General features: G+C 44.5%; 1 protein-coding gene across 2 annotated transcripts; it reads left to right on the top strand.

Moving 5' to 3' along the window:
• Positions 1 to 7,004: 7,004 nt before the first annotated feature.
• YIPF5 (Yip1 domain family member 5) lies at positions 7,005 to 25,931 on the top strand. Of its 2 annotated transcripts, none has more exons than XM_040344597.1 (6): positions 7,005 to 7,111; positions 8,926 to 9,042; positions 12,719 to 12,885; positions 16,287 to 16,432; positions 17,771 to 17,952; positions 24,812 to 25,931. In XM_040344597.1, the coding sequence occupies exons 2-6, from the start codon at positions 8,936 to 8,938 to the stop codon at positions 24,972 to 24,974; spliced, it is 765 nt and encodes a 254-aa protein (XP_040200531.1). In that variant the 5' UTR covers positions 7,005 to 7,111; positions 8,926 to 8,935; the 3' UTR covers positions 24,975 to 25,931. The 2 variants fall into 2 exon arrangements, with proteins under 2 accessions (XP_040200531.1, XP_040200529.1); XM_040344595.1 differs by having other exon boundaries at positions 7,013 to 7,119.
• The last annotated feature ends 46,158 nt before the right edge of the window (positions 25,932 to 72,089 follow it).

Genomic DNA, 72,089 nt, shown 5'->3' on the forward strand with positions numbered 1-72,089 from the left:
AGATGCGTGAAGTCCTGTTTGATTACAAAGAAACTTCATGCACAAACACAGCCTCAATATTTCCTTGATGAAAGTTTTTCCAAAAGAGAGAAATACAGAGATATCCTGCCAGTAGACAAAGTTTCAATTCTATAAAGAAAGAGACAGAAAAAAAGGGGGTATTTTAAATCAATTTGATTTATCCAAAAATATAGTGGAAAATCATTTGGGAGAGAAATTGTCTCCTATGGTAAAAGAGGTCCATGCAATACACCTTTGAGCAGATCCTGGAATGGGAAATATCATTCATAGCAGCTGACTGCTGCTGTCTCTGGTTCAGATGGTTGTGCCTGACAGAGCGGCTTGCAAAGCCGTGCTTATATAGCACACCATGGCGGACGTCAGCAACGCCGTTCGCCGTGGTGGGACACGTGACTCCCCTCGTCGTTCCAGCGCTCCTCCCACTGTCGAACTGTCAGCCAATAGAATCGCCGGCAACAGGCGCATGCGCCCGAGGCGATGGACCGCCTGTTGATTCACGCCCCGCGCGTCACTCGACGCACGCCGCCATGTTGGAAGTGGGGAAATATCCCACACTAGCAGCAAGTGCAAAAAAAGGGCCTGCTAAACGGTGGTATTTTAGCAACTGCACTAGGGAGGGGACAGAAGAGCCAGGACTTGGCAAGGAATAGAGGAGGGGAGTATATTCAATAAGGACCACTCGTATGGAAACGACCCGGCCGTTTCACATCAAAAACGTGTGGTGCTTGGTGTCCCTATGGTACTTCAGATAATAGACAGAGCAGAAAAGACTAGGCACATCGATTAGGGAAACAAGGCTCTTACATGTAGGTGTTCAAATAAAAAAATGATGATTGGTTTCTAAAAAAAGGACAATAGTGTTGTATTAATAAATTCAATACTAAATATATAGCACATAAAGCAATTCTAATACGACATGAAGAAAGAGGAAATTGCGCCATCTACTGCCATACAAGGAAATTGTTAGCTCCATACACTAGTGATATATTGGTTAGTATAGGGTGCACAATGTTTGTATTGAAGGGAAAAACATATTTGTTGTAAAGTAAATACACAACACCAGAATTAATTTAAAATTGGAAACATTCATAAAGATAAAGGGAGAAGGAAAACAACATTAATGTTGACAAAAGAGTGATAAATGATTCAATCATAAAAAAGGTTTAAAACTAAAAGTTTCGTTTAAACCTGGATATTGCAAAGCGGATAGACTAGAGAATGAATCCATTTTGCCTCACGCTGTAGTAGTGTTTTATCGAAATCACCACCTGTATCCCCAGGAGGGACATGTTCTAAAGCAAAGAATTTCATTTTGTGACTGTCAAAATTGTGATGATGCCTATATGAAGACTGATAGGACTTTCCATCTTTTTTTTTGGAAAGTAGGCTTACATTGTCCCTTATTCTGTGGAAAAAGGGACGTTTGGTTTTACCTGTGTAAAATGATCCACAATCACACTGCATAATGTAGACGATTCCTACAGACTGGCAAGTCACTGAAAATGATGGTTTGTGGACATGTCCACTCGGAAGCCTAATTGAGGTGGCCGAGTAAATGTATCCACAAAAGGGACAATTGTGGCACAGTCGAGTGCCACCTGGTCCCTTTTTGGAGAGGTTCATAGAGCAATGATGACTGTGTACAAGTTTAACACAAAGTAATTGTGATCTTTTAAATGTAATTTCCGGGAAGGTTTTTAGATGTTTGGAAACTGCTTCATCACTTAGAAGGAGGTACCAATATTTTTGCAAAATCCCTCTTAGTTGTTGGTGATGCCCTGAGAAACGGATGATCTTTTTTTACTTTGGCGTCATAGAGGAGCGATTTACGATCCTGTTGCTTGGCCCGTGAATATGTCTTTTTTAGACAGTTGTTTTCATATCCACGTTCACGGAACCTTGACTTCAAAGCTTTGGCCTCAATTTCAAAATTGAGGTCATCGCTGCAGTTACGGCGTAGCCGAAGATACTGGCCGTATGGTATACTGGATATTAATGGCTTAGGATGTGAACTGTTGGCATGTAGCAACGAATTGCCTGCAAGAGGCTTCCGGAATAGGGAAGTGCCAAGATTGCCATTTTTGTCAACACTGATATTAATGTCAAGGAAATTAAGACTAGTTTGACTGGTTTCAAAAGTAAAAGTGATATTGTAGTTGTTAATTTTTAAGCTGTCCATGAATTTTAACAAATCATGGTGAGATCCAGTCCATATGAAAAAGATATCATCTATGAATCTTCTCCATAGAGGTATGTGATCCATATAAGTCTGCACATTTTCTTGATGGAATAAGGTCTTCTCCCACCCCCCCATCTACAGGTTAGCGTATGTGGGGGCACATTTGGTCCCCATTGCTACACCCTGTACCTGGAGGTAGTGGGAGCCGCCGAAAAGGAAAATATTGTTCGATAGAATAAAGTCAAGCAGACCCAAAATAAATTGATTGTAGGGAGAAGGAACATCCGTACCTTCCAAAATGATTTTCCACTATATTTTTGGATAAATCAAATTGATTTAAAATACCCCCTTTTTTTTCTGTCTCTTTCTTTATAGAATTGAAACTCTGGCAGGATATCTCTATATTTCTCTCTTTTGGAAAAACTTTCATCAAGGAAATATTGAGGCTGTGTTTGTGCATGAAGTTCATTTGTAATCAAACAGGACTTCGCGCATCTGTTCAATTACCTGGCTATTTCTGACTAACCCCAAAAGGTACAAAAATGATCCAATCAAAGTTTTTTGAGTGTCATTTATTCATTTTGAATAATTTCTCTAAACTTTACATTTTTAAATACACCATTATTGGCTTTTATAGATTATGGTTCGGGGACAGAGTGTCACATCATTCGGGAAATAATTTATATGGCTCTAGATTGGCGTTTCCTTATTTGGAAGTCTTACATCTTTGACGAGATTGATTTTTAACTATGCGTGTTGTGGTGAGTGTATTGCGCTAGTTCTTCTGCCAAAGCAAATTGAAATTCTGAAATTGTTACTGTGTTAAATTTATCCTTTACTAACCATGATATATTCATAAGTATTCAATATATCTTGTTATATCTATACAAAAAAATTTGTTATATGCATGTATTGTTTATTTTTGACCATCTGTCTTACATCTATTTCTTTTGATACTTTGTAGTTAGTTCTAAACTCTTGAGGAAGCTCAAATGCGAGCGAAACATGTCAAGTGAACTACAACTGCAACGAGTTGTTTCACTTTGTTGAAATTTGCTTATCCTAAGACTTCAGTTGGTTCTTTATTTATTTAATTATATTTGTATGTATCAATGAATTAAAAACGTTTTATATTTTTCTATAATTGGTGTTTTGCTACACTTTATTAGCACCGTTGCATAGTCCCAGGGTTTCAAGGTACCCATTTCCCTTCTTCTTTTTCTTAAAAAAAATATTAGCCAAAAACCTTAATAAAAATCCATCTAAAAGAAGTTAAATTTTTGCATGAAAAAAAAAACATTGCACATTTTTTGTGTAGGTTAAAAAAATGTGCATTTATTGTTTTTGGAGTCTGTAAAGCATTGCACCAGCGATCACCAAAATGCTGGTGCCATGCAGGTCTCCAGCAGATCATCTTTCCCATACAGGTAAGCAGAAACAATCGGACAGGAAGAATAAATGAACTACCACGGCACTCCACAGCACCGTGGTGGTTCATTGAAAACAACAAGCCTACAGCCGCAAGGGCTGCCCGTGTACTGTCAAATTAGCCAACTAGAAACTCCAACTACTTAACTTCCGGTTTCTTTAACCACTTAACCCCCGGGCCATATTGCTGGTCAAAGACCAGAGCACTTTTTGCGATTCGGCACTGCGTTGCTTTAACTGACAATTGCACGGTCGTGCGACGTGGCTCCCAAACAAAATTGGCGTCCTTTTTTTCCCACAAATAGAGCTTTCTTTTGGTGGTATTTGATCACCTCTGCGGTTTTTAGTTTTTGCGCTATAAACAAAAATAGAGCGACAATTTTGAACAAAATTAATATTTTTTACTTTTTGCTATAATAAATATCCCCCAAAAATATATATAAAAAAAATGTTTTCCTCAGTTTAGGCCGATACGTATTCTTCTACATATTTTTCGTTTAAAAAAATCGCAATAAACGTTTATTGATTGGTTTGCGCAAAAGTTATAGCGTTTACAAAATAGGGGGTAGTTTTATGGCATTTTTATTAATATTTTTTTTTTTACTAGTAATGGCAGTGATCAGCGATTTGTTTTCGGTATTGCGACATTATGGCGGACACTTGACACATTTTTGGGACCATTGGCATTTTTATAGCGATCAGTGCTATAAAGATGAATTGGATTACTATAAAAATGCCACTGGCAGGGAAGGGGTTAACACTAGGGGGCGGGAAAGGGGTTAAGTATGTTCCCTGGGTTTGTTCTAACTGTAGGGGGGGTGGACTCACTAGGGGAAAAGACTGATCGCTGTTCATACATTGCTCCCGGTCCTCGCTCTGTATCGAGCAATTGCGGGTAACCGGCGCACGCGCCCCTAGAGGTCGCTTCGAGAGCCGACGTATAGCTACGGGCTCTCGCGCAGGGGAGCCGACCTGCCGCCGTATAACTGCGGCGGCTGGTCGGCAAGTACTTAAACCATTAGTAATTGGAGATTTTGACAAATTGCTGTTTGGTCACACAGGCAGCTGAATAGAGTCCGAGGCACGATAATATGAGCGGAGATTGTTACGCCACTCCAATACTAGCCAACAAAATGGCCACCTCCGAGGCGGCGACAACTTTGTCCTCATTAGCCCGTGCTGTCAAAACAGTTAAATCTTCCTGTACCAGACTGTATTCAGTTTCCGGTGTGTCAAATGCGTCAAAAAGTTAAGTAGTTGGAGTCTCTGACAACACCTGACCATGTATTTTTCCATGCCCAGAGCCCTGTCAATCAGTGACACGGCCAGGCAGGGCCCCGCTTAGCCACATTTTTATTTTTTTTATTGTGACAGCCATCGGGGGGAGAAGAACCTAGCTGTCACAGTGGTAATCGGGGAGGTGCGGAGGCAAGTTCGTTCGTAACCTGTTATACCATGAATATGGGTGCAACGTTACGAAAGGTGGACTCAGAGGCATTGCTAGGGGGGTGCGGTCCGCACCCGGGTGACACCCGCTAGAGGGGTGACACCATCCCGACGATGAGGAACTTTTTTTTTTTCCTCCAGTGCCGCCGCCGCGTGTGTGTCCGTGTCCGACATCCTACGCTCCCCTCCTGAGCTAGCGAGTGTGACTCCACTGTGTGATGATGTGACGTCAGTCACGGCACTACACAGTACTTTTTCGTTTCTCCGCCTCAGCGGCTGCACTCCTGTCTCCTCTCCAGACTTCAGCGCCTCGGCAGGCATATTCGAAACAGTGCCGGGGGGCGTCCACCGCCGGGCGGAGCCCACAAAGTGAGGTATGGGGGTATTAATAAATTGGACTGCTAGTGGGAGTGGGACTGTGCAACTAGGTATGATTAGGCAGGGGGGGGGGTGTGTGTGCAAGGTGACAGCTATTTATAGATAATATACCCACCTGCACTCTCCTGAACCCTGCCCTCTGTACCCACCTACACCCTGAACTCACCTGAACCCTGCCCTCTGTACCCACCTGCATTCTTCACCCTGTACCCATTTGCACCCTGCCCTCTGTACCCCCTGACCTCTGTACCAACCTGCACCTGGCACTCTGTACCCACCTGCACTCTGTATGTAGCACCCTCATGGCATTTAATGACCCTTTAGGACCCCCCCACACCCAGTTGCTGTGGCACACTCAACCCCCCCACCCCGGGGGAAGGTGTGGTGCAAGGTTGAGTTCCTGCACCTTTTCCCTGAGAAGAATGCCCTGGGTGACACTATCAATTAGCACTGCGGCAGGCTGGGGGGGGGGGGGGACGTGAGAGGCGCGTAATGCCCCACTGCCTGTCCTGCTGGGGGGGGGGGGTGACACCATGTTTCACCGCACCGGGTGATACCAACCCTAGTGACGCCACTGGGTGGACTTATTACATTTTTCCCTAACGCAACTTTGCTAAAGTTTGATTAGCACAATTGCTTGTGTGGCCCATTCACAGAGAACAATTGCTTCCTTATGTGCTATATCCACACTGCAACACAGCCTATGGCTACATTAAAATCCAGACATGCTGCAATGTACAGCAGTGGATCTCACTGCTGTACAGCATCATAAATAAAGTGTACATTTTGTACACTTAAATTTTGAAAAAAAGGGGGGGGGGGGGTTGGTGCAACATATGATGCCCAGAATTGCACAGTACACTGCCCCCTGTCACAGATGGGAGCCAGAGCGATAAAGCATTCTGGCAGCTGCGTAAGCACCGAAAAAAAAAAAGGAAATGTGCATCACTGCCACCCCCAACACACTAAGGCAGTGTGGCTTTCTAAATTAATGGCACAATAACATGCATTAGGGTAGGTTACATCGCAGTAGCATATTACTGTGTAAAGGTGAAATAAAAGTACTAAAAAATAAATGATATACAATAAGAGAACTGTGCTAAACTTACTACCATTCCCCTTAAGACCTATTCATTGTGCCTACACCTGACATAAAAAAACACCTCTGGTAAAGGAAATGCCTCAAAGAACATTACTGACTAAATCTTTAAGAGAACATTATATATATATATATATATATATATATATATATATTCCTGCAGCATCACGCCATCTCACTACACAGTGCTCTTCTTGCACGTGGCCCTGAGCTTCCATATGCACCCTGTATATCTACCAACTATAGGACTCGCACAGTACCCTATACTCCCTAAAATAAAGAACTCCCTACACTACACAGCCAGAACACTGATTTTGCTTTCCCTCCATTACACGTGTCGCACACAACCTCACAGCAACACTATCTACACTGACTGTTGAATGCTTCCGGCCAGGACGGGCGGGGCTACCTAAATACGCGCCGGGACCAATGATTGGTGCAGAGGTTCGGTAGAGCTGCGCATGCGTGACATTGTGTGCACCCCGTGATCCGGAAGCGATCAGAGTTGGGCTTTGGTTTGACACGTAGCTGCGGAAGTGTGTTGGAGTGATAGCGGTTCGGTAAGTTGGTGAGTCTGTCAGCTGCTGCTGTGTTATGTTATGTTATGTGTCTGCTTTCTCTGTCATCCGTGACTTCTGAGGGTAGAGTTCTTTTATTTAAATTGCACGATCATAGTCACATCCTTGTCACTTGTGTGCTCGTCTGGAGGTGTCACTATGTTTGCTGAAGAAGAAGAGTACCTGCTCCTAGATTATTTTATTTAGTGTTAAGAATAATGTAGCATTCGATTTAAATTTACTTTAGCATGTGTGGGAATAGCTCCATAGCAGAAACAGCTTAGAGAGAGCTGCTGGGTGCCACCATCTTGGATGTGATTAGTGGGCCACAGCAGACACAGATGTCACCCCTTCCTTACTTTCAGTGCAAGGCTGCCTCTCAGTCAGCTGCTGGCTGCGTGCAAGGCGTGCCGCTGCTGGCTGCGTGCAAGGCGTGCCGCTGCTGGCTGCGTGCAAGGCGTGCCGCTGCGTGCAAGGCGTGCCGCTGCGTGCAAGGCGTGCCGCTGCGTGCAAGGCGTGCCGCTGCTGGCTGCGTGCAAGGCGTGCCGCTGCTGGCTGCGTGCAAGGCGTGCCGCTGCTGGCTGCGTGCAAGGCGTGCCGCCTGCTGGCTGCGTGCAAGGCGTGCCGCTGCTGGCTGCGTGCAAGGCACGCCGCTGCTGGCTGCGTGCAAGGCACGCCGCTGCTGGCTTGTTGACAGGCAAAGGTTCTGCTCATCTCTGCTGTGAGCAGTGGAATGTCTGGACCTTCTGCTCTAGCTGCCTAAGGGTAGAGGAAGCCATAAGATAACAAGTGCTCTGTGTATGTGATCAGACTAATCACATCTTTCAAATTAAAGCAGTGTTCCACCCAAAAGTAGAACTTCCGCTTTAAGCACATCTCGCCCCCTTACCTGCCACATTCGGCATGTAATTATCATTTTTTTTTTTAAGGGGAGGTGGTTACCTGGTTTTGGCAGGCACTTCCTGTCCCACTGCCTCCTTCCGTCTTCTGGCTGCCTAGGCGACTCCTCCACGTCTCCTCTTCCCCTAGGTGCCCCCCCTATCTGCAGTCTTTTGGGACAAGTCCCAGAAGATTGCTTGGCCACTAGGAGAGAGCAGAGTGTGCCCAGCTGTGAAGTCACAGCCGGGCGCCCACAGTTGCAATGATGGCGCAGCAGAGAGGAGCAAGGCTTCGGGTGGCCGCATTGCTGGAACGTGGGATAGGGGAGTGTCCGTTAATTAAAAATCAACAGCTACGCTTCTTGTAGCTGCTGACTTTTAATAAACTGAAAAAAAGACTGGAACTCTGCTTTAATATGCACGGTGGATTTCTTCTTAAATTTATTTAAAGGCAAAGTCCATCTTTTACAAAAACATAATACATTCACCCATATTGGCAGAATTTTTTTTTTTTGTATTTTTTGCAAATGAGCCTGCAAAGCATTGCAAGTGTGCTCAGTGCATCATAGGGGAAATATGCAGGCTCCTGCAGAGCACATTTACACAATCGGTGCCCTGTGAGGAGCGTTCAGCAGTGGATCACACTTCAAAGGGATTTTGACAAGTGGTGAGAGTTTAGAAGGCGTTTTGTTGCCTCCCCAACGTCTGTTTTAACCCAACAAAAAATCGCAACCATTGCATTACAAATGGTTGCAGAGCAGCCACATTCAGGTAAATGGGTTGTGTTTGGTGGGTGGTATTGATCTGTCACAATAGGTGGATTCGGGGGAATGGGCTTTGCAGATATACTGTCACTGTTCTACCCATGGGCAGGGTTATCGTGTCACCCAGAGGTACATGTGTTATATTTCTGTGTGATCTATTTTCATTTGTTTTTAGAGCTGCTACAATGTCTAATTTTGAAAACTTCAATCAAGATTTCTACCAAACCAGCTATAGCATTGATGATCAAGCTCAGGGATTCAATTACAATCCTGGTGGAGGACAACAGAACAAGTAAGACTTTTTTTTTTTTTTTGTACTTATAGCTTTGGTATGGGTTGCACTCAAAAGAAAAACCCTTTCTTTATTGCAGTTTACCAGATGGATGTGGTTGTCTTCTTTTTTTTTTTTTTTTTCTTTAAAGAGGAGTTTCACCCAATAATGTAAGTTCTGCTTTCCGGAACCCTCCCCACTTCCAGTGTCACATTTGACACCTTTCAGGGGGAGGAGGGAGCAGATACCTGTGTAATACAGGTATTCTGCTCCCACTTCCAGGCATAGATACCCAAGCCACAAGCGGGTATCTACGCGACTTCCAGCCCCTTTCCCGTCCCCACCCGCTGTCTTTTGGGAGATGCACAGGTCTCAGGTGACAGCAGGGACCAGTGGGAACGCACAGCGCGAGTCGCGCATGCGCAGTAGGAACCAGGAAGTGAAGTCGCAAAGCTTCACTTCCTGATTCCCTTACCGAAGATGGCGACACCCGAGAGCCGAGGGATGGATCGGCTTAGGGTGCCGACATCGCCGGCGCCCTGGACAGATAAGTGTCCTTATTTTAAAAGTCAGCAGCTGCAGTATTTGTAAAAAAAGCGGATCTCCATTTTAAACTTGGTGATTTTGCCAGTAGCACAATTCCTGTGACAATGCTCACTCGGTGTACTGTATTCTCAAAGGAGCAGCGTTGTCCCTAGGAAGGAAGTGTTAGAACAACTCCCCTTTTACTCCTCTTCATAATGTGGGGGCAGGTGTTCTCTAGTTCACCGAGGTAACTTGAGAAATAATACCTCACAATGTCTTCTGGGAGTGTCAATCTTGGTGATCCTGCCAGTTACTTAATTCCTGTTCCAACGCTCACTCATTGTATTGTATCTACAAAGGAGCAGCGTTGCCACCCTAAGAAGGAAGTGTTAGAACACCTCCCTTTCTACTCCTTTTCATGACTTGGGGCATGTGTTCTGTAGTTCACCAAGGTAACATGTTAAATGATCCATCAATGTCTTCTGGGAGTGTGGATCTCTGTGTTCCCCCGCACCTCTCTCTGGTTTCTTCTGCCGACTTCACTTTTTTGTGCAGTAACATGAAGGTTAGTGGGAGGAGCCAGTGAGAGCTACAGGGGACCATGAAGGACCAAGAAAATAGTTACAAGACTACAGAGACCACTTTTTAAGAAAACCTATTCTTAGTAAGCATCCCCATTTCCACCTAAAAATGCTAGTTCCCTGGCTGTCATGATGGTTCAGCGGCTTCAGTACTTTCCATGCCACTGATCCCAAGTTATAGTGTATGTAAAGCTAAAAGCTTTTTGTTCAGTAGTAAATTAAATGCAGAGGAGTTGGATTCTCTGTCTTTTTTCTTCTTTTTTTTTTGTAGACTGTGTCCCTGCAGTCGAGATTCAACTGCTATGCTTTTTCTGGTGACTATTGTCACCAAAACAAAAAGCAACTGTAAATGCAAACATTTTGTGTTGTCACAGAACAGGAGTTGAGGTGAAATCTTCTAATATAGAAACTTGGTGATAGTTGTTTAAGATGGAATTTCCACTTTGGAGAGATCTCCTACTTCCTGCTGTGTCTCTGAGACAGGAAGTTGAGAAATATCAGACAGGAGACAGACATCACATCTAGCAGTGGCCTTAAAAATTCCCTACTCCATCCAAAACTTTGTATAAAAAAAAATGTCTTCATATACATTTTGAGATTTAATAGGACCAGATGACAGTTCTTGACTAATGTTTACTTAAAGTGGAACTTTTGTAGTCAGAAAATGAAGTCCTGCTAGATCACTTTAGGCCCATTTTGCAGGTATAGCTATGTAAAACAAATAAGTGCCTAAACTGTTTAAAATTCAGTAATATGCTGTTTCCCCCTGCTCTGCACATCACATGCTCAGTCAGGGCTCGACAAAATCCGGGTGCCAGGTCGCAATTGTGACCTGGCGCCCGCCAGTAATTGAGGCTGTGTCGCCGTGCGTCCCCACCTCCCCCAACGCGCGATCGCGGCGGACCCGCGATCGCCGGTAATTGAGGCCGCGACTTTGCGGCCTTGTCAAGTCCCAAGCTTCCTTCTGTGACCTGGCGCCATCTGGTGGTGGCCGTTGGCATTACAAGTAAAACAGCAGATCTAATGTGTAATTTTTCACTGCCATCTCCTTCCCTATAATTAGAACCCCCAAACATTATATATATTTTTTATTCTAAAACCCTAGAGAATAAAATGGCGATTGTTGCAATACTTTCTGTCTCGCCAAGTTTGCGCAGCAGTCTTACAAGCGCACTTTTTTTGGGAAAAAAAATACACTTTTTTTAATAAAAAAATAAGACACCAGTAAAGTTATCCCAATTTTTGTTATAATGTGAAAGATAATGTTACCCCGAGTTAATTTTTTACCCTACATGTCACGCTTCAAAATTGCGTCCGCTCGTGGAATGCCGACAAACTTTTACCCTTTAAAATCTCCATAGGCGATGTTTAAAAAATTCTACAGGTTGCATGTTTTGAGTTACAGAGGAGGTCTAGAGCTAGAATTATTGCTCTCGCTCTAACCATCGCGGCGCTACCTCACGTGTGGTTTGAATACCGTTTACATATGCGGGCCTACTCACGTATGTGTTTGCTTCTGTGTGCGAGCTCGTCGGGACGGGCCGCGTTTTCTGGCTCCTAAATTTTTTAGCTGGTTCCTAGATTACAAGCAAATTTGTCAAACCCTGTGCTCAGTTGCTCTTCATTTTTAGGCATTGTGCCGAAGCTGATCTGCTGACGGCCTTAAAAAGGAATTGAACCTTCCTATACTTTGCTGCCAAGGAATCTGCTTCTGTTTGATTTGTAACTGCCATAATGCTGCACATGTGATCAGTTATGACACCAGCCATTTCATAGTTTGACGATTTGGTTGAGAACACAAGCAAATGTGACAGTTAGCAATTCAGGCATTCCAGGAATGTAACTGTTTTTTTTTTTCGTTTTTTTTTTTTTTTACTGTTAAATCGATGGGTTTAATTCTACTTTATGAACTACTGCTGTTCAAGGCTCTGGGCTTCAGCAAAATCAAAGCCTCCAGCAAAAGGAAACGGGAGCAATGCTGGAGGCAATTTACAGCACACACTTATGTTAGTAGCATGATTATTAATGTGGAATGTATGTTCCTTGCTAAACATCATAATTTTTTGATCAAGTTGTTATGGGTAAAGTTCTGCTTTTTAACCACTTCAGCCCCGGACCATTTGGCTGGCCAAAAACCAGGCCACGTTTTGCAATTCGGCACTGCGTCGCTTTAACTGACAATTGTGCGGTCGTTTGACGGGGCTCCCAAACAAAATTGACATATTTTTTTCACCCACAAATAGAGCTTTCTTTTGGTGGTATTTGATCACCTTTGCGGTTTTTATTTTTTGCTATTTTTTTATCTCCTAAACCATGTATGTTTAGGCGATATCCAGGCTAGCTACAGGTAAGCCTTAATATAGGCTTACCTGTAGAAAAAAAAATTAAAAAGGTTTACAACCACTTTAATCGCCAAGATTAATAATTGAAAAGGAGTGGGTTGGAGGTTTTCTGTCTGCTTCTGTATGTTTGGGATTTTTATGTTCCCCAATCTTTTATAATAAACCTTTCTGTATCTATAGGCAAAATATGAGATGTCGATGTATTGTGTTACTTGGATAACTTTTTGCTTATTTAACTTTTATGCACAGACAATATTATGACTATGGGCAACAAGGTGGATTCATTCCTCCAGATATGATGAATCCGCAGCAACCCTACATAGGACAAATCTATCAGCCAACACAAACTTACACTCCAACTTCCACAGAATCTGTGTATGGAAGTTCTTTTGATGACGAACCACCTTTACTAGAAGGTAAAATCTTTTGGTTATTGCAATCTGTATATCGCTGCAGTGTGGTTATGCAGCAGACATGCATATACTGTACATGTGAGCTTTTCAATAATTATTATGTAGTGGTCACATATCTGTACTGTAATCATTTAAATCTAATAGGTTACAGCTGCCTTCCTTAAAAACGAATTCATTCATTACATGTTTGGAGAAAATGTGGGCACTACATAAGCAGCATGTGCATTTATTCTAGATGAAAATCCTGGATACAAACATAACTGGATTTATTAACAAGGTGCTTCAGGAATATTTTTACTTTAAGGCCCCTTTCACACTACTGCAACTTCAAAGGCTCGCAATTTTGCGGCCGCGATTTTGCTGCAATTTCAGGGAATGCTTGTGTAAGTGGCATCAAAATCGGACCAAATCAGTGCAGGGACTACTTTATAGTAGGACTAATATGAATGGTTGTCATTGGAAATCATGGGAAACGACTTTTTATGCTACTTTGCCATCACAAATCGTGGGACAAGTGGTATAACTGTGAAAGGGGAATTAAAGGGTTTTGTTACCATCTTGGATCACAGATGCAGGCTGTACATGTAGCATTGATATCTGCCCATGTTGAGCTTAAGCTTATAGGTGGAAATAACAGGGGCTTACATTTGGTCCAAAGTCTTTCTGTAACAGAGGAGAGAGCATCAGCAGAAGTGCATGAAATACATATATACATACATACATACATACATACAGTTGTATGCAAAAGTTTAGGAACCCCAGACAATTTACATGATTGCTGATCCAGACACCCATATATTTTATAAATCGCAATTTAATTTTGATCTATCAAATAACTGAAGGACACAGTAATATTTCAGTAGTGAAATGAGGTTTATTGGATTAACGGAAAATGCACAATATGCATCAAAACAAAATTGGACGGGTGCATAAATTTGGGCACCCTTGTCATTTCATTGATTTGAATACCTGTAACTACTTGGCACTGATTAATTGGAACACACAATTGGTTTGGTGAGCTCATTAAGCCTTGAACTTCATAGACGGGTGCATCCAATCATGAGAAAATGTATTTACGGTGGCCAATTGCACGTTGTTGTTCCTTTTGACTTTCCTCTTAAGAGTGGCAACATGGGGGGCCTCAAAACAACTCTCAAATGACCTGAAAACAAAGATTGTTCTACATTATGGTTTAGGGGAAAGGCTACAAAAAGTTATCCCAGAGATATAAGCTGTCAGTGTCCACTGTGAGGAACATAGTGAGGAAATGGAAGACCACAGGCACAGTTCTCGTTAAGGCCAGAAGTGGGAGGCCACATAAAATATTGGAGAGGCAAAGGATGGTAAGAACGGTCAAAAACATCCCACGGACCACCTCCAAAGACCTACAACATCAACTTGCTGCAGATGGTGTCACTGCATCCTTCAACAATTCTGCGCACTTTGCTCAGGGAGAAGCTGTGTGGGAGAGTGATGCGAAAGAAGCCTTTTCTGCACACACGCCACAAACGGAGTCACTTGAGGTATGCAAACGCACATTTGGACAAGCCAGCTTCATTTTGATGAAACCAATATTGAGTTATTTGGTCATAACAAGGGGCGTTATGCATAGCGGCAAAAGAACAGCATTCCAAGAAAAACACTTGCTACCCACAGTAAAATTTAGTGGAGGTTCGATCATGCTGTGTGGCCAGTGCTGGTAATGGGAATCTGGTTAAAGTTGAGGGTCGCATGGATTCCACTCAATATCAGCAGTCACCACATTGAAGTTGTGCTGGATATTTCAACAAGACAACAACCCAAAACACTGCTCAAAATCTACTCGGGCATTTATGCAGAGGAACAAGTACAATGTTCTGGAATGGCCATCCCAGTCCCCAGACCTGAATATCATTGAACATCTGTGGGGTGATTTGAAGCGGGCTGTCCATGCTCTGCAACCATCAAACCTAACGGAGCTTGAGATGTTTTGTAAGGAGGAATGGTCCAAAATACATCCATCCAGAATCCAGACACTCATTACAGGCTATAGGACGTGTCTAGAGGCTGTTATTTCTGCTCTACTAAACATATTGATGTGATTTTTCTGTTGGGGTACCCAAATTTATGCACCTGTCTAATTTTGTTTTGATGCATATTGTGCATTTTCTGTTAATCCAATAAACCTAATTTCACTACTGAAATATTACTGTGTCCTACAGTTATTTGATCGATCAAAATGAAATTGCTGATCCAAACACCCAAATATTTATAAATGGCAATCATGGAAATTGTCAGGGGTTCCTAAACTTTTGTATACAACTGTATATCTCTCACAAAAGTGAATACACCCCTCACATTTTTGTAAATATATTATTATATCTTTTAATGTGACAACACTGAAGAACTGACACTTTACATTGTAGCAAAGTAGAGAGTGTACAGCTTGTATAACAGTGTAAATTTGCTGTCCCCTCAAAATAATTCAACACTCAATTAATGTCTAAAGTGTGTGTGTGTGTGTGTGTGTGTGTGTGTGTGTGTGTGTGTGTGTATATGTATGTATATGGTTTGTTAGTGATAACACTTTTAAGTGAAAAACAGGAAGCTGGATTAAATATTTAAAACGGCTGGCATTTCTAGACATTGGCACCGAGTGTTACTGTACTATGGGCAGTAATGGGTGTGTAAGATTATCATCAAATTTCTGTATTTATGGCCAGGTTCAATAGAATGGAAATCAAAGGCTATGAAAGTGTGCATTTCATATTTCTAGTTGCGAGATGTTATTTACAGAAAGTAGTTTTCAGTTATGTTCATGGCTAGCTAAAGTAAGTCAAGGTCTGTTGAGCTACATCGGTAGTGCATTTAAAAAGTGGTCTTTTAAATAACTGTTTTCTTGTATTGCATTCTTAAAGCGGTGGTTCCCCTAAAAATAAAATGTTGACATCGCATTTAGCAAATAAATTACAGTTAGAATCGGGTTGTTTTATTTAAAAAATACCTCCGTACGTATCGTTTCCATTATTCGGTCCCACCGCCACTTCCGGGTACGATGCAGGCGGTGGGCGTTCCTAATTGATTGACAGGCATCCGAACGACGCATCCATCGCGTCACGAGATGCCGAAAAAAGCCGAACGTCGGTGCGGCTCTATACGGCGCATGCGCACCGACGTTCGGCTTTTTCCGGCATCTCGTGACGCGATGGATGCGTCGTTCGGATGCCTGTCAATCAATTAGGAACGCCCACCGCCTGCATCGTACCCGGAAGTGGCGGTGGGACCGAATAATGGAAACGATACGTACGGAGGTATTTTTTAAATAAAACAACCCGATTCTAACTGTAATTTATTTGCTAAATGCGATGTCAACATTTTATTTTTAGGGGAACCACCGCTTTAACTATTTGTATTTTTTTCCGCAGAGCTTGGAATCAACTTTGATCACATATGGCAGAAAACGTTAACTGTGCTCCACCCATTAAAAGTAGCAGATGGCAGCATCATGAACGAGACAGATCTGGCAGGTCCAATGGTTTTCTGCCTTGCTTTTGGAGCCACACTACTGCTGGTATGCCTATTGTCTTTTGGAGTATAATGTAAATTACTTGTATTATGCATTTGCTTTTATTTCAAGATGCCTTTTTATGATTCCGGGAGTATAAAACTAATCTTTTTGCAGTATATCAACCTCTCAGACCCTGCGTTTAAGGCATGGTAGTTGCAATCTTTACTCTTTATTCTAAAGAGCCTCTGCTTTCAGATAATGTACAATGTTTTAGCCAAAAATGCAAACTTTGACGAGTTTGAAAAAATTGCTCCAGAGGGAACTGATTAATATGGGTTATAAAGAATGGATGATGAGGCCTTTGTTTACAATGCTGCATATGCATGCATGCAGGCAGTGTGAATTCAGGACTATGCATCCCACCCTGCATGCTTGTCGTACTCAGATCTGCAACTGTGTCCAAATAGCCGCTGTATCTCTATTCACTCACGTAGGCTGCAGGCATGCAGCTCTAGACTTTTTTTTAAACGCCTCATGCAGGCTGTGTGGGCCTTGAGTGGTTTGCGTTATGTTATTACTTGTACTACAGTTTCTTTCCCATATAATATATTGTATTTTTTTTTTTTATATATATATATATAAATATTTATTGTAGTTTGTTATATGTACCCTATAAAAAAGTAAGAGGGATACATAACCTCTGGTGAGAGACAACTCTGGTTATTCCTCTGTTGCAGACCAAAACTGTATGTGTGCAAAGCCACGCATCTTACTGCACACAATCATTTCACCTATGAGCCCAAACATCAATACTGTGCATTGCAGTGAAGTAGCTGCCAGATAGTGGAATCAAAGCATGCAGTGGTAGACACAGCATCCAAAACTACCCACAAATATTGGATGCCAGTGGTGGCTGGAGCTCTGCAACAAAGCAAATATTGGAGTCACCACCTGAGACAGAGGTACGTATTCATCCTCTTTTGCAGGTTACTTAGAAAAAATAAATTGCTGTATAACTATAAGGTAGCGTTTACTGCAGATTTCCAACAGGGGTAAGGCATGTTTTCCTGCTGTGCGGTCTGTTACCCCTACAAGCAGATTACTCTCTTTACCCCAAGATGGTGTCCTACATGTGTGGCTTGGCAAGCTTCCTGATCCCTCCCTCTGGAGTAAATACTTCTCCTTTTTCTATGGCAAAACTGCCATGATGGGGTTACACGCAAATTTTCCAAATGATACGTAAATGGTGTTGGCAAACAAATCTGAAAGTCGGGTCTAATTTCATAGCATTTGAGGAAATCTACACATATGTTTTAGTGTAATTTCCAAGTATCACCATTCTTTGGGGACCAGGTAGTGTTATTGGTTTCAATTTTCTTTTTTATTTTTCTGTTCTGACAGGCGGGAAAGATCCAGTTTGGTTACGTTTATGGGATCAGTGCAATCGGCTGTTTGGGGATGTTTTGCCTTCTGAACTTGATGAGTATGACCGGTGTTTCCTTTGGCTGTGTTTCAAGTGTCCTGGGCTACTGTCTCCTGCCTATGATTATCCTCTCCGGTTTTGCTGTAGTCTTATCTTTGCAGTAAGTAACCCACAGAATTTCTTCTCACCCTCTTTTAGAAAAGGTGTGTTTTTTTTTTTTTTTTTTTTTTTTTTTTTTTTTTTTTCTTGTAGCAACATAAAATGTTAGCTTCTGTTTTCTAGTATGTACCCAGAAATTGAGCATCCATTTTAAAGTAGCACCTAACCATGTAATGAAAGCATAGGAGCAGTGACCACAGGGAATTTCTATGTGCCATTAAATATCAGTCAACATGAATATTCAAGTGTTTGAGTATTGCAAATAGAAGTATTTTTTTATACAGTCCCCTTGACAAAAATTAGCCAGTTAATCTTTGAAGTGGCTCACTGCAAGGGAAGCATTTAAGGTTTCCTGGAGTTCTACTTTAAGCCAAAGGCTTTTTTTATGTACTTATTTTGAAGGGTAGGGGCTGGGCAAAGCATTGGCCTTTTTTATTTTCTGCCATCTATGTCATTTTAAGGGGATTTGCCTTCAATTCATTTTATGTAATTTTCCCTCTAATCCTGTATGTGTTTCAACTCCAAATTAGATTTTTATTTTATTTTTCCTAACTTTTCAGTGCACAATGACAGTGGTAACAAGGGGGAAACAGAAACGGTGAAACTTCTTAATGGTGACAGGGTTCTCAACCATCACCACTCTATCCAAAACTTAAAAAAAAAAAATGTTTTTTTTGCTTTGGATACACTTGAACCCAACACACACCCCCCAAACACACACACCCTTGTTTTCCCTTTCATTAAAGGGGTTGTAAAGGTTTGTTTGTTATTTTCTAAATGGGTTCCTTTAAGCTAGTGCATTGTTGGTTCACTTACCTTTTCCATCGATTTCCCTTCTAAATGTTTTTTTTTCTTTGTCTGCATTCCTCACTTCCTGTTCCTCCTCAGTAAGCTGTTCTGGCTGACTAACCCCCATGGATGATGGAGGCAAACTTACTGAGGAGAAACAGGAAGTGAGAAATTTAGACAGACATTTTTTTTTAGAAGGGAAATCGAAGGAAAGGGTAAGTGAACCAACAATGCACTAGCTTAAAGGAACCTATTTAGAAAATAAAAAACAAACCTTTACAACCCCTTTAAACTGCTGTTTGGAATCCAGTTTTGTTCAGATTGCTATTATTTCTATTTTAGACAAGCTAACACTCATATCCGGTCTACTCCTCTTTGGTTAGGTTGTTACTTACTCTAATGGAACAACTTAAAGTAATTTGCTGTCTTGGTAACTGTTCTTGGTTCGTACTCCCTACTGTTCATCGCCTGTCAATGCTGCACTTTTTCTCATGTCCCATGCTGTAATAACTCACTACATAAATGTGTTATTTACTCTTTACATATCTTATTGCTACCCATAATGAATAAACATATTGAACAAGATACAGAACGCAAAATACTGAAAGACATTTACTGATGTAATGGGGGGGGGGGGAAAAGTAAAAATATATTGCGCTAATGTTTAAATTAAGTTTAACAGCAGCTAACACTACAATGGACAATTGTATTTGTATGTGTATAGAAATAAGTAAAAAACTATGCAGCGCTAATAATGAATTCATATACGTGAGTGGAATCTATTCAGCACAATTTGGATCATGTTTTAATTCAACACATACGTTCTATGGACTTGTTCACCATAACTGGACTTTTTCAGTTCACTGATTTTATCAATTGGTGTGACTCATTTGTTCATGTTTTAGTTATACACTCTTTTTTTTGTATGTCATACATTCAAATAAAACTTTAAAGTCATATATGTAATCACTTTTTTATCACTGTTTTTGCACTTATATGAATTTATTATTAGCGCTGCACTGTGTTTTTACTTATTTACTGATGTGCATGATACTTTTCTCCATGCCCCCAAATTTTTAGGTGTAAACTTATACAAACCTATTTTTGTCTGGCTATTGTGAACAAACACAGGGAACCTAGACAAAGTAGACATTAAAATAATTTATTTTAAGCTGGAAGTAATTTTTTTGAGTATTTGGTGGTTAAGTAAACAACCATTTTTGTAGAAGACAGATCGATCATGCTATGTATTATTCTAGTTCATAACACTGAATGTGTACAGCTTAAAGGGGTTGTAAAGGTTTGTTTTTTTATTTTCTAAATAGGTTACTTTAACCACTTCCCGACCGCCGCATGTAGATATACTTCGGCAGAATGGCACGTACAGGCACATTGGCGTACCTGTACGTCCCTGCCTAGACGTGGGTCCGATCAGGACCCCCCCCCCCCCGCTACATGCGGCGGTCGGATACCAGCGGGGAGCGATCCGGGACGACGGCGCCGCTATTCGTTTATAGCCGCTCCGTCGCGATCGCTTCCCGGAGCTGAAGAACGGGGAGAGACATATGTAAACACGGCTTCCCCGTGCTTCACTGTGGCGGCTGCATCGATCGAGTGATCCCTTTTATAGGGAGACTCGATCGATGACGTCAGACCTACAGCCACACCCCCCTACAGTTGTAAACACACACTAGGTGAACCCTAACTCCTACAGCGCCCCCTGTGGTTAACTCCCAAACTGCAACTGTCATTTTCACAATAAACAATGCAATTTAAATGCATTTTTTGCTGTGAAAATGACAATGGTCCCAAAAATGTGTCAAAATTGTCCGAAGTGTCCGCCATTATGTCGCAGTCACGAAAAAAATCGCTGATCGCCCCCATTAGTAGTAAAAAAAATAATAAAACTATCCCCTATTTTGTAAACGCTATACATTTTGCGCAAACTAATCGATAAACGCTTATTGCGATTTTTTTATTTTTTATACCAAAAATAGGTAGAAGAATACGTATCGGCCTAAACTGAGGAAAAAAAAGTTTTTTTGTATATGTTTTTGGGGGATATTTATTATAGCAAAAAGTAAAAAATATTGCATTTTTTTCAAAATTTTCGCTCTATTTTTGTTTATAGCGCAAAAAATAAAAACCGCAGAGGTGATCAAATACCACCAAAAGAAAGCTCTATTTGTGGGGAAAAAAGGACGCCAATTTTGTTTGGGAGCCACGTCGCACGACCGCGCAATTGTCTGTTAAAGCGACGCAATGCCGAATTGTAAAAACCCCTTGGGTCATTTAGCAGCATATTGGTCCGGTCCTTAACCACTTAAAGACCTCAGGTGTTTTTCAGATTTGGTGTTTGCAAGACTAAAACATTTTTTTCTGCTAGAAAATTACTTAAAACCCCCAAACATTATATATTTTTTTTTTCTAACACCCTAGAGAATAAAATGGCGGTCATTGCAATACTTTTTTGTCACACCGTATTTGCGCAGCAGTCTTACAAGCGCACTTTTTTTGGAAAAAATTCACTTTTTTGAATTAAAAAATAAGACAACAATAAATTTGGCCCAATTTTTTTATATATTGTGAAAGATAATGTTACGCCGAGTAAAATGATACCCAACATGTCACGCTTTAAAATTGCGCCCGCTCGTGGCATGGCGTCAAACTTTTACCCTTAAAAATCTAGATGGGCGACGTTTAAAAAATTCTATAAGTTGCATTTTTTGAGCTACAGAGTAGCTCTAGGGCTATAATTATTGCTCTCGCTCTAACGATCGCGGCGATACCTCACTTGTGTGATTTGAACACCGTTTTCATATGCGGGCGCTACTCACGTATGCGTTCGCTTCTGCGCGCGAGCTCGTCAGGACGGGGCGCTTTAAAAAAAATTTTTTTTTGTTTTCTTATTTAATGTTATTGATTTTATTATTTTTTACACTAAAATATAAAAAAAAAAAAAATGATCACTTTTATTCCTATGACAAGGAATGTAAACATCCCTTGTAATAGAAAAAAGCATGACAGGTCCTCTTAAATATGAGATCTGGGGTCAAAAAGACCTCAGATCTCATATTTAGGCTTAAATGCAAAAAAAAAAAAAAAAAAAAAGGAAAATTTGTCATTTAAAAAAATGACAGAAAAAAAATTGTCTCTTTAAGAGGCTGGGCGGGACTGACGTTTTGACGTCACTTCCGCCCAGCAGAGCTATGAGGACGGGTGGGGGCCATCTTGCCCTCACTCAAGTCCTCACTCTCCTGGCGGCAGCATCGGATCTCCTCCGCCGCTACCGACGGCTCCGGTAAGCGGCGGAGGGCGCGGAAAAGCGGCGGGAGGGGGGGGCCCTCTCCCGCCACCGATAACGGCGATCTCGCGGCGAATCCGCCGCGGAGACCGCCGTTATCGTTTACACGGCCGCCAGCTGAAAACATGGATATCTCAGTTGTGGCAGCAGCTGCTGCCGTTACTGAGATATCCATGTTTAAAAAGAGGACGTACATATACAGTGGGGGGTCCTTAAGTGGTTAAGTGGTTAAGCTAGTGCATTGTTGGTTCGCTTACCTTTTCCTTCCATTTCCCTTCTAAATGTTTTTTTTCTTTGTCTGAATTTCTCACTTCCTGTTTCTCCTCAGTAAGATGTTCAGTAAGCTGTGTAAATGACTTTCCACTGCTCGGATGATGGTGGAAAGCTTACTGAGGAGAAACAGGAAGTGAGAAATTTAAAAAAAGAAAAAAAACATTTAGAAAGTAAATCGAAGGAAAAGGTAAGTGAACCAACAATGCACTAGCTTAAAGTAACCAATTTAGAAAATAAAAAACAAACCTTTACATCCCCTTTTAATTTAGACTTGCGGTTGGGGGGGCGCAGCAAAAATGCACTGTTGAGACAAATTTTTGCTGGCCACCAACCGCCCCACCTGCAACCGGAAGTGGACAAGTATGTTTACACGGCGTGGCCACAGTGCTTTGCCCCACAGGAAAGTTGACCCGAACATGAAGCGTTTGGTGTGCAGCAAGCTTACCAAATCCTGCACATTCAAGTAAATGGGGAAGTGCCACAAACTCCATGGAACCATGTGCAATGCATGCAAATGCATTTGTCTGCAAAAAGGAGGTGTTGCATCTCTTCTTCACCGCCTGTCAGTCTGTGGAGCACAATCCAGATGCAGATCAGGCTTCAGAGTCAAGGGAAATGTAGGTGCATGTTTAAATCTACCCTAAATGGTAAAGGTGTATAAATTGAAGAAGAAGAATGTAATATTGCAGCTTACCTGTCCATAAATGTGGTGACTGCATTTTGGCCTATTTTTATTTTACCAGGTGATCCAGCCTGTAACACACTTCCTGTACAGTACTAGGGTGACAATGCATACAACCCTTACTGTATCTGTAGAGGAACAGCATTGTCCCCATAGGTCAGGACTGCAGAACCATCCTTTATAATATAGGTAGGAGTTGTTGTTCTATAGCACTCAGCTGGGAATAATGTAGCAAATAAGTCTGCACGGGAGGTTATTTTTGGCAGGGTCAAAAGGTTTTGTTTTTATTTATTTACTTAATTTTTTTGCAGTTATTAAGCCCATATAACAAAATATCATTAGAAGTGTTTTCCTATATTGCATATCATTTATTTGTAGCTCTCCTTTAATACAAACTTTACTGCTGTTGTAAGGGGCCAGAGAAATCTGCTTTGGTTTAACAAGGCAGCCTTTAACAACATACTACCGCGCTCTCTGCATGCCCACCCCAAGTATCTTTTCCCAATGTGGAGTGTTCCTTGCAGCATTATACAGAAAATGCTGACAGACACTGTGGGCTTCACACCGGGCTCTACATTTTATGAATGAGTCATAGCATGCAGGTCCATTGTGAAGCAAACACTGTGTGGTATCTGCTCTTCTTTAAAAATGGACTTTTACATTTCTTAAAAATGAAAGCCGTTTATCCTGGACAGGTCCCAGGAAATTCATATCATTGGCAAAATTGTTTTTCATTTTCAGATTATTCTACAAATATAATTGGCTCAAATTTATACTCCTAACTTTATATGGCATAATTCCTGAAACTTTCAACTATCAGCTGCATCAGGTCCTTAGTCTTTCCTTGTAAGATTTTTTTGGGGCTTTTATTAAAGCTGAACTTCAGAAATTTGAGCTGGATTACTAGGGGTTAGGTTCAATGCAAGGGGCATGCCACCTTATTGACTTATCTCTCTTAATTTGCATTTTTACTGAGTGCCTGAAACATAGTTCTTTCTATACTTATGGTTATGGACCTTCTGGTCTCAGCTTCTGCAGCTGCATAGTCGCATGCAGACACTGTGCCTGCTCCTGCCCAATCGCAGAACGATTTGTATTTTGTGAATGAGTTCACATAATACAAAGGCTTCTGTGAATGAACAGCAAAGGGAAGGGGTGGGTATAGCTGCTGCTGTATGAGAGCACAGAGTTTTGGGAGAGCTTGGGAGTTTACCTATAGCTGTACCCCAAAAGCTCCAAGAAAAACTGGGAGATGTAAATAAGAGACAAGTACTCAAGGTGGCATCCACCTTGTTGGACCTAACTCGTAGCATTCCAGCACATTGTCAAAGTGTCTGAATTCCTGGAGTTCAGTCCCAAAGCAGTTGCATATTACCTAGTGTGCAATTTGCATGCAAAACTGTTTGTTCACAAAACAGAAGGATTATTACTAAGATTTAATTGTGAGTGATGGCGCTGCCAAATAACGCAACGTTTGTTTTCTCACATGTGCCCCAACTGCGAGCACTATTTTAACAATGAGATTCAGCCTCAGAACATAATGCGAAGGGGTGCTTTTTTAAAACATGCGCAAATATGTTCATTTTCAGAGAGGGTATGCAATTTCATACAAGTAACTAAATCTGTTTTGACATATGTCCCCCATTGTGCCACCAACCTGCACTGGATACACACTACCATGCACAAACTAACCATCATCTGGAAGCTAAGTGTTTGAAGGTTTCTCTAGTACACAAATAAATTGTGATGCTCAGTCAGACAAATGCAATGTGTAAAGCTGTCATTAAGACATGTTTGTGTTTCATTTCGCAGAGGGATTGTCGGTGTTCTTCTCACAGCTTTGATCATTGGTTGGTGTAGCTTCTCCGCTTCAAAAATCTTCATTTCTGCTTTAGCCATGGAGGGACAACAATTCCTGGTCGCCTATCCTTGTGCTTTACTTTATGGAGTGTTTGCTCTTATTTCTGTGTTTTGAACTGAATAATCCAGTTGGACTACAATGGGCCAAACTCATCCTGAAGACAATTTCTCCTGTTTTTAAGGATTCGTGAACTTCTGTTATGCACATACTCGGGGAACAGTGGAAAAATGACACAAATCCAATGTTCATTTTTTATACAGAACTTTTAAATACTAAATGGACTCAGGATAGCTTTCATTCTACTAAGAGCATTTTGAGATTGTTTACGGGGGGAGCCAATAAGCATTCTGGGGTGACATTTGGTGAATAGTCACAGTATGGAAGTGGAGTAATTGGTAATGAAGGAGTTTCTGAGTTTAACATGCTGTATATTTTATAATGCTAAGTGTTTTTGCATGTTGACATCACAAGTTATTTGGCTATAAACAAGAATGTTAGTCAGGCTATTTTTTTTTTTTTTTTTTTCTTTTTAAAAAAAACAAATTTCTTTTCTTCAAAGAATAAAATAAAAATACAGATTTTAAGTTTTATGCTACCAAATTTCTTTCAATTAAAAAAGGTTAGTTCCACTTCCTTAAGGTGCATAGCATTGGTTTATATTTCTTTTTTACTTGGTTACTTTTATCATGTCAAATGTGGTAAACTTTACAGCTTATTAGAATTTTATTTATTGTGTCTTGCAAAATATTTAGTTTTTTGTTCAGGCTGTGCCCGTCCAGTCGTCACCATTGAAAGGCTAAAGCCCACTAATATTACACAGTCTGTTTGAAACTAGTATAAACCATTCAGAAACGTCACCAAAAATTGGCATATCAGAAAACATGTCCTAAATACTTTCAGTTTTCAGCTAATGAACACTATTCCTGGACCATTTTTTTTTTTTCCATTCCTGTGTAAAGCGAATACTGTCATACTGCTCTTTCTGGTGATAAAGCAAAGAGAGATGTGGCGTTGTATTGTTATGCAATTATGTGTCATTAAATGAATAAGTTAAATAAACAAACCTTTTCAGAATTTCTTCAGTTATAAAAGGTACACCTCTGCAATAACTGAAATGTAAGCCCTAAGTTGCATACAGGAATCTTTTTAGTACTATTATTATATAGGCATTACAACAATCTGGTAATCTTAGAACCAGGGGAGGATTTGGACCGTTTAGCCTGCAGAACAAGTGCAGTGTGAAATAATGAATTTACAGCATAGTGTACAAAATAGGTGTCAGAAAATGAATGTGCAGTGCATCTTGCAGAATGAAAGTAGTGTGAAATTGGGAATGTACAGTAAAGCATGAGGTGATGTTGAAGCGGTATTCTACAAAAAAAAAAGTGTAAAATAGGGAATGTACAGCACATTGTACAGAAAGGGACTGTGAAATGGGAAATGTACAGAATAGTGTGGAATAAGCACAGAACAGCACCGAGTACAGAATGAGCTGATGTGGAGCCTGGAATGTTCAGTACAGCATAAAGAATGGCACAGTGTAGAGAAAGATGAATATTACGACACACAGAATTGGGCAGTGGGAAATGTACACTACTGCATAATGAGGCAGCTTGAAAAGGGACTGTACTGCACAACAGACAAAATGAAGCTGTGTGGTATAGTAAAGCACAGTGTACAAAAACTGTGGTGTGGACTAGAGCAGGGTTCAACAAATTCCAGGCGCCTGGTTGCAATTACGACTAGAATTAGCGACCTTGGGAAGGAAGCTTAGGCCTGCAGCAGGCCGCAAAGCTGGGACCTCAATTACCTGTGTCTCTATGCTCCCCTGCCGCGCCGGCTGGTAACTGAGGCCGGGGCTTTGCGGCCTTCTGCAGGCCTAAGCTTCCTTCTGTGATCTGGCACCATCTTATGGTGGCCGTTGGCATGACAAGTAAACCAGCAATTCTAATGGAGCTTCCCCAGTGTTTTCACTGCCATCTCCTTCCCTCTAATTAGAACCCCCAAACATATATATTTTTTATTATAACACCCTAGAACAGGGCTCAAAATTTCAAATCCTGAGCTACTAGCCAGACCTCAAGGGTTACTCGCCACCAGTTGCCCCGCCCAACCCCTACCCTGCCCCGCCCCTAAACACACCCTCATAAATTATCTCATGAAGAAATGACACTTAAATGTTTTATGCAGAATTAAGTTATAAAATTAAATATTAACAACTTTATCCGTGGCCAAACATGCAGCCTGCCCGTGTCCACTAATGCAGCCATGTGTCCCCAATGCAGCCTTCTGTCCCCAATTGTGTCCCCAATGCAGCCATGTATTTACCCCCGATGCAGCCTGTGCCCGCCAATTCAGCCACGTGTCCCCAATTGCAGCCATCTGTCCCTCTAAATGCAGCCTTGTGTCCCCAAATGCAGCCTTGTGTAAGTCCTGAATGGAATACCTGTGTACTAGGGAAAGATAGAGCCATCACTGCGCGGGGAACATACCAGCTTTCATTTCAATAGATGTGTGTTCCCCGTCGCACACCATCATATACAGCCCCTCCCCCTTGTCCGGGCACTTTGATAGACAGATCACCTGTCCAATCCTGGGACGGGTGATCTGTCTATCAAAGTGCCTGGACAAGGGGGAGGGGCTGTATATGAAGGCACGCAACGGGGGAACACACAGCTATTGAAATGTAAGCTGGTATGTTCCCCGTGCGGTGATCAATCAGGCGTCTCTCCTCTCCTCTCTCTTCCCCCACGATCGCCCCCCGCTGCTAGGCAGCCCACACTAGCCAGCCCTCAAAATTCAGGCGAGTGCAATTTTTGAGGGCTGCCCTAGAGAATAAAATGGCGGTCGTTGCAATACTTAGTCACACTGTATTTGTGTCTTGCAAATACACAGCGGTCTTGCAAGCGCACTTTTTTGGGGAAAAAATACACTTTTTTAATTGGAAAATAAGACTGTAAAGTTAGCCCAATTTTTTTTTTTTTATATTGTGAAAGATAATGTTACGCCGAGTAAATTGTTACCCAACATGTCACGCTTCAACATTGCGTCCGAATGGTGACAAACTTTTACCCTTTAAAATCTCTATAGGCAACGTTTAAAAAATTCTACAGGTTGCATGTTTTGAGTTACAGAGGAGGTCTAGTGCCAGGATTATTGCTCTCACTCTACCAATCGCGGTGATACCTCACATGTGTGGTTTGAACTCAGTTTACATATACAGGCGCTACTCACGTATGCGTTCGCTTCTGCACGAGAGTACAGCGGAACGGGGCGTGTTTTCGGGCTCCTAACTTTTTAAGTTGGCTCCTAGATTCCAAGCAAATTTGTCAAACCCTGGACTAGAGAATTAAGAGGATGATGTACAGAATGAAGCTGTGTGAAAAAAAGTTTGCCCCATTTTGGTTAATTCCCTAACCTGCTCAGATTGAATGAGAGGATGCAAAACACACAAACGTATATGAAAAAATATATAAAGTAAAAAGGAAACCATTTATATAGTTTATTATCTTCTATATTTATGCACCTGCGTCTTTTCAAACCAGAAAGAGATTTCATATATATTTTTTTTTTTTTCTACAATTATATTGAATATTTTGTAGTGCCTTTCCATCAAAACAAATACCTGCAATCATCCATACTGATTTTTGTGATTTTTAGAATTTTTATAAATTACATTTACATTGAAACCTGTTCTTTGAAAGGCCCTAGGGTTTAGTTACTAATTCCCTGAATGCAAAGTACATCTTATACACAAGTATAAATGAGTAATGCTAAGTGCTGCAGTATTTCTTGGAACACCTAGTTTCACTACTAAAAGACGGTGCAGCTATATAACATGATGTGGATCTCCTTGAGTAGCATAGCTCTACGTAATGGCATTATCTGGGCCAGATACATTTATGAGATTAATTTGAAAGTCATTTTTTTCTGACTGGTGAAACCTGTAGGGATTTGTGCCTCTTATTTTATTTTTTTTGACTGGCTAAAAAAATGGAACTGTTAAGCACAGTTGTACTCTTTGCTTTAAAGTGAATCTATTGGTAAAATAAAATTACGAACTAACAGCAGCAGCAGCAGGTAGCCGAGGATAAAGTAAAATAACAATGCTAAAAACAACCTTGGATAGCTAACAATATATGCTATACATGGCTCTTGCTGCAGAGTCTTCAAATCCAATACTGCCTGAAGTAGCCATGCACATATTTATTGTCTCAAACTTGCTGTTTGCATAAGCAAAGATGTTTTTTTTTTTCACTTGGAAACACACTGCTCTGTTGATAGGTCACTCACTCAGCAGCCAGCGCATTTTTGACTATGCCTAAACTTGGCTGCGTGGTAGCAAAGAAAAATGTTTGTGGCTCCAGGCGCTGCTGGACTGAAAAATACTGGAGTCTACCTCCATTCCCCAGTTCCTGCACAGGCAGCATTTAGGTTTCCAAAGAGAAAAGTTATTCCATTATTCTCAGCTATAGTTTACTCACTTACTGTGTTTTTCCATAGAGCTAAATTTAATTGTAAACAAAATGCAGGTAAGTTTTAAGGCAGAAGAGACTATGTCTGTTCTGCCATGGTCATGCCGTGCAGACGTGTGTGAGGGCCCCTCCCCTCCCTGAGTTCTCCCGGGTGATGGGCTGCATGTAGGAGCGTGCCGTGCGAGAGGACGATCAGATGACTGAAGGCTGAAGGAGAGGAGGCAAGAGGCATGTATGCCACCACTGCACTAGGGCAAAAGTGCTATTAAGTGCATGATCTTTTTCGCCAGCCTGCACTCTCCTACCTAGCATTTGCCAGGGAGTATCGACTCTAAAGACAGTGCAACCGCTGTGACGGTATTGGTATGATATCCCCGTCAAAGATTCCCTTCTTCCATAAGAACGTCACCCAATATTCCACTAGGAGGAATATTCCTGAGATCGCCCATTAAGCCACACATTAGTCCAGGCTTACTGCTAGAACAAGACAGACTTTAATGTTATATCACACAGCTTATATGTCATTTCCAAAACTGTTACAATAACAAATCTCCGCCCCCCTCACACTGGGGCTTCCATACAGATGATTAGGCAGACACGACGGAGCCGAGTCTGAAAACACATTTTCTTTAGACAATGACATAAATGACGCTGAGTACTAGTTGTACTGAATACATTAACTAGACCGCTCGACCCCGCATATAGAGAGATAATTACCACAATGAAGCAATCAGAATAATTAACACAAGCCACTTAAACACAGATCTCCTTCACACAACACAATAGATCAATTAACCTTTAGAAATAGTGAGGGGACATTAGCACGTCAATAACCTGTTAGCCAGGACAGAATCACACAGGGCAAGCAGGGAGAATTACACTGAGACATATAGGCAAATGTATCACAATGGCCCCCCTTTTTCTCCCTGCTACGGCAAACCCGGTTGGACCTTCCCTGGTCCAGTAGGGTTGACGGGTTCAGAGCTTTTAGTCCGAGGTTAACTCTGTTTGGCGTGACTGACCTCCCTTGGCAACTGCTTCAGACTCAGGTATGCCACCGGGTCGTCAGATCACACGCCGTTCAGTCCCCAAGTCTTTGTGCGATCTGCAGAGTCACCAGAAGTCAGTGTGAAGACGGTGAATGGGTCTGTGCGCCGCCATCTAGGTGTCCCGCTATGGGAGGGGGCAGGTTATGGCTCTGAAGTGACAATCACAGGAGATTCATAAAAAGAAAAAGTTATATTTGTTGAAATGCTGTAGCACCGGTGCTCAGAGTTTGGGGGGGGAGGAATCAGGGCCCCATAGGGTCAGCCACCCTCTGCTCCCTCCGCAGCCGCCAGTTCTCCTCTTTGAGCTTCTCCAGCTCCATCTCCAGTTCATGGAGCCTGGGGGGGTCAGCCTGCTGTGACCTCAGGTGGTTGTTCTCCTCCTCCATGCGGCTTATGCACTCCTCCAGCTCTATGTACTCATGGATCAGCTCTTGCTTGCTCATGTTCTGCAGGCTCTCCACGTGGTCCTTCATCATCAGGAACTGGGTGGTGGTGTAAGGGGCCACCGGTGGGCCCTTGGCGAACATCTCGGCCTGCATCTGGGACGCCCGCTGCGACTCCCTCTCCTCCAGTCGCTTCTTCTCCTCCCAGGTCAGCTTGTTATACGGCTTCCAGGACCTCTTCTTCTTGGGGGGTAGCCGGCGGTGCCTCTTTCTGCCCAGCTCCCTCCAGGGCCCCTCCGGCTCATGGCTGTCGCCCATGACCAGCTGACAATGGTGTTCCCTGTTGTCCGTAATACCAGATTGTACCGTGAGGACTTCGTAAATGGTGTCCAATGGTTCTTCCGGACCCAGCTCCTGGAGATCCCAAGCCGAGTCTACACAATGGGCTGCTGCTGGTGGGCGGTACCCCGGTTGAGACCAATTTGACCTGGTGTTGTCGTTCATGGGGCAATTCTGCTTGAAGTGACCCAGCTGTTTGCACCGGAAGCAGCGTTGTTCGTTGTCCTCCTGGCGTGGATAGCGAGGGCTAGATGTCACCGGTCTGTTAGGAGGTTGGTATCTAGCGGCTGGTGGGTGTGAGGGCACCGTTGGTCGTGGAGGTTGTACCCGTGATGTGACCTGGTTTGTCTTGCGAGTATCCGCATATTCATCCGCCAACTTTGCGGCCTCTGGTAGAGTCATGGGCCTGCGATCTCTCACCCAATCTTTGACGTCCGTCTGGATGTGATTGTAAAATTGCTCCAGGAGCATTAGTTGCAAAATGTCCTCTGCGGTGGTGGCCTGGCTGCTGTTAACCCAGTTAGAGGCCGACAGGGACAACTGGCCTGCCCATTCCGCGTAAGAGTCTTTCGTGGTTTTGCGTGAGTCCCTGAACTTCTGTCGGTGGGACTCTGGGGTTACTGCATAACGAGCCAGGAGCGCTTCTTTAACCCTGGCGTAGCTATGGATATCCTGATCTGGCACGGTCCGGAAAGCATCAGAAGCTTTGCCTGACAGTTTGCCTGACAATATTGCAACCCAGTCTCTTCTAGCTATTCGGTGCAGGTTACATTGTCGCTCAAAGTCTGCCAGGTAGTTATCAATCTCACAGTCCTTTTCATCAAAAGCTTTAAAAGCGCTAAACGGAATCTTCCTTGCGTCTGCTGTGCTGTACTCACTGTTTGGAGAATGTGCGGCTGCTTGTTGGACTGCTGCCAGTTTTAACTGTAGCTCTGCGTCTCTTATTTGTTTATCCTTCTGTAGCTCTGCGTTTACTAACAGGTCCATCACTTTCAGCACCACATCCGGCGTTGGGTTCGGGCCGAACCATGCTAGCTTCTCTCTCATTAGCTTGTTGGCTGGCGATTCCTCCTCCTGAATCACTGGTGTCTCCATCTCTTGTACTGCTGGCGTTGCTGCAATCCCGTCCTCCTGGTCTATCTCCATTGATTCTGCTATGATGACCCGTTCGGTTTTGTTGCTAGCAATCCTTCCACGAACTTCCAGTAGTTCTTCCAGTGTCTGCTTGGAATCCCGGGTGTAAAGGAGAGTAGAAGGGAAAATCCCACTGCTACCAACCAATTGTGACGGTATTGGTATGATATCCCCGTCAAAGATTCCCTTCTTCCATAAGAACGTCACCCAATATTCCACTAGGAGGAATATTCCTGAGATCGCCCATTAAGCCACACATTAGTCCAGGCTTACTGCTTATATGTCATTTCCAAAACTGTTACAATGACAAATCTCCGCCCCCCTCACACTGGGGCTTCCATACAGATGATTAGGCAGACACGACGGAGCCGAGTCTGAAAACACATTTTCTTTAGACAATGACATAAATGACGCTGAGTACTAGTTGTACTGAATACATTAACTAGACCGCTCGACCCCGCATATAGAGAGATAATTACCACAATGAAGCAATCAGAATAATTAACACAAGCCACTTAAACACAGATCTCCTTCACACAACACAATAGATCAATTAACCTTTAGAAATAGTGAGGGGACATTAGCACGTCAATAACCTGTTAGCCAGGACAGAATCACACAGGGCAAGCAGGGAGAATTACACTGAGACATATAGGCAAATGTATCACAACCGCCTATTCAGCAGGCTCCTTCCCTCCCCCTTCGGGGAGGCAGGATGGTTTGCAGACAGTCCATCCGTTGCATCAGCTGGCTCAGCGGGCTCCCTCCCCCCTCGGTGAAGCAGCGGGTCAGCAGAAGGGATACACATGCGGACGGCGTGTGGGAGGTAAGCTGAGGATAAAGCTACAGAGCCAGGGAAAATTACATAGCATCTGTGGAGCAAGTAAAGACGAGGGATAAAAGAGGATGGATGGATGGATGAATACTAAAAGCAGTCAATGAACAGTGACCCCGGTGGGAGGAGGAGATGAAGTGTTTCTTTTTCTTTACTTTTGACTGGCTTATAACATTATAATACTGCATAATATTGCATGGTGAACTGTGCTCATCCCTTGCTAATAAAGGAGCGGTGATAAATCTCCTGGAGTGTCCCAAGTTGAAAAGGGCACCAGAGGAGGAGCAGAGAAGGGAGGCATTACTGTATAAACTGTTACAAGGACTGTATCCAGAGTCTGTTTCCCCCCTTTTGTTTTTTGCCTGTTCTGCGCACAGCATCTAAGCAGGGCTTTGCAAGGGGTTAATTTAAAGGCACAGTGCAGCGATATTGTCTATCGTATTTGCCTGCATCTAATCTTCCCTACCCGTGCTTTGACCTGTGCTTGAGGGAGAGTGGAGGAAAAGGAAGATAAGTACGGGGAATTATTTGAAGCGGTGGACTGAGTATACAACCCGGGGCCTCCTTCCCTGTTTAATTACAGAGCTGCAACTGTTTCTCTATACACTCTATAAAAACCATGGATGCATGGGACCTGTGTTATTAAGTGTATATTTCGAAGTGGGGCCGGTGAGTAAAGGACCCCAAGTAACAGCCTAAGCTAATAAACGAAACAGCAGAATTAAAGCCGTTAAATGGACTGACAGCATACGTGCTTGTGAGGTGGTATATGTACCCTACCAACTATACAGTAAATGCACAAGTAATTACTAAACCCATAGGCGCAGAGGAGAAGAAAGAAAAACGAGCTTTGGCATGAGTTAAGTTTTCCTTTTTAAGCAAAGAGCTTGTAAATCCTCTGAAGTGGAAACTACAAACTGGACTGTATACCTACTTACGCTTATAAGTTAATTGATTCAGATTGACTGGACCTGGTTAAATTGCAAAACTATTTGCCCTTAATATGGTACACCCATAACATACAACTATTTGCATACTGGTCTGCACTACAACGCAATTATACAAACATCAGCATATTTGCTATGAAACCTGTACGGACATTATTTGCGCAGAAATCTGCATAACCTGGCATAACTATAGGCGAATAATAGTAAAGCCACCGTTTATTTATTTCTTTACTTAATAATAAGGTCGGTACTGCATGGGAACAATATGCAATGGAAATTGGTATCAATTGGTATCAATCCATTGGCTGACTAACTCTGGTACATCCGGGACATCTGTACATCTGTATAAAATATTGCAGGGTCCACTCCTCTTTGTTTTTTTTTGTTGTTTTTTTTTTTTTTTTTTTTTTTTTTGATAGAGAGATGGGCAGACCCACTTATAAAAAGTGAAATAGACGGGTCCTTTAAAAACACTCTTATATATGATCTGAAACTTGAATATGCACCTGAATGCAGGTGGAAACAGGGGGTTCCAGCGGAATGTCCACACGTGTCGTGCAGCCAAGCAATCATCAGGTAGTGGGAAGGGCCAGGCAAACGGGCTCAGAGCTTACCTAACGGTACCAAATATGGACCAAGGTGGTATAAAAAAGACATTGGGGCATGAGGGGACGAAGCGGGGCTCCCCAGACCCAAAAAGTGGAGTGAAAGCGGCAGGACGGGATCCCCCAGTCCAGGGACGTGGAGGGAGTGGATTAGGGAGAGGTAACACAACACCGGGCCGAGGGCAATCCCCTTTGAACTTTAAGCAAAATAGTAGGGCACCTGGAGTAGATGCTAGGGGTCCGGGAGAGGTCACTAGGTTTAGTGACCAGGGAATAGCCATCCCAGAAGAAAAACAAGCAAGGGAAAATCGGAGCCCTATAAAGCCTCAGGAAGAAAGCCGCAATGACAAGGATACCACCACAGAAATAACGAATGGGCAAATAGATCTGAAAATGGACTGGGAGTTAAGAGAACATATAAAGGCTCTCCCAACAAAAAATGATATAATGTTACTCATAAGTGCTGTAGGGTCATCTTGCAAACAGGCAGTGGAGGAGATCAGAGAAGAAGTGGGAGCTCTGGAGCATAGAGTGGGAGATGGACCAAGAGGACACTAGACAGGCGGTGGTTGATCTTCAAGAAACGACAGAAAAACATGAAGAGGTGCTGAACTCAATGCTGGATCAAATGGATAATTACAAGAATCGCGAGCGCAGGCAAAATATACGTATCAGGGGTCTACAAGAAATAGAGCAAAGGAACGAACTTCAACTATTAGTTACCAGGCTATTCCGGTTAATCCTGGGAACATCTGCAACCGAAATGATTGACGGTACACCGTGCATTTTTCCCAGCCCCTCAAGGCACAGAAAGACCAAGGGACGTGATTTGTAAATTGCACAGATACCCGGTAAAGGAAGCAATTATGAGAGCAGCAAGAGAAGGAGTAGGAATTGAATTTGAGGGAGGCCAAATTGCACTATTTCCAGACATATCACGTAGAACACTCATGCAGCGAAGAACTATTAAGCCTCTGTTTGAAGCGTTAAGAGCAGTCGACGTGAGATATCGTTGGGGGTACCCTTTTAAGGTCACAGCAACAAGAAATGGGAGGACAGCATCACTCCAAAATAAAGACGACCTGCAACATTTTTTAGATGTATTGGAACTACCACAGGTGGACTTCCCAGATTGGAGATTAAGGAACCAGGGGACAGTCATGCAAAGACCAGGAAGATGGCAGCAAGTGCCGGTTGGGGATAAATAGGGAGGAGTGGAGGGAGGGAGGAGGGGGGGTTTAGTTTTGGGGTAAGATAGGTATTAATCTAAGAGAGGGGGGGTTGGCGGGGGAGGGGAGAGCAGGGATGTTTTTTTTTTTTTCCCCTGTGCTTCTCCCGTCACCCCTTCCTCTATTTCTTCCCCTTCACCCTCCTCTTCCCCCCGTTTCTTTTTTTTTTTTGGGGGGGGGAGGGGATTGGCAGGATCCCCTACACCATTTTCTCACCCCTCTTTTTTGTTTAGGGGGGGACATTGGTCATATAGCGTTGTTGGAAATATTAAAAACTTGAATAGAATGTAAAGGTATAAAAGTAAAAGGTCAAAAGGGTAAAAGGATATAATATAGGGGATTAATAGAAAGGGAAGCTTGGGGAGCAGGAGGGGCTCGTTATATGTCGGTGGGATAATTTTTCCACCGCTAGGTAGGCCCCGAGGAAAGGGACTTGGTTCTCCGTTAGGGAGTGGAGGGGGTGGGGAGTCCGGACGGGGTTGTAAGGTCTTGAACGGATGGGACACTCTCTTAGGGGGTAGCCCATATGTAGATATGGGCGTCTATATGTTATTTGTGGGGTTGTTAAGTGTATGGTCCTTTTTTTTTTTTTTCTGTTGTCTCCTCCCTCTCTCGCCCGCCCGTGGTCCTGTTTCAGGGCCTGCCGCTCTTACTTTCCCTTGGCCTCCCGTCCCCTCCCCTCCCCTCGATTTGGGGGGGGGGGATGGTGGGAGAAGGGAATATAGTTTAATGGGTAAAGGATTAGAAAGATGGCAGATAAAATGAAAATTATATCATATAATAAAAGGGGTCTTTGTTCAGGTTGTAAGAGGGGGCGTCTCTGGCATGAATTGCGTAGCCTGGGGGCGGAAATTGTTCTTCTACAGGAGACGCACTTCGTGGAAGGGTCGATCCCCCGCATGCCCCTTTTTATATACAACCAGTGGTTTCATGCTCCCTCGCCCATTTCAGGGGCAAGAGGGGTTACAATGGCAATACATAAACAATGCCCTTTTGTACCCACAGAAGTACAAAAGGACCCGGAAGGCCGATATCTTTTTGTGAAAGGATAGATTCAGGGCCAGTGTTATACTCACCCAGAGGCGATTCAGTTCGCATGCGCCGCGCTTTATAAGTTTTTCATTCATTCATTCATTCATACTATAGCAATGATCTACGCCCCAAATAGTCAAACGGTTAAATTTGTAATCAAAACCCTAGATAGGTTGGATACATTTAGAGAAGGTCTGGTGATCTTGGGGGGAGATTTTAATATCACTATGGACCCGAGTTTAGATACCTCATCTGGGAAAACTTTTTTGTCACAGAAGGCGTTAAGATGTGTTAAACAGCGTCTACGTTCCCTACATTTGGTCGACAGCTGGAGGGTATTACACGAGCGGGATAGAGATTACAGCTATTTCTCCAAAACACATAACATGTATTCAAGGATTGATATGTTAATGATCGACCAATATTATCTGAGTTTGGTGGACTATGCGACGATCGAGCCGATCACTATATCGGACAATGCACCGATAAGTTTGGGGATGAGATCAGCATTGGTAGGGAGTAGGGAAAGTACTTGGAGACTGAATGAAGCGATATTGGATGATAAGCAAAATGTAGAATCTCTATCCGGCAAGTTGATCTCATATTTTGAGATAAATACGTCGGAAGAGGTGTCTGACCAGGTGGTATGGGAGGCCCACAAGGCGGTAATGAGAGGGGAGTTAATTTCAATGGGATCACGTATTAAAAGAGATAGACAGAAGGAATTGACGGCACTTTTAGAGAAGATACATAAAATAGAGATTAAACATAAGGCCCATTTAAAGCCAGGAGATGCGCAAAATTTAGAGAAGCTTCGGGCGGACCTCAAACAGCTTTTGGATCGAAAAACTCAGAATAAAAATAGATATTTTGCCCATTGTTTTTATGAGCAGGGAAATAAGAGCTGGAGGTTAATGGCCAGACAATTAAAGAAACAACAGGAGGCGCGTCATGTACATACAATAAAGGTAGGGAGTAAACAGATAGTAGACTCTCAAGCGATAGCAGCTGAATTCCATCGGTTCTATACTTCTTTATACAATCTAGACCCATACTTGGGGAGGCTGACGGGGGGGGGGGGGCAGGAGGAAGGGATTCGGGAATATTTAAAGGCCTCAGGTCTACAAGCGATACCAACAGCAGCCCTGGAGGAAATGGAAAAACCCATCTCCATAGAGGAGCTAGAGAGAGTGATACTGGAGGCAGCGCAGGGCAAAAGTCCAGGACCAGATGGATTTACTAATATGTACTATAAAAAGTTCTCCTCTATAATCCTGACCCCCCTCTGTAGGTATCTCAACTCGGTGTCGATCTCGAATCCATTATCGCCAGATGCTTTAAGGGCTTATGTGACTGTCCTCCCAAAAGCGGGGAAGGACCCGCAGTGTTGTGCTAGTTACAGGCCCATCTCCCTCTTGAACTCCGATGTTAAATTCCTATCTAAAATTCTAGCTTTGAGGCTACAGGACCACATTGTTAAGCTGATCCATCCGGACCAGACAGGATTTATGAAAGGCCGAGAGGCCAGAGATAATACAATACGAGCCCTCCATGTGTTACACTGGATACATAAAGGCCCAAATCAAACTCCGGCAGTTGTGATCTCAATGGACGCTGAAAAGGCTTTTGATAGGGTGGGGTGGGGATTCATGGTCGGATTTCTGAGGGAGATGGGCCTGAGGGAGAAAATTATGGGATGGGTGATGGCATTGTATGCAGAACCCAGAGCAAGGGTTAAAGTTAACGGTAGACTATCAGATCATTTTGAAATAAAAAACGGGACTAGACAGGGGTGCCCACTGTCCCCACTACTATTCGCCATGGTACTGGAACCTTTTTTGTGTATGATTAGAGGGAATAGGGGGATCAAAGGTATAGTTATAGGATCAATGGAACACAAGATATCTGCATATGCGGATGACTTGTTGCTATATCTTTCTTCACCTCAAGAGTCTCTGACGGAATTGATGAGAGAGATAAACAGATTTGGCGGCATTTCCAACTTTAAAATAAATATAGAAAAATCGGTGTTGATGCCGAATCAAGTGCCTGCAGGGATGAAAAAAAACCTGCAAAGATCTTTCCCCTTTGTATGGTGTTCAGACTCTATATTTTACCTGGGAACACATATAGCCCCAGATGTTAAACGTTTATATGAGTTGAATTATATACCCCTGCTCTCGTCAATACTAAGAGATTTACAGAGATGGAGAAGTTATTTACTGACTTGGTTTGGGAGAATAAGTGCCCTTAAAATGAGTATAATTCCAAGGCTTATCTATGTCCTGTATGCCAGACCTATAGCTCTCCCACAATTATTTTTCAAACAAATAAAGAAAGCTTTTAGGACTTTTGTTTGGGGGGATAAACATCCCAGGCTGGCATATGATATTTTGAAAAGATCAAAGAGGGAAGGAGGGGTAGGACTCCCAGACATGGTACTTTACTATAGAGCCATGGCCCTGGTTCGTATTATGAACTGGAGACATGACTCAAAGGAGAAAAAATGGGTTTCCCTGGAGAAAACACTGGCAGGAAGGGATCTGGCGGGAGCACCCTGGATCCCGACCGTATATAGGGGGTTATCGGAATATGTGTCACCATTAACTACAACAACGTTATCTATCTGGGATAGAATGAATACGTTTTGAAAGTTTGCTCCTCCAATATCGCCTATTACTCCTTTGGAGGGGTTTCCATGGTTCCCTCCTGGGGAAGAGAAGGGTAGTTTAGAGGGGTGGGGAGGAAATTGTTCAGAGGTGGCCCCATTTAGGGAACTGCTTCCCTTAAGGGACTTGGTACAAAAGCAGGGGGAGGTATCAATGATGGAATGGAAATACCGGCAGTTGACAGACCTGTTTAATAAATGGAAACACCAAATTAGATCAGTAAATTCCATGACTACTTTTGAGGAGTGGTGTGTTAACCGCTTGGAACCAGGCCATATGTTATCTCGGATGCACAGAATGGTCCAGAGTGCCCAAGATAAGATAATACCATACTACATGCGTGAATGGGAAAGGGAGTTGGGCCTCAAATTTACAGCGGAACAATTGAATAGGTTGATGGAAATAACACACCGATCCTCAATAAGTTAATATATACAGGAGATGTCGTATAAGTTTCTGACGAGATGGTACCATACGCCGACTCGTTTGGCTCCGATTTACCCATTAATGAATGCCAACTGCTGAAGGGGGTGCAATCAAAGAGGGTCATCTCTTCATATATGGTTGCAGTGTCCCAAGATCAGGAGATTTTAGGAGGAGATATCTCCGTGGATAAAAAAAACTGACATTAAGACCTATCGAGCAATCCCCATTGCATTTTTTGTTTCATGGAATGCCATCATCCATGAAGTTCTACAAAAGAAGTGTCACACCACACCTATTGAATGCAGCGAAGGCACTGATACCTAGATATTGGAAACAACTTAAAGTCCCAAATATAATGGAATGGAAAATCGAGGTAGAGAGGATAATGGAGGCAGAGAGATGGGTACACACGGTCAAGGACCAACAGGACAAATTTAAGGATGTATGGGCAGGGTGGATATATTATTCTCCTGAAATAGGGAAGGATTAGTTTGGGGCGGAGAGGCTCGCGGGCGGGTGGGGGGAGGGGGGGGACGAGACAGCGGACAAGTGTTTTTTTTTTTTTTGTCTTAGTTTTTGTTTTTTTTCTCCCCACCTTGGGGGCACCAGAGGGGGAGGAGATGGGGAGAGGGGAGGTGTGGGCTTCCCCCTCCTTTTTTCCGTTTTTTTTTTTTTCTTCTCATGCATCTTTTAGTCACGGTTGTATTATGTAATTATTTTATATGGAAATATATTTTTTTCCCTTTTTTTTTCTTCTCCCTCTTTTTCACAGCACTAATTTGGAACACTAAAGAGGAGGAAATAATTAATTAATTAAGGCAACATAGGAGGTCAAGTACAGAGGGCTCCCCCTAAGGAATTTTAATAGGGAGTCATAATAATGGGAATTGTTTTTTTTAAAGAAAGGTTATAAGTCACAAAATTATAAAGGGGAAATACACCTTTTTTTTTGGGAAGAGGGGTTCTAGGATACACTATAGTCACGGAATTGAGGACTATTAAGTCCTGCACAAAATCCTTTTTCTTTGGGGGGTGGGGTTGCGTTCCTCCTTTTTGTGCCGTAGGGAGGTCACAAGGTGACAGGATCTAGGGGGTCACGGGGGAGGAAGGGGAGGGGAAGGGTTTTTTTCTCTCTTCACTCTTTCTCTTCCTCTTTCCTTTTCCCCCTCCTCTCTCTTTCCCTCCCTGGTGTCCCTCCCTGCCTCTTGTAGGTAGGGGGCGGGACGGGGGGGACTGGAGTTGAGGGAGGGGGAGGCTGAAGGTGCTCATGGGGGGGGGGGTAATGTAATGTAACGTATGAAGGTTTTTTTTTTATGTATGGATATGTCTTCTTATATTTTCTTTTGTTACTGTTATTTGTTTTTGTGTATGTGGTACAATTTGGAAAAAATAAAGAAAAGAAGCAATTATAAAAAAAAAATGTCACTCACATTTTTCCCAATCCCACAATGCCTGCCACACATACGCAGCATAATGTACATCCCTAGTATTTGTCTTGACACCCAGAACTTACTCCTTGTATTTTACAAAGTAACTCTTGTGTCCATGTGCAGGAGTTGCATCATCCAAGGATAAGCCAAAGACTCTGGACCTGAAAACAGATCAGGATAGGATGTCAGGGACAGAGCAACAAGAGGAAGCACAAATGTGGCATTGCTAGTGGAGGGCACGTTTGGAAGTAAGTGTGCAGTGCATACTTGTACATTATGGCAAAAACCAATGTGGTTTCACTTTAAAGACTGTAAAAAAGTTAAGGATTGTGCCTTTTTTTATATGTATTTTTTTTTCACTTAACCTTCCAACTCCTGTCTAGAGATCTTTAGTATTTCCATTATCTTCACAGTGACAAATGTGGTATAAAAAATGTAATTCACTTACAATTTCTGTAGACACCCCCTTGGCCAATCTTTTTTGAAAAATTGGTAAGCCGTATTGTCTCTTTTTCCATTGCGATAAGTCAATTATTGGGATGTGTTCTGTACTCTCCTCACAGAAAACATCTTCAAAGAGACCCTGTCGGCACAGGGTCACTTGAATTAAAAACGAACCTGCTAAAAGAAGAGATAATTTACTTGCCTCCTTTGTGACTTACTGCTCCCCAGCCAATAAAAGTATGTGACCAATTGGTTGGGTGAATACCTGTTCTCTCCACTGCATGCTCTTTTATTCTCCTGCTGGCTCGGAAGAGCTGTTGGGAGAAATCAGTGTGCAGTATTCCATACAACCAGATGTTTCAACAAATAGGCCACTGGAAAGGAAAGTATATTTACCTAAAGGTATTATCTGCAAAACTGCTAAAATTGAGGCAAATACTGTCAGAAAGGAGTAAAATACATTGTCATTAAAATATGAACTCTTGAAGGCATAGAGACTCTTGATACCTGCAGTGGCCTTTCCAAACCTTGTTGTCACTACCAAATCTTGTCCAATTCTGCAAGCCAAAACGCTGACTCTTCGGGGTGGTGATGATGCTTACAGTTGAGCATCACTCCTGCACAGTCCTTATGGCCAACCAGTATGATCGCTAGGTTTGAGGGGGCTGCTGCAAGTATGTGATGGAGTTAATAAAATGATTATTTTGTGTTTGTTATTTTTCTCCTAAACCACTCAAATATTGCTTTTCTTTCTTATATTCTTTTATTTCTTGATCTATATATATATATATATATAGATGTGTGTGGGTGTGTTGCAACAAGTATTATTTTCCTTAAAAGAGTCATTATAGAGTTAAAGCTCAGCCTGGAAGGAAAACGGAAGACAGATGGCCCCTTCTACTCCTTACTCCAAACTCCCCCCTTTCTGCCCCCTCCACCAACAAAGCAAAATGGAGAATGAGTGTGGAATGTGTGTGCAGCATGGCAAGAACAGACGTCACAAGAAGAAAGCCATATATGGACTAACGAATTAGATGTTTACATATGAATGATGTCATTCTGTCTATAAAGCTGTGATAATAAAAGAGGTTCCGCCTCTTTGCGGTTGGACACTGAAGGAAGCAGACTGTTTCTCTTCTTCTGCATGCTTTCACTATTTGAATCAGAGGCAGTTTAGGTTGCCCTGGAGTTGTGCCAGGGGACGTCCATTTCAATTTGACGCGCCAACGGGGGCTTTGGTTTCTTGACCAGACGCAGCGGACCGAGATGTGGATGGAGTGAGCCTGTTCGGACAAGGAGATTGATCAAAGCATACGGTAAGAGAAGTTTATTTTTTACTCTTTCACCGTATTCTTCTGCATACAGGCTCTCCCCATCGCTCACGGTTTGTCTGCTGCTTCTAGGCCATGCAAAGACTGGTTATTTCTTGGCCAAAGTCGCTTTAAAGAGAACCTGTCACCCTATTCTGTCACCCTATTCTGTCGTGTCCTATGTTGACTTGAATGAGGCTATTTCAGAGGTTGTCTGTATGAGAAGGGGGTGACACAGTTACCTTGTCTGGCTTTTTGCACAGAGTGGCTTAAAAGGGTGACCCGTAAGAGTCACAGATGCCTTGCCATCTCTGTGTGTGAAAAAAAAAAAAAAAGCAGATTTACAGATGGTGTACAAAAATTGTAGATACAAATATGTAATATAGAGACACAGTTGCCTTATCAGCTTCTTTTTGCACAGAGGGATTTAGAGAGAGTGACAAGAGTCACACATGCCTTGTCGTCTCTGTGTTTTAATAAAAAAAAAAAAAAAACAGATTTACAGATGGTGTAAACACAAGTTTGTGTATATAATAATTACCTCTATACAGACAAAGGGGAAAAATTATCGCTGAAATAGTGTGTCATATTCTAACTGTGTGTAGTCTGCTGTTTGTTTATGTCATAAGCTATTGTGCATCGTAAAAGTTTATTTAGGGAAACGAATAAGATAGCCAGAGCCCTCTTCCTAAGTCCTTTCTGCTTTGAAAGAAATCCCCCCCCCCCCCTTTTCTCCTTTTGTCTGTAAATACTACAATGGCCGATTAACCCTGTGCTTGCTGGCAGTTTGAAAAGAAAACAAAAAAAGCAAATTTTTTTTTTGAGAGACAGGTGGCTTGCCGCTGTTTCTTTATAAATAAATAAATATATATATATATATATATATATATATATATATATATATATATATATATATATATATATATATATATATATATATATATATATATATATATCTCAGAGTTTAACTGTTTCACACCCCAGCAGCTGCTGTTACTCTTGGGTGTACCTTCTGATTCACGGAGTTTTTAGTTAACTCACTCAAACTACAGACTACTCTGCCAAGTTTCTGAGTTAAACCTCTTTGCAAGACAGTGGCACATCTAGTATTTGTGTTAGGGAGGGTGGATTCTGCCCCATAGCTAGAAAATTAAATAAGGGAAGGGGTAAGAATGGGTCCCCTTCTCACTAGATCGGCTGAAGGCAGTTTAGCCTATGACCTAGTGCTACAGCGGGAAGGGGAGCAAGGTGTGAAAAGATGGAAAAAGTTAATGAAACTTGCTAAATTATCCAGCTGTGGAGGACGCTTACAGCCGGAGGAATGGCGAATTGTGTTACTTGAAAAGAAAGGGTTGCTGACAAATAGTAATTTGGTCTTGGCAGCAGAAGCCTGGTTTAGGGTAGCGAAGGGATTGATGAACGAGGGATGGGTGGAGCAGGAGGTGAAGAACAAGGAGGTGCTAATGTATGTATATCACAAAGGTAAAATCCTGCCCCCTCCCTATGATGGTGGCACAAATTGGGCGTGTGAGGAATGTGTGAGGTCCGGACTCCCACACCCTGACCGCCCTGGGCTCTGTCCCGAATGCAGTTGTAAGTCGAAGGACCTCCCCCAGAAGTCCTTCCCCTTGCAAACAGGCCTTCCTCCAGTCTCACAACCCCTACCATCCAAACCCCTCTATCCCCTGTGTCCAGTATTGAATGCGGACGGCAGCTTTTACTGCCCACCGGCCACTGTCCCTGTGATGCCTTCCGTTCCAGATTCTATTACCCAACCATCTGCTGCCTCTGCCTAATATGCTCCAGTGTCAGGACCCCGTCAGTCTACCCCCGCTAGGGCACTAGTACCTCCCGCAGCAGTGCCACCCCCACCCTTCAGCCAACCTTCCTATGCCGACCCAGCAGGTTCTATTTGGGGTGGTCCTGATGAGAGAAGTAGAATGCAGGACCTACAGGACCTGATAACCTGGAATCCGGGGCCCGGCCGTGTGCTGCCAGACGCTCCACCCATGTATGCCTCTTTTACCCCCTTGCAAGCATCCACCCTAGTAGTTTCCCTCCCTGAGTGGCAGCCCATGCCGTTCTACCTTCGGATTGCACAAATCGAAAAGACATACTCGTCGGCATGGAGGGACTTAGTCAGCTTATGTGAAATTAAAGCAGGTGATGCATATTGGCCCATAATAGAGAAACATTTTAATAATGCCGGTTGGAGAGTGAGGTCTCATATAACTCAGGGGTTGTATTTTGTGACCAGTTACAGGAATGGGCTAGGGGTAAATTAACAGATCAGGCAACTAGCATTCAGGATGTGACGCAAGACCCGACAGAGTCAGTGGAACATTTTTACATGAGACTCACTCAGGTCTTTACTGATCTAGGATTCTCTCTACATATCAAAGCCCATTATCAAATGCTATCAAGTGCTTTCGTAGCGGGTTTAAAAGAACCAATACGGAAGGGGCTGATAGTGGCCCGTCCTGAATATAGGACATTACCCTTAGAAGCCCTATTGCCTGTCGCAAAAGGTATGGAAATACAACAACCACTCCAAGAGGTAATACCCTTAATGACTGTGACTCCCACCCCACTGCTAACTGTGGCTCCCACTCCGCCAATGACTGTGACTCCCACCTCGCCCCAGAGACCCCCTGTTATATGCTTTAATTGCAGGACTCCGAGTCACTAAAGGAGGGATTGTAGGGCCCCCCAACAGCCTAGAAGATACCTCCCCCAGTATGACCGTGGGTATGATCAGCACACTAACTTCAGGTATGATCAGCACCCTAACTTCGGGTATGACCAGTACCCGAACTTCAGGTATGATCAGCACCCGAATGCCAGGGCTTTCCCTCCTCCTCCTCGAGGGGAGCAACCACAACCCCTCGGTTAGGAATGTGGCAAACCTGTGTCCTCTGCCTCCTCCCCTTCCCTACCGATAATGGCCATTTCAACCCGGTCAAGGGTGGGACCTCTAGCTAACATTTTAATTCCTATAGAAGGACGCCAAACTAATTTCATCGTGGACACAGGTGCTGCGCGAAGCGTCCTGCGGGAGGAGAAAACCCTGACCCCTCCTACTTATCCTCCATAGATGTGTCTTGTGTGGGAGTGGACGGACAGTCTAGGTCCAGCCCTCTCACCAGACCACTACAGGTGGGCACTACCCCTGCATTGTTAGCAAGATTTGTGGTCTTGAACACCTGTCCCCTCAATATCTTGGGGGCGGATGTTCTTTCCAGGCTTCAGGCCTGCATCTTATATAATGCCGATGGATCCATCTCCGTATCCACTGCCCTGAGTGAGGGTGACATGTCAGCATTATGTTCCCTCCCCATTCTGATGACCCTGCAGGTTTCACCAACCCCTATTCCAGATCATTTCCTTGATCAAATACCGTCCTGCCCCTGGTCCACTGGTCTGGAGGATGTAGGTAGATTGTCAGTTCCCCCAGTAGTAGTATTTCTAAAACCAGAGGCTGTTCTTCCCAGAAGGGCACAATACCCCCTCAAACCAGTCCAGACTCAGGCGATTACTAAGCAAATTGAAGTCTTGTTGGGGAATGGTGCCCTGATACCCTGTACTTCCCCTTGCAATACCCCTTTGTTTCCAGTTAAGAAAAAGACCCCCAAGGGCCATCCGGAAAATTTTCAGTTGGTACAGGATCTTAGAGCAGTGAACGAGGCCACCATTTTTGAGACACCACTTGTCCCCAATCCACACACTCTTCTGTCAGGGGTGCCCCCGTCTGCAAAGTTTTTCACTGTCATTGATTTGGCGAATGCCTTCTTTAGTGTGCCATTGGACCCCTCCTGCCAGTACTTATTCGCATTTACCCACGCTGCAAAACAATATACTTGGGAATTTATGCCCCAGGGGGCACAGAACTCGCCTAACCAGTTTACCAAGGCCATGTCCCTAATCCTCACCAACTGGGATAACCCCCAACCGGCCCTGGTTGTGGTTCTGCAATATGTGGATGACCTGCTCGTCTGTGCTCAGGAAACGGCGGAACGATCATCTGTGAGCCTCCTGGTGTATCGAGCTCAACAAGGATGCAAGGCCTCAAAAGAGAAATTACAGTGGTGCGCTCTCGTGTAGTCTTCCTGGGTCATTGTATATCTCATGGCGCAAAGCACAATACGCAACAACGCGCTGAAGCTATCCAGGCCATTCCGCCCCCCGGTAACGCCAAGGCCCTACATGCATTTTTGGGGCTGATCTCTTATTGCAGAGCCTGGATATCTGTGGCTTCCCTTCTCATGCAGCCACTGTATGACAACCTGAAATGTGTCCCCTTTGTGCTGTCCGAAGAAGCGCTTACTAACTTTCACCTTTTGAAAAAGGCAATCAGCTCTGCTCCTGCACTCGGTCTCCCTGATTATGGAAAGCCCTTTCGTCTGTATATTTCTGAGACCCAGGGCCACACCTCAGGGGTGTTGACACAAAGTCATGGACTCCGTAACCACCCCATTGGTTACTATTCAGCCCGCCTGGACCCAGTTGCCAGAGGAGGCCCATCATGTCTCTGAGTTGTTTTTGCTTGCCAGGCCCTGTTGGACAAAACTTCAGATATTGTCCTGGGCTATCCCCTACAGCTGCTAGCCCCTCACGACATCTCTGCCATTTTGAATCAGGTGCAACCCAAGCATATATCCTCTGCCCGCCACCTCCGGTTACAATGCACTCTACTCCTGCCTGACAATGTCACACTACTTCAATGCCAACAACTCAACCCTGCTACTCTTCTTCCTCTTGTCCTCTTGTATCATGACATGTCTCTGGATGAACAGGAAGAAGAGAATGATGCAGACCTACCTGCTCCTATCCTGGATGAACATGAACATGATTGCTTTGAACTCATGAAGGCGGAAACCACCCATCTACCCTCTGACCTGGATGACCCGATCCCAGTGCCTCAACTCACCTTGTATGTTGATGGCTCCAGATTTACAGATTCATTCGGCAATTACCATACAGGATATGCGGTTACCACAGAGACTACAGTTATGAAAGCCGCCTCGCTCCCAGCATCCATGTCTGCTCAAGAGGCTGAGCTTCATGCCCTTACAGTAGCCTGCCAGCTTGCAGAATGACGAACAGCAAACATCTATACCGATTCACGGTATGCGCTGGGCGTGGCCCATGACTTTGGATTGATATGGAAGACACAAGGCTTCTTGACTACTGTCGGTACCCCAGTGAAGCATGGCAAGGCAATAGATGCGCTCCTGACAGCACTCCAACTTCCAGAACAAGTAGCAATACTCAAAATTAAAGCCCATGGGAAGATAACCACACCAGAAGCCAGAGAAAACCACCTGGCCGAAGAAACAGCAAACCAAGCAGCCATGACACCCTTAGGGGCTGAAACCACAGACTTTGCGGGGATATATCATCCACAGCCAGAAGGGGTAAATAAAGCCCTACTTAAGAAAACTCAAACAGACGCTGCAGACCAAGAGAAAAGTACATGGAGCAAGATGGGAGCAGTATGGGTGGATAAGCTTTGGACTGTAGGAACCCGCCCATGTCTCCCCTGAGCTTTGTACCCAGCTGGGGTACAATGGGCCCATGGGCCAACCCATCTCTCAAAGATTTTGATGAACTTACTCATAAACAAACACTATGTAGCTCCAGGAATCACTATTTAATCAGTACTGCAAGTCCTGCCACACCTGCCTAGCATGCAATCCTGGAAGGCTAGAGAAACCACCCCCGAAATATTCAGCCAGACCACTTACCCCTTCCAGAGGATACAGATTGACCACATACAAATGCCAAAGAGTGGTAGATTTGAGTATGCCCTGGTGGTGGTAGACATGTTCTCAGGATGGCCAGAGGCTTATCCAGTCGCAAATCAGACAGCGAAAACCACAGCTAAAAAATTGCTTTTGGAGGTGGTTTGCAGATATGGGTTACCCGAGGTGATAGAGAGTGATCAAGGACCTGCGTTCACTGCTACAGTTACAAAAGAAATATGGAAGGCCCTAGGTACCACTTTAGCGTTTCACACACCTTACCACCCTCAGAGTAGTGGGAAAGTAGAAAGAATGAACCAGACACTTAAAACCCGAATGCTGAAAATGGCCAAGGACACAGGTATGTCCTGGCCAGAAAGTTTGCCGATAGCCTTATTCAGTGTACGGTACTCCCCAAGGGGGAAGCATTCTTTATCCCCTTTTGAAATCCTGTTTGGGACAGCCCCTAGATTAGGTTGTTATTACCCACAACAATTGCAATTACAGTCTGATACTTTGGTGGATTATGTGACCGCTCTTGCAAAAGAATTAACTAATATCCATGCACAAGTATTTTCTTCCATTCCAGATCCTGATCTAGATACCGGTACTCACAGTATACTTCCTGGTGATTGGGTGATGGTTAAGAAGTTCCTCTGAAAACATTCTCTGGAGCCAAGATATGATGGTCCGTTACAAGTGTTGCTGACAACAGCTACTTCAGTTAAGTTGGCCGGAAAGAACACTTGGATACAAGTTTCCCATTGTAAAACGGCTCCAGTTCCTGAAGACCGTGCACCACCCGCATCAGAATGAAGTTATATATTCTTTTTTTTACAATGACAACTGTGTACACACAGGAGGTGGCTATCAGAAAATGACTGTGCTATATATGTCCCTTTACCTCCAATTGTATGGCAGTGTGATGTGTACCGACGGCCGTTAATTTCCCCCGGAAACATATATCTATGTGACACAGTTGAAGATTGTGACAATTGGGAATCTGTGGGTTGGAATACAGGTGATGACTGGGGACATAAGCCACAGAGTGCCCTAAACAAAAAAGACAAATATGGAGATTCATTACTTGACAGACTGACCTTATCAAAAACAGGCATAAGGTCAGGTGGTGAGACGGAACATAGCACAAAACTCACCCTAACCATAAGGAATCCCAGTCCTACAGATGCAGGCACATATGTTATAGGGGTACGGTATGGTGGAGGAGAGAAGGGACCACATGGACAGTTCCAACTTAAAGACATGTATAATTCATCTGAATGGCAGGCCCTTCAAACAGCAAGTGATCCCCTTGAACCACATGTAAATATGCACACCCTAGGAGATATAGTGGCCATAGCTGATCCCACATTTGAAGACACAATGGCAGCAGAGACTGGTTTCTTGGATGTCAACCTGTGGCTCGAATGGATGAGATATAATGCAGGGAAACATAACAGGTCCAACTGTTATGTGTGTAGTGGAGCTAAACCCCCTTTGGGAACAGTACCATTAAACATACCTACCACTCAAGAGGAGTGTTTTCTGAGTCTGTTTACCAATACTTCCACTGATTACTCCCAGTGTGAAACATGGAAAAAGGAATATCCAATAATAACTAAGACATCAATGCCCGGGGAGGGTATCACTATATATCCCGGTAATTACACATGTTATGGGAAATACCAGGGAGTAGGGAAGTTCTTGGGTAACTTCTCTAGGGGTTACTGTGCCTCTTACAGCAGTGTATCAGCAGATCTGGTCCAAAATAAAACTCAATCTTTGGGAGACGTGAATTGGATCTGTGGGACATGAAGATTAGGACTAAGTTAACCAACAGATGGACAGGGGAATGTGCACTTGCTAAAGTCATAATGCCCCTGCACATCTTTTCTGGAGAAGACCTAGTAGCAAAGGGGAAGCACTCCAACAGGAAGCGTAGAAGTGCCCCAGCTGGTAGTTTTGACCCTCATGTATATATATATATATATATAGATGCCATAGGGGTCCAAAGGGGGGTCCCGGATGAGTTTAAAGCAGGAGACAAAGTAGCTGCAGGTTTTGAGTCCCTGATTCCCATAATCACTATAAATAGGAATGTAGATTGGATTTATCATATTTACTATAACCAACAGAGGTTTGTTAACTATACCAGGGATGCACTCCAGGGAATAGCTGAACAACTAGAGGCCACATCACAAATGACTTTCCAAAATCGCATGGCCCTAGACATGATTTTAGCTGAAAAGGGGGGTGTATGTAAAATGTTACCTGGGACAAGTACATGTTGTACGTACATTCCGGACAATACAGGTCTGAATGATAAGGTAACCTTGGCCATTAAGAAATTAGAGGATCTCTCAAAAGAGTTAAAAAGAAATTCAGGGCTGACAGATCCCTGGGACCAGTATTTCGGGTGAATGAGTGGGTGGCAACGCATTTGTACTCAGATAGGTATAGCAATTCTGTTTCTGCTTATATTGGTTATGATAATGGTTTGTTGTGTTCTGCCCTGCATAAAGAAGCTGTTAGGAAAAGCAGCTGAAGAGGTAACTCCTACTTTTTTGAATTTAGGTGATATTGGAGATCCGATAAAGGAGGAAGAAGAGGGACCGTATCCTCCATTACAGTCCTTACCTGTTAAAAACACATACAACATTCTCAAGTGAGGGAAAGAATAGTGTTTGACCGCCTCCTGACATTTCGTTGGTAAGGACTACGGATAAGCCCTGACTGATCGCTAAGCGAAACACAAAAAAGATCCTGATAGGGAGGCCAAACACAGGGACAAAGAAAGCATAGGGACAGTACTGATAAAATAGTCATTTTAACGGGGCACTGTGATGGAGTTAATAAAATGATTATTTTGTGTTTATGTTATTTTTCTCCTAAACCACTCAAATATTGCTTTTCTTTCTTATATTCTTTTATTTCTTGATCTATATATATATATATATATATATATATATATATATATATATATATTGTGAGGGACTAGCTCGTGGGGATCACCTTTTTCTGAAACACAGTCCGCAAGCAGGCACTTTCTTTTAAGTCTGGCGGATGCCAGATTTTATTTGTAAATGGTTTGCAGGTCAAAATAAACAAAACAGTAAATTAAATCCTTGCCATCCGGCACTAAACTAGACAAACGGGATCTCCTCTCTATACAGTGCAAGGATGGTCCCCTTCACCCACAAAATAACAATAAAGCAAACCTTTTCTTGCAGTTACTTTCCAAAGAGCCGCTCACACTCAGGTTCCCTCCTGAGTCTCCAAAAACCTCAGGTTCCCTCCTGAGTCTCCAAAAACCCCAGTTGTGCTCTCTTCCTGGTCTTTTAAAGTCCACCTGACTGTGGACTCCAGTGGACCCAAACATCCGGACCGGAACACTAGCCAGCCCCAGAGGCTGTGAAACCCGGACCAGATTCGGTTCACTCCCTCATAATGGAACGAATGCGAGGTGAAATGTACCTAATGTCATGTATGGCACCTCGCATACCGTCAAATATCCTCCCCCTCTGCTCAAGCCCCTGCGGCTGAGCACTTGACCCAACCATACAATGCACACGGGACAGGGCATCTGCATTATTTTGAAGCTTTTCCGGCCTGTGCTCCACCGTAAACTTAAAGGGCTGTAGAGCCAGGAACCACCTTGTCACACATTTTTCTCCCTATTGTCACACATCCACTTCAGGGGAGCATGGTCTGTGATCAGCTTAAACGACCTCCCCAGTAGGTAATACCTCAGGGAGTCTAAGGCCCACTTAATGGCGAGACACTCCTTTTCTACAATGGCATAATTTTTTTTGTGCTTGTTCAGCTTCCGGCTCAGATATACCACTGGGTGCTCCTCCCCGTCCCTGTTCTGTGACAGTACGGCCCCTAGGCCCACCTCAGAGGCGTCCGTCTGTACAACAAACTCCAGGCTAAAGTCCGGGGTTACTAGTACGGGTAGCATACAAAGAGCCTGTTTTAAAATCTGAAATGCCTCCTCAGCTTCGGGATTCCACTTGACCATGACCGACCCCTACCCTTCGTCAGGTCGGTCAAGGGGGCGGCAATGGTGGCAAAATTGGGTATAAACCGCCTGTAATGCCCAGGAAGGCCCTCACTTGTTTTTTATTGACTGGTTGGGGCCATTTTTGAATTGCCTCAACCTTATTGGTCTGCGGCTTGACCACTCCCCGGCCAATAATGTACCCAAGGTATTTGGCCTCCTCCAGGCCTATGGCACATTTTTTGGGGTTGGCCGTGAGACCTGCTTTCCTAAGGGAATCTACCACCACTTGTACACGGAGCAAATGCGTTTACCAGTCTGGGCTATGGATGACCACATCGTCTAAGTACGCCGCTGCATACGAGCGATGTGGTCTCAACATTTTATCCATCATTTGCTGGAATGATGTAGGGGCTCCGTGCAGACCAAACGGCATCCGCTTATACAGAAACAAACCCTCAGGGGTGGAAAAGGCAGTCTTCTCCTTGGCCGATTAAGTAAGTGGTATCTGCCAATAACCTTTCGTTAGGTCTAGGGTCGTTATGTAGCGAGCCTGTCCCAACCTGTCCACAAGTTCGTCGACCCGGGGCATCGGGTAGGCGTCAAACTTGGACACACAGTTAAGTTTTCTGAAGTCATTACAAAACCTGATACTGTCATCAGGTTTTGGGACCAGCACTATGGGACTTGACCACTCACTGTGGAACTCTTCGATCACATCCAACTCCATATATTTTTTATTTCCTCCGCAACCGCCTCTCGCCGGGCCTCTGGAATTCATATACGGTTTTACATTTATCCGAACCCCTGGTTCCATCACTATGTCATGTTGGAACGTGTTGGTGAGTCCGAAAAGGGGGGAGAAAAAGTCTCTATTTTTCTGCACGAATGCTCTAACGTCAGTTTGTTGTGCTACGGACAGGGAATCCGTGAGGGGGATGTAAGGTGTCATGGGTATCCGGTCTGTTGGAGGCGGGGACGTGGCCAGTAAAGTCTCTCGGTCCTTCCAGGGCTTTAAGAGATTCACATGGTAAATTTGGTGTGGTTTCCTTTTCCCTGGCTGGTAGACTTTGTAGTTTACCTCCCCCACCCTTTCGACAACCTCGAAGGGACCCTGCCACTTTGCTAGAAACTTACTTTCTACCATGGGAACCAGTAGCAACACTCCGTCCCCCGGGCTGAAAGAACGGAACTTGGCACTCCAGTTATAGACCCTCCTATGGGCCTCCTGGGCTCGCTCCATATGTTCCCGTACCAGGGTCCGGACAGCTGTGATTCGATCCTGCATCAAAGAGACGTGCTCTATGACGCTCCTATATGGGCTGACCTCTCCTTCCCACGTTTCTTTGGCCACATCTAGCAGGCCCCTGGGATGCCTACCATACAAGAGCTCAAAGGGGGAATAGCCTGTGGATGCCTGCGGGACCTCTCGTATGGCAAACATGAGATATGGTAGTAAAAAATTCCAGTTTCTCCCATCTTTGTCGACCACCTTTTTCAGCATACTCTTCAATGTTTTATTAAATCTTTCGACCAGACCATCTTTTTGGGGGTGGTAGACAGAAGTGCAGAGTTGGGAGATTTTGTACAATCTACACAACTCCTTGGTAACCCTCGACATAAAAGGTGTGCCCTGATCAGTCAAGACCTCTTTTGGGATCCCCACTCGACTAAATACCTGGACCAATTCCTTGGCAATAGCCTTAGCGGAGGTGTTACGCAAAGGTATGGCCTCAGGATAGCAAGTCGCATTGTCCAGGATCACCAGAATATGCTGGTGTCCTTGGGCCAATTTCACGACCGGCCCCACCAGGTTGATGCCAATCCTCTCAAAGGGGACCTTGATTATTGGTAGAGGAACAAGGGGGCAGTGAAAATGGGACAATGGTGCTGACAATTGGCACTCGGGGCACGATTCGCAGTACCCCTTGACCTCTGCATGCAAACCGGGCCAGAAAAATCTTTGAGCGATTCTCTCCCTGTTTTTTTCGACTCCGAGGTGTCCCCCCATTACATGACCATGAGCCAGGTCTAGCACTACCTTGCGAAAGGGTTTGGGAACCAGTAGCTGTTCTACCTCTTCCTCTCCATGTTTTACCACTCAATATAACAAATTGTTTTTAATTGCCATGTAGGGGAAGGACACCACCCAATTAGGATCCACCGGTTCCCCATCCAACATCTTAACATTTTCCCTGGCTCTCATGAGTGTGGGCTCCCGCAGCTGCTCGCTACAGAAATCCTCTCTCCTGACTTCCAGGTCTGGTACCACATTTTGGCTACTCTCCATGTCAGGGTAAGATGGGACTTCCTCTTCGTTACCCTCAGGCTGGGTGCTAGCTTCCCAGTCCCCGGTTCCTCGGCCATGGCAGGGAAAGGAAGAGGATCTCCGGCTTACTTGATCCCGGAACAGTCTTACCCGAACCGCTGGGAGATCTTGCACCCCTAGACACAGCGAAGTGGGCCGTAGGTGGGCTTACCAAGTCCTCGGTAGCACTGTGCCTCTCCACTAGGTCCACCATTTGGGCTGCAGTGCTGGGGTCCCCTTGTCCGACCCACTTCCTCAGGGCAGCAGGAAGCGCACGCAGGTACCGGTCCATTACCACACGCTCCACCCTGTGTCTCGTTCTGGACCATCTTGTTTTTATTATATATTATAATGTTAAAGGTTTTCTATCTTCTATCGTTAAGGGAGGTTACTGTTCATGTCAGCCTTATATCTCTACGGAGGGAATCCTGAGACAAGTTCTAGCGTCTGTCTCTAGAGATGTCCCAAAGATACTGTTAAGTTTGTTAATAACCTCTGTCCAATACCTGAAGAGCTTGGGACATCTCCAGAACATATGAACAAGATCACCTGGAGCCTTGCATCTAGGGCATTCATCCCTCTGTTTCCAGCCAAATTGAAACATTTTTTTCGGAGTGTAGTAGACCCGGTGTATTAGGAATAAATGAGACAGTCTCTGTGCTGGGGCAATAGATACTAGGACCCCTCTGTTTAGGATCCTACTCCACTGCTCCTGCATTATCAACCCCAGGTCTTGTTCCCATTTTTCTCTACTCCTGAGCAACCCTGATTTATTTATAGCCATGGCCCCCAGTTTGTCGTATAGTTGTGAAATTGATCCTTTCATTGTATTATTTTGGGCTATTTTGTTAAGGATAGGAGTCTGGGTCCTAGCTAACAAGTGGGTCTTGTACTGAGACTGAATGGCATGTCTAAGCTGAAGATATTTAAAGAAAGTTTTGTTTGGGATATTAAATTCTTGTCTTAGATCCGAGAATGACTTCATAGTGTCTCCCTCATACAGATGGACTAATCTCGTAATTCTCTGTCTCTCCCAGATATTGCATTTTCCAACGCCCTCTACTTCTGGGAGATTTTTGTTGTTCTAAACGGGAGTAAACTCAGTTACTCCCGAATATCCCAATAGAGTCTTTGTTGTCTTCCATACCTTATAAAGTAAATTTATGGTCGGGCACTTGTGAGCAAATGAGTTCGCCTCTAGGGCTTCTACGAGTGTTTTATGCGGGGCCCCGACCAGCATTAGTTTAAAGCAGTCCTTTCTTGAATCTGGGATTCCACACCCTACAATGTGTTGTAACTGAGACGCCAAGAAATCGATTTTTGGGTGTAGGACCGCCATCCCTCCCTCCCCAACCGGGAGCTGCATGGTCTGTAGCCCGATCCTGGCCTGCCCTCCTTTCCATATTAATTCACGGAAAAGTGTTTCCAGTCTTTTGAACCATATTTGGTTCACCCAAATCGGACAATTGTGGAGGACGTATAATATCTGGGGGAGCCAGATCATTTTAATTAAATTGCATCTTCCAGCTACAGAGAGAGGGAGACGGCTCCAAATATATTTCTTTTGCTTCAGTTTTAGGAGTAATGGGGCTATGTTTATGCTGGTATAAACTCTGACATCTCGGGTGATCCAAATCCCCAAATATTTGAATGTAGTTAGAGTTTTTAACTGGGGCATCTCAACTATCGTCTGATCTCGTAGTGTGTCTATTGGGAGCAAAGCTGACTTATCCCAATTAACCAACAGTCCTGAGAACTTGCCAAACTCCCCGACCATTTGGATCACTGGGGTCAACGAGTTATTGACATCCCCTATAAAGAAGAGGATATCATCTGCAAACAGCGCTATCTTATCTTCCTCTAAGCCCCTTTTGAACCCCTGGATGTCTTTCTTGAGCCTAGTTTTGATGGCTAAGGGTTCTATAGCCAGTGCGAACAGGAGTGGGGATAGGGGGCACCCCTGTCTCGTTCCCCTCTCCAGTTCAAATAGGTCTGAAACTTCCCCATTGATCTTGATTTTTGCATGTGGCTTGTTGTATAAGAGCTTGACCCACCTAATAAAGGACGGACCAAATCCAAAGCCTTCTAGTACTCTCCATAGGTAAGTCCACTCCAGGCTGTCAAATGCCTTGGCAGCATCCAAACCCAGTAATGCCCTAGGGCCCACATTGTCAGAAGGGGCCTGTATGTTTAAGAAGACCCTTCTTATATTAAGGCTTGTTGATCTATTTGGTATAAATCCTGACTGGTCAGGGTGGATAAGGTTCTCAATACACCCTTTTAGGCGTGTTGCAAGAACTTTTGCGAGGTTTTTTACGTCCGTACAAAGTAATGATATTGGGCGGTAAGAGGAGGAGTCCAGTTGGTCCTTGCACTCTTTATTAATAACAATAATTGTTGCCTCCATCATGGAGGCATGGAGACGTCCTTCGGAGAAGGCGAATTTCAAAGTGTGCAATAGCTCCGGTAACATTACATCCCCATATTTCTTATAAATTTCTGTTGGAAGCCCGTCGGGACCAGGTTATCTGTGGTTAGCCATCTCTGCCACAGCGTCTCTTAACTTTTCTAAGGTGACCGGGGATTCAAGTTTTTTTCTTTCACTATCTGGCAAATTTGGAAACGGGATTCCTGAAAGAAAGTTTCCATGCCTTCATTTTCGCCACTAGATTTATATAGGGATTTGTAAAAGTCATGGAACCTGCGTCTTATCTCACTCCCTTCAGTTACTATTTCACCTATGGGACCCCTTATGGCCCCTATGTTAGAAGAAGAAGTATTGGTCCGTGCCAAAAGCGACAGCACACGCCCCACCTTCTCTCGTTGCCCAAATTGAGATTGTTTTTGAAAGATTTGGCGGTTCTCAGCCTTCCTCTTAATTGCTATACTGTAAGCCTGTTGTTTTTCCAGCCATTCGCCTTGTCTACTCGGAGAGGGGTCCTCTATGTAGCGCTGCTCGGCTAACATCGCTTCGTTCCTAATCTCCTCTTCCCACTTTCTAGATTCCCTTTGTAGCCTTGCCACCCTCTGTATTAACAAACCCCTCAAGTATGCCTTCAAGGAGTCCCAGACCACATCTGCCCCTGTCGTATCTGCGTTAATTTGTACATATTCCCTAAGGTTATTAGACAGTTCTTGTGATTCCCCAATTAATTCCAGCCAATAAGGGCTGATTTTCCACTCTCGTGGGGTTGGTCGTTCATTTTTCCTAATGACTAATTCTAGTGGGGAGTGGTCTGAGATCCATCTTGGACCATACTCTATTTCCTTCACCCTGTTCGATAATCTTTCATTGCCCATGGCCAAGTCATTCCTCGACAGGGTGGCATGAGAGCTAGAAAAGCAGGAATACTGACGAGTCTGTGGATGATGGTTACGCCAGATATCTTTTAGCCCTGTCTCCTCCATAAACTGGGCCAGTCGATCCCCTCGTTCGGTTTTTAAGTCAGGTTTTGGGGGGAATCTATTGTGCGCTCTGTCGGAGGCTTCGTTGTAGTCCCCTACTGCTATCAAAGGGATATCTGGTTTATCTAACATAAACTCGACTAGCTTCTGTAGAACAATGAAATTAAAAGGGGGGGAACGTATATGTTGGCTAATACATAGGGGCTATTTTCTATTGTACAAGCCAAGAAAATGTATCGTCCCTGTTCGTCTATCCAACTGTTTTCACAGGAGAATAACAGTCCTTTACTCACCAATATACTGACCCCTCTTGAGTATGAGGAATATGTCGAATGGTAACGAAATGGAAATTGGGTCATAGTGTCTCTTGTTAAATGAGTCTCCTGTAGACAGAGTATCCCTGGTCCCCCATCCATTGATGCCAAAACCAGTGCTCTCTTAGTAGGATCCCCCAGCCCTTTTACATTCCATGACCTAATTCTCCAAGCCATAAGCGTTGTGCAATGGGGAATATATAGACATGAACAATAACATAGAGTAGATCTTCTCTCTTCCATTCAACTACTTGTTCGGACCAAGTCCTCTCTCATTTCTGATGGTGTTTAAAGTATTTAGGAGACCTGGAATACTTCCCACCCAAAAAGTACCCTCCCCCCCATCCCCCCTTGCCCATTGGGGCTCCCCTTGGGGGCCTCTTCTGTGACCTTGCCACTCTTACCCATTCTCATCTCATCACCCATACTACAACTACCCTCCTCTCTTACCCCGGAGAGAGTCGCCCCTCCCCTCCCCCCAGAAAAATTTTGAGACTCTGCTTCCCGAGAGAAGCCCTGAAAAAACTTATGATCCTATAACCAGCAAATCCTTTTCTATTTAACTACTTGCCGACCGCCCACCGTCGTTATACGTCCTCACTTTAGAGATGAATATCTCGGTAACGGCAGCAGCTGCTGCCACAATCGAGATATTCATCTCTTCTGCCGGCGGCCGTGTTAACGATAATGGCGGTCTCCACGGCGGATTCGCCGCGAGATCGCCGTTATCAGTGGCGGGAGAGGGGCCCCCCCCCCTCCCGCCGCTCTCCCGCGCCCTCCGCCACTTACCGTAGCCGTCGGTAGCGGCGGAGGAGATCGCGACCATCCGGCAGCTGAGCGGGGACGAGACTGAAGGAAAAATCTCCTTTGCCCGTCCCCATAGCTCTGTTGGGCGGAAGTGACGTCAAAACGTCAGTCCCGCCCAGCGTCTTATAGAAACATTTTTTTTTTTTGTCATTTGAAAAAATGACATTTCCAAATTTTTTTTTTTTTTTTTTTGCATTTAAGCCCAAATATGAGATCTGAGGTCTTTTTGACCCAGATCTCATATTTAAGAGGACCTGTCATGCTTTTTTCTATTACAAGGGATGTTTACATTCCTTGTAATAGGAATAAAAGTGATAATTTTTTTTTTTTTTTTCAGTGTTAAAAATTCTAAAATAAATAAAAATAAATGCGAAAAGCCAAAATATTTTTTTTTAAAGCACCCCGTCCCGACGAGCTCGCGCGTAGAAGCGAACGTATACGTAGGCCTACTCTGTAACTCAAAAAATGCAACCTGTAGAATTTTTTAAACGTCGCCTATCAAGATTTTTAAGGGTAAAAGTTTGACGCCATGCCACGAGCGGGCGCAATTTTTAAGCGTGACATGATGGGTATCATTTTACTCGGCGTAACATTATCTTTCACAATATATAAAAAAATTGGGCCAAATTTTTTGTTTTTCTAATTTTTTAATTTAAAAAAGTGAATTTTTTCCAAAAAAAGTGCGCTTGTAAGACCGCTGCGCAAATACAGTGTGACAAAAAGTATTGCAATGACTGCCATTTTATTCTCTAGGGTGTTAGAAAAAAATATATATAATGTTTGGGGGTTTTAAGTAATTTTCTAGCCAAAAAAAATTGTTTTGTCTCGTAAACACCGACTATATAAGCAAAGGATAAGAGAGAGGGGGAGAAAAGAGAGAGAAAAAAAAAAAAAGGGGGGTATTTTTCCCCTCTCTCTTACCCCCGTTTCTCCCTCTCCCCTTCTGAAACGGTATACAAACTAGATGGAATTAATAACTCCAAATCCCAACAGGAAGCGATCCCCTGACACCTGGCAGCGTGTATAAATCCAAAAAAAAAACAGTCCATTACCAATTAATACCTTGTAAAGCCCATGTAAATACCCCAAATTAAACAAAACAGATACCATATATATATGTAAAAAAAAAAAAAACAATCCAAGAGGACTGTGGGGCTCCCAAGGAGCTCCCAGACCATTTAACACCCAATACCAACCCGGGATATCATTGTAATTAAATTGTGAGTAAATGCTAAGTGAAAGATAATGGCTCAAGGCCCAAACTTCCTCCCCCCCCTCCCCAAGAAGGGTGGAAGGGAGAAAGAAAGAGGAGGGGGGAGGCAAAAAAGAGGGAAAGAAGAAAAAATCTCCCATGCCTAATTGCTAAACATTAAACCCACAGCATTAGTGTCCTAATTGTGTTCAAGCTAATAATAATGTGTGAAAGTGGAAATAAAAATAAATCAAAACACAAAATAGAACTTCCCCTCCCTTCTCCCCCCTCCCGTGCCCTCCCGTGCCTCAAAAAAAGGAGGCGAAGCAAAGCATAAATAAAAAATTAAAAAAAAAATAATTTTCCCCTTCCTCTCTTCCTCTTTCCCCCCTTCCTTTGGGGAGAAAAAAGAGAAAGAAAAGGAAAAGAAAAAAAAAAGGGGGGGGAAGGTCAACAGTCTTATGGATGAGTCTTATAAGTCCTTGTGGATGTGATCTAGCCATTTTGTCGCATGAGTCTTATAAGTCCTTGCGGATGTCATCTAGCCATTTTGTCGCTTCTCCTGGAGTGTTGAAAAAGAAAGTCCTGTCTAATGCTGTAACCCTTAAACGGGCTGGGTACAACAAAGCGTATACCACTTTATGCTGCTGCAAAGCGCGTTTGATTGGCACAAATTCAGATCTACGTTTTTGTAGCTCTGAGGAGAAGTCCGGGTAAAACGATACTCTAGAGCCGTCGTATCTAATATCCCCTTTCTCTCTGGCTTTTTGGAGTAGAATAACTTTGTCCGTGTAATTAAAGAATTTAAAAAGTAAGGATCTAGGGCGCCCCCCTGGCTGCGGGGGTTTTGGAGGGACTCTATGAGCTCTTTCAATGGAAAAAAAAGGTGAAAAAGTGGTACTGCCAAAAATCTCTTTGAGCCACCCCTCCATGAATTTTATAGTGTCGGCGCCCTCGCACCATTCTGGGAGACCAATCACACGAACGTTGCTGCGTCGAAGTCTGTTCTCCATTTCATCTAGTTTAGATGATTGGGAACTGATTTTTTCCTGCATCTCTTGTACTTTGTTTCCCATCGGGTAAAAAGAGTCCTCAAGGGCACTTGTTCGCTCTTCCAAAGTTTCAACTTTTTCCCGAATGCTACTCATATCCTGATGTATTAAAACCCTTCAAGCTTTTTATTCGATTATCAAATCCGCTCATAAGTATTTTTTTTTTTTTTTTCTCAAACAAAAGGTTTTTATTGAACCAAAATGACAGTGCACGTAAAGAGCTCCAGAGCTCGAACATTACTCATAATCGCCGTGACGCAGCACGTCCGTACATCAGAGAATAGGCACCCCACCAAAAGCATAAACATGAAATATGAGCCAAGGAAAAACATTAGTTACATTCGTCCCGACACAGTCCACCTCCCCATCAGACAGATCACAATTTCCCACATAGCCGCCCCCCCCACTACAGCACGGCACCCCATATCCTGTGTAAGCCAGCCAGTATTTTATCCGAGTCTAGAAATTCGCCCCCCCTCCTCCCTAAAATAGACGGTCATACACCAAATCTATCGGGGCCAGACCTGGAGCATTGAGCCAAGGGGCCCATAATTTTTCAAACTTGGAGCTAGACCCCCTATGTTGATAAACCACTTTTTCCAACCTTAATGTAACTCCCATCTGTGAGATCCATTCGTGTGCCGTGGGTGGCTCAGGGTCCTTCCAGTGTCTTAGAATCATCAATCGGGCCTGAAACAGTGCTCTACTAATAGCTTGCCCCGAAACCCCCTCCTCCAGCAGGGCGTCACCCACCCCCAGCAAACAGGGCTTGGGGTCCAGCGGTATCTGGACCTGGAAAGCCCCATTAAGTGTATCAATGACCTTTGTCCAATATAGATGTAGTTTCGGGCAGCGCCACAGGAGGTGAATAAGATCACCGTGATCTCTACTGCACCTAACACAGGTTGGATCAACCCCCAACCCCATCCGTGCCAGCCTAGCCGGTGTGTAGTGTACTCTTAGAAGGACATAGAGTTGGGAAAGTCTGTGCGACACGTTCAGGGAGCACGTGGGAACCGCCTGCAAGGCCTCCTCCCACTGCCCCTCCTCAAACGCCCCCACATCTTGTTCCCACCGGGCCATCGCCCTCAAAGGGGCCCCCGGTAGAAAGAGATTCAGGAGCATGGCGTAACAACATGAGATGAAGCCTTTAAACTTGTCCACTTCGACCACATAGTTAAAGACCGATGCTGAGTCCAAGGACCAGACATCGGCCTCCCCCTGAGCATCAACAGCGTGTTTATGTTGCAAGTAATAAAAATGCATAGAGGCCGGCAATCTAGAGTCTGTCCTGAGCTCCTGAAAGGGTCTAAGCCTACCCCCCTAATCACGTGGGTCATGAGGGAGATTCCATATTGTTTCCACTTTGAGCCATAAGGCAGCTTAGCTAGTTCTTGATAATACTGATTATCCCAGATAGGGCTGTATTTAGTGAACCCCCTCACCCCCTGGAGCATCCTAACCTTGTTCCAAGTCTTCTGCATGAGGGCATACGTGGGGAAAAGCTTGTTGGACTTTGTGTAACGTAGCGCCTCCAAGCCCTCCGCCACCTCCCCCCCCGTGGTGAACCGCAATAGCCGGACTGAAGAGTCCTGCAAATTCAGCTCCCTGTCCCGCTCCGTACCTACCACTCTTGCGATGTGCTGCATCTGAGAGGCCAGGTAGTACAGCCAAGGATTGGGCAATGCAAGCCCACCAGCATCCTTTGGCCGTTGGAGTTGTTCCAGCTTGATCCTAGGTGGTTTAGCGAGCCATATGAGTGAACGGAAGACCGAGTTAATAATTCTAAACTTTTTGAGAGGGATGACTATCAGGGAATTATGCAGTACGTACAGCAGCTGTGGCATAAGTATCATCTTTATCAAGTTTACTCTACCTACGGGGGAGAGTTTCAGGCTACTCCACATCTTTACCCGATCACGGCAACGGTTAATCAAGGGGGTGAGGTTGAGAGCGACGTACTCCAACAAACATGCCGTAACCTGAATCCCGAGGTAGCGAAATGACCCGGAGACAGGAATGTCCTGCAGGGTCGACGGGGCCAGAGAGGGGTCGCAATCAAGCAGTAGGAGGGAGGACTTGGTCCAATTAATTACCAAGCACAAATATTCACCAAATCGCCTGACAACAGTCATTGCCTCCGACAGCGATGCAGAAGTATCGCCTAGGAGAAGCATAGTGTCGTCTGCATACAACATTATCTTCTCGTGGAGATCGCCGTATTGAAATCCCTGGATTGAGGGGTTCGTCCTGATCAGGGCAGCCAGGGGCTCTATGGCTAAGGCAAACAGGAGAGGGGATAGGGGGCACCCCTGACGTGTACCCCTATGTAGGTTAAAAGTGTGTGAAATCCTACCTCCCTCCCGTATGGCCGCCACAGGGGACGAATACAAAAGCTGGACCCACGCAATAAAGCCGTCTCCGAACCCAAATCTCTGCATCACCGCCCACAAATACTCCCACTCGACACTATCAAATGCCTTGTGGGCATCCAAGCATAGTAGCGCTCTATCACCCGCATTATCCGCCCGGGACTGGATATTTAAAAAGAGTCTCCTCAGGTTTATGGCCGTCGACTTTTGGGGCATGAAGCCTGATTAGTCAGAGTGGATTAGGGTGGAAATGACACTATTCAATCTCACGGCCAGGACTTTAGCAAGGATCTTGATATCATTATGTAGTAGGGAGATCGGTCTATATGACCCAGGGTCAAGAGGGTCCTTATCTGGCTTCAGAATTAAAACTATATTTGCTCTAGACATAGATTGTGGAAGCGTGCCGGCCTCCTATGCATTATTAAACACTCTCAGAAGTTGCGGTAGTATTGTTTCCCCATATTGCTTGTATACCTCAGCTGGGAGGCCGTCATCCCCAGGGGCCTTCGAGTTGGGGAACAGACTGGTCGCCGCCTGCAGCTCCCCCAAAGACAGGGGGGCGTCAAGCATCTTCCTATTGGAGGCAGACAGGGCTGGTAGCCGGACCGGGTCCAGGTATTCGGCCAGGGAATCAAGCGTGTACGCTTGGTGAGATTCATAGAGCTGGGAATAGAAACCCACAAGCTCCGTGAGGATTTGATCTGGGGAGTTAGTCACCCCGCCAGCGCGGGTGCGCAGTGCCCCAATGGAGGGGGACATCTGTTGGGAGTGGGCAATAGTTGCCAGCATGCGACCAGTGTGCTCGCCCTCCTCGTAGTACGCCGCCCTCTGAAAGAAACCTTTCCTCTCCGCCCCCGAGGATGTGACCTGGTACAGCGCATTCTGCGCCAAGAGCCACGCCATCCTGTTAGTCTCGGACGGATCTGCAATAAAGGCCTCCTCTAAGTTACCGGCCATCAGCTCCACCTCCTCCCTCTGGGTATTTGTTTGCCTTTTAATGGCCTGGATCTCTGTGATAAACTGACCTCGCAGGACGGCCTTAAAGGCCTCCCACGACACCGCTATATTTTCCGAGTCAGCATGAATTCTCCAAAACTCTGAGATAGAGGACTCCACACGCTCATGGGAGGGGAAAAAATTCAGCCAAAAAGCGTTCATCTTCCACGGGGCCTTAGCCCCCGCAGAAGGGGGACGCACATCTAAGGAGGCGATCAATGGCGAATGATCCGACACACTTCTCGGAGCATACACCACCTCCGAGATGTATCGCTCCGCCGTGTGTGAGCAGAGGCATAGGTCAATCCTAGACAGCGAGGAGTAACTCTTGGAAAAACAAGAAAACTGCTTGACCCCCGGGTTCCTAGTTCTCCACGGGTCCCTCCACCCCACCTCCTCCATGAACTTTCTCAGGACGGTGCGACCGGCAACCCTCCCCCCTCCTCCCGACGGATGTTTGTCAAGCAGGGGGTCCGTGCAGCAGTTGAAGTCCCCGAAGGCGTACAATGGCACCTCTGGGAACCGAACCTGAAACTCCACCAACGCCCTCAATACCTGGTTATTATATGGGGGGGGTATGTACACAAATGCAAGAATACACTTGAAATTAAACAGCCTACATAGCAAAAATATGTATCTACCCTCTACATCAACCACAGAGCAGAGCTCCTCGTACACTATAGCGCTGTGAATCAGCACACTCACCCCCCTGGAGTATGAAGTGTGAGTGGAGTGGTAACCCCTACCCACCCACCGATAGTTCAAACAGGACTCAGAGTCAGCAGTGAGATGGGTCTCCTGCAGGGCACAAATGGCCGGGAGCCTTTTTCTCATCAGGGTTGATACCATAGTTCGTTTCAGAGGGTCCTGCAGCCCCCTAACATTCCACAAAAGTATCGTGACCGCTGCCATCAAGGGGGGACAAACACGTGATCATCAGGGGAAAACCCGCCACCCACATATCCGCCCACCTCCCTCCAAATGGCACCGGATGCGTTGGCAGTCTGAGGTGTGGACCGGCATAGAACAGGTAACTGGGTAGTAAAGGGAATTGGGTTTCCACCCAGTAGATAAAAAGGAAAATCCGCTCTGGAGCAGTCCATTGCATAGCAATACCTTGGATCGCGCAACAGTGCGCTGACTGAGCATGTGGTACTCAGCTGAGGCAGACAAGCGACCCATGCAGGCCGGGCATCCCTCAGCATGGGCACCTGTCGTTGATTCATCCTCACGGGAGCCAACGGGCAATCCCAACTTGTCTGGGACAACCGGTCCCACCAACCTGCAACTGGGCCATCCAGTGTGGCAACATAGTCACTAGCCAACAACGTTGAAAGCATTGGCAGGAATAATTGCATTTCCGAACTCACATTTTATGTAGCAAATCATTGTCTGTTTCCGGCAGGTTCCTCGGCCGAGGAAGAAAAAAGGGAAGGTGAAGATGAGAAAAAAAAGACATTTTTCAAGGCGACTCCGCTAGTAGACTTCAGATGATCCCATCTTCCAGTTCAGGAGGCCTCCGGGCCTGGCGCAGCACACCCTCATTAGCATCAAGCCAATCCGAGGCCCCGGCAGGATGTTCGAAGAAGTGGGCTTGCCCCCTCAGGATGATTCTGAGTTTCGCCGGGTAGAGCATTGCATACGGCGCCTGTAATTTCTGCAGACGCTTTTTAATTTCAGTGAAGCGTGCCCGGCTTTTCTGGACTGCAGCAGAGAAGTCTGGATAAAATGAGACCCTTGTGCCATTAAACTGGATATTCCTCTTTTCCCTGGCCATCCTCAGTATAATTTCACGGTCTCTATAGTTCAGCATCCGGGCTAGTATCGGGCGGGGGGGATTACCCGGTGGGAGGGGCCTAGCCGGTATTCTGTGGGCCCTCTCGACTGCATATAGGTGTGTGAAAGCATCCTTTCCGAACACATCCATCATCCACCGTTCCACGAACTGCGTGGGGTCACGACCCTCCACTTTTTCTGGCAACCCCACTATACGCACATTATTGCGCCTGAGACGGTTTTCAAAATCTTCTGCCCTTGCGTCCACAGCCCTAGCAAGCCGTGCTGCGGACTGGGCATCTCTAGTCAGCGGGGGAAGCTTATCCTCCAGGTCGCTGATCCTGCTCTCAGCTGCAGTAGTTCTCTCCCTTATCTTCTGGATGTCCTGCCTGATCAGACCGACCTCCTCCTCCAGGCTCCCAAAGCGTGCCTGGAGGGTATTCACAGATGCTGTGCACTTGTTTATGGCCTGCAATATTGCAGCTAATGTGGGTTGCTCTCCCCCCTCAGGCTCAGAATCATCTTCCTCCTGCAAGTCAGGGCCGTTCTGGGTCTGCTCAAACATGGCGCCGGCTCCCTGTACACTCTCCCCCTCCTCCATGTCTCTATCTCCAGGGGCAGCACAGTCATCCAGGGGCTGCAGCTCGCCCATGCCCGCCTTTCCTGTCATTTTCAGGGCATAATATCTCATGTCTCTGGGGGGCTCCCCGGGCTGTTTTTCAGTGCCTTTGGGATGTTTACTCACCCCCTCCTTAGGCTTGTCTCCCGCTCGCGCCTTCTGTGCTGACGGCGGAGCGGCGCCATGTTGGGAATCCTGCCTCGCGGTCTCTCCCTTCTGTCCACGGGTCATCATGCCCCCTGGAAGCCGCGGATCGTCAGCCGGGTAGTGAGGGAACGTTCCCCAAGCAGGATGCCGAAAAAACGGGTCGTTTCGATAGCCGGAAACCGGATCAATGAAGGATCAGTGCGGGAGCTCTGTGAAGAAGCGACTGCTCACATGCCGCGCTGGCCACGCCCCCGCTCATAAGTATTTTACAGTCATTAACAGCACTTAGGACATCTTTCAGTGTAGGCTCCTGAATTGGCTCAGTGCCCATTTTCACAGGAGATCCTGGTATAGGCTGCGCAGTTGATGTATCAGCCGTCTCCTTCTTCTCCCCTCCAGACCCCTTACTGGTTTGAGTTTTAGACCCAGGTACATTGACTGGGTTGGATGGTTTGGAGGCTGCTGCTGAACCCAAACTCCACCTGTCTGTCGATGCATCCACTAGTCCCTTAGATTGCCCTGATACAGTTGAAGACCCCCGCTTATTAGGGGAATGGGTTGTGGACTTAGGCGGATTAAAGAAGCGGTCTAATTTAGCTGCAGCTGCTTGGCCACCTTTGTCTTTATCTTTAGCTGACCTTGTAGTGGGAGCCCCCTCAGAGTTGGGGACATTTTTAGAAAAAGTAGACATATTGGGAAGACAGGGAGGTAGGCGACAATTTGGGCTATAAGCTGTTGACAAGTCCAGCACAGTTAGACAAGTTTAATACCTCTCACTCCCCCTACACCTCTAATCTGGACCACTCTTCAGGTATCTGCGTATTGGACTCTCTCCTCTTAAGGGGTTAGAGGACTGGTGGATATCTCAAAGCTGATGAATGTCTCAAGAAAAAAAAGTCTATTTCAAGAAAGATATTTTAGAACAAGAAAAAAAAGGGGGGCTCATAATCATTATTGATCCATAATTGGCAATGATTAGCTTCAGGTCTCATATAACTTGCTGGGCGCTTTTGTTTGTTACTAGATACCAGATACTAGACACTGTATCTTTAGTCCTGTATTCTTATACCTCCACGCCTCCATGCACCTCCATACAACCATACAGAGGATTTTAGCAAGCTTTTAACCAGATTGCAACATAGGTATCCAAAAAGTTTGTTTTTCTTCAATATAGATAATAAAAAAAAGAAGGATATTACCTTATCCCACGCTTTCAGCAGTTATGGACGGGCACTTTTTACCTCTGGTAGATGGATAGTCTCAGCCTGTACCTCTGTACTGTCTAGCCAGACCTGGCTCACGATCTCCGCTGGAAGCGGCCGCTTGTTCGGCTCAATGCGCTTTAGTTGAAGCGTGCTGGGAGCTCCCCCCGTAGACACGAGCGGCTGCAAGTCTCACGAGACTTCGAATGCCTCGGATGTTCCGAGACCTCGGGTGCTCGAGTGTTCGGGTGCTCGGGTGTTCGGGAGGTGTCACCTTCCCGGGCATCTCTAGGTACACACCTCCAGAGCGTCTCCCGTCCAGCAGCGAAGCCCTCAGCAGCCAGCAGTCAGCAGCAGTCAGCAGCAGCGGAGCCAAAAGGAGGGGGAGAGACACGGGCAGCACATCCGTCTCATCAGGTAATAGGAACCATGCCTTGGGGTATTAACGTGCTATGGTGTGCATATTGAAGGAGGGAGAGAGAGGTGGACTTGCTCACTCACACTAGCACTCGCACACTCTCCTGCATCCGGTCACACCCCCTGGCCCTTGCAGACCCCTTTTTCAATTCCACCAGAACTTTGGCGAACTGTCGGTTCATCTCCTGCTGGGCAACCTGTTGTGCTGCAGCAGCCTCTGCGACTTGGCGGTTGGTTTCTCGCTGAGCCACATTGGCCTGTAGCAGGGCCTTTAAAATTTCCTCCATTTTCAGAAAAATGCCCGCTGAATTCACCACGTGTGAGGGACTAGCTCGTGGGGATCACCTTTTTCTGAAACACAGTCCGCAAGCAGGCACTTTCTTTTAAGTCTGGCGGATGCCAGATTTTATTTGTAAATGGTTTGCAGGTTAAAATAAACAAAACAGTAAATTAAATCCTTGCCGTCCGGCGCTTAACTAGCTCTCTATACAGTGCGGGGCTGGTCCCCTTCACCCACAAAATAACAATAAAGCAAACCTTTTCTTGCAGTTACTTTCCATAGAGCCGCTCACACTCAGGTTCCCTCCTGTGTCTCCAAAAACCCCAGCACACCGTTGTGCTCTCTTCCTGGTCTTTTAAAGTCCACCGGACCGGAACCCTAGCCAGCCCCAGAGGCTGTGAAACCCGGACCGGATTCGGTTCACTCCCTCATAATGGAACGAATGCGAGGTGAAATGTACCTATTGTCATGTATCGCACCTTGCGTACCGTCACAATATATATATACAGTATGTGTGTGTTGCAACAAGTATTATTTTCCTTAAAAGAGTCATTATAGAGTTAAATCTCCGCCTGGAAGGAAAACGGAAGACAGATGCCCCCTTTTACTCCTTACTCCAAACTCCCCCCTTTTTGCCCTCTCCACCGACAACGCAAAATGGCGAATGAGTGTGGAATGTGTGTGCAGCGTGGCAAGAACAGACGTCACAAGAAGAAAGCCATATATGGACAAACGAATCAGATGTTTTCATATGAATGATGTCATTCTGTCTATAAAGCTGTGATAATAAAAAAAGGTTCCGCCTCTTTGCGGTTGGACACTGAAGGAAGCCGACTGTTTCTCTTCATCTGCATGCTTCCACTATTTGAATTAAAGGCAGTTTAGGTTGCCCTGGAGTTGTGCCAGGGGATGTCCATTTCAAGTATGCATGGGTACTTATGGTTTAACCCCTTCCCAACCAGCCACCACAGTTATACTGCAGCAGGTTGGCTCCCCTGCGTGAGCTGTCATAGCTGTACATTGGCTCTTTAAGGCGCTTTAGCAGGCTCGTGCGCAGAGCGTGTCTTCGAAGCCAATGCGTGTTTGCCCTGCGGGCGCAATGAGCAACGGGCACACGCGATTGCTCGTGACAGCACGAACCGGGATCTGTGTGTGTGTAAACACACATATCCTGGTTCTCTCAGTAGGAGCACACAATCTTTCTCCTCGCCCCTAAGTACACCGAACACTGATTGATCTCTTCCCCTAGTCTACCCCCGCCACAGTTAGAATACACCTAGGGAATACAGTTAACCCCTTGATCGCCCCCTTGTGTTAACACCTTCCGTGCAAATGACATTTATACAGTAATCAGTGGCTATTTTGAGCTCTGTTCACTGTATAGATGTCACTGTTCCCAAAAAAGTGCCCGATCTGTCCGCCGCAATGTCGCAGTCAAGATAAAAATTGCTGATCACCGCAATTACTAGTAAAAAAAGAATACAAAATAGGGGATAGATTTACAGCATTTTTATTAACGCAAACCAATCAATATATGCCTATTACCCTTTTTTTGCCAAAAATATGTAGAAGAATATATATCAGCCTAAACTGATGAAGATATTTATTACAGTAAAAAATATATATTTTTTTGTTTATAGGGCAAAAAATTAAAACCGCAGAGGTGATCAAATACCACCAAAAGAAAGCTTTATTTGTGGGGGGGGGGGAGGGGATACATCAATTTTGTGTGGGTACAACGTCGCACAATCGTGTAATTGTCAGTTAAGACGACGCAGTGCTGTATTGCAAAACAATGGTCTGGTCAGGAAGGGGGCAAATCCTTATGGGGCTGAAGTGGTTAAGGAACATTATACCTGCAATAGGTTTTAATTCTTTAAATACGGTATCAATTCTTGTAGAGGAAAAAAAAAATCAATCTCTAGAGATTGTTCGCTTCTCCACCACATGTCACCTGAAGCTCCAAAAAGTGCTGGAGCTTTTTTTGAAGCTCGAATCGGGCAGATTAGTGTGTTTTTTTAAACATTTTTTTGTCACATAAAAATGCATGAAGATGCTTAATTTGAGCGTTTTAGTGAGTTTTTCTGCTCAAATGCAAAATAAATAAATGAAAAAACTAAAATAAATAAAAAACTCTAATTTCAACCCCTTACCCTAATATTAACCCCTAACATTAATATTAACCCCTAATCCTAAACCCGAATATTAACCCCTAACCTAACTAGCATAAATAGATTTAACCCTTAACCCCCTTACAAAGAAATAAATAATAAAAGTGGACAAAAAGGCTG

The sequence above is a fragment of the Rana temporaria genome, chromosome 3 (assembly GCF_905171775.1).
Source record: "Rana temporaria chromosome 3, aRanTem1.1, whole genome shotgun sequence".
NCBI lineage: Eukaryota > Metazoa > Chordata > Amphibia > Anura > Ranidae > Rana > Rana temporaria.

Coding starts and splice junctions, on each gene's coding strand:
- YIPF5 (XM_040344597.1), top strand. CDS start 8,936: ATGTCTAATTTTGAAAACTTCAATCAAGATTTCTACCAAACCAGCTAT. Junction 9,043..12,718: donor GGTGGAGGACAACAGAACAA/GTAAGACTTTTT, acceptor TTTTATGCACAG/ACAATATTATGACTATGGGC. Junction 12,886..16,286: donor CGAACCACCTTTACTAGAAG/GTAAAATCTTTT, acceptor TTTTTTCCGCAG/AGCTTGGAATCAACTTTGAT.